This window comes from Saccopteryx bilineata, chromosome 2, assembly GCF_036850765.1.
Source record: "Saccopteryx bilineata isolate mSacBil1 chromosome 2, mSacBil1_pri_phased_curated, whole genome shotgun sequence".
Taxonomy (NCBI): Eukaryota; Metazoa; Chordata; class Mammalia; order Chiroptera; family Emballonuridae; genus Saccopteryx; species Saccopteryx bilineata.
In genome coordinates this window covers 65010228-65066700 of record NC_089491.1, presented here as the reverse complement: position 1 = coordinate 65066700, position 56473 = coordinate 65010228, and the positions used below count along the sequence as shown (strand labels likewise).

At 40.3% G+C, this 56473-nt stretch overlaps 2 protein-coding genes across 7 annotated transcripts; one reads left to right on the top strand and one right to left on the bottom strand.

Moving 5' to 3' along the window:
• Positions 1-1058: 1058 nt before the first annotated feature.
• On the top strand, positions 1059-51974 carry SPATA6L (spermatogenesis associated 6 like). 6 transcript variants are annotated; one of them, XM_066257183.1, is made up of 14 exons: positions 1059-1088; positions 1269-1313; positions 5477-5614; positions 9185-9233; positions 15232-15273; positions 24817-24941; positions 27826-27903; positions 31095-31334; positions 34042-34144; positions 36240-36274; positions 37056-37249; positions 43107-43203; positions 45605-45707; positions 51126-51974. In XM_066257183.1, the coding sequence occupies exons 2-13, from the start codon at positions 1275-1277 to the stop codon at positions 45692-45694; spliced, it is 1230 nt and encodes a 409-aa protein (XP_066113280.1). In that variant the 5' UTR covers positions 1059-1088; positions 1269-1274; the 3' UTR covers positions 45695-45707; positions 51126-51974. The 6 variants fall into 6 exon arrangements, 5 of the variants coding, with proteins under 5 accessions (XP_066113280.1, XP_066113281.1, XP_066113283.1 ...); XR_010729084.1 differs by lacking the exon at positions 1059-1088 and adding an exon at positions 46831-46909 and having other exon boundaries at positions 1179-1313; positions 51126-51148; XM_066257184.1 differs by lacking the exon at positions 1059-1088 and having other exon boundaries at positions 1179-1313; positions 43110-43203.
• PLPP6 (phospholipid phosphatase 6) lies at positions 3851-5237 on the bottom strand. Its single transcript, XM_066257189.1, has one exon. It carries the CDS (start codon positions 5145-5147, stop codon positions 4266-4268), a length of 882 nt encoding a protein of 293 aa, XP_066113286.1. The 5' UTR covers positions 5148-5237; the 3' UTR covers positions 3851-4265.
• Positions 51975-56473: the final 4499 nt, after the last annotated feature.

Sequence of the window (56473 nt, the reverse complement as noted above, 5' to 3'; positions counted from 1 at the left end):
TCCATTCCTCATACGTCACTGTACTAGTCTGGGTGCCAGCAAGCTGTTAAGAGCTGACAAGTCAGTGCTCTGGATACTTCAGGGAGACAAACACCCACTTGTGAACCTCTTATTGTGTAGATAGAACACCAAGGATTGGGTATACCCTCCTTCACCATACTGAGTTTTTCCCTTCCAGAGAAAGGAACTCCAACCATCAAATGAATACCTAATTTTTGTCTCAGGACATATTTCTGCACTTCCATTTTGCAATTGCATAAATCTCCAATGCAAAATATTGGTAATAAATGACTCATCACAATTAAATTTTTTTTTTTTTTTTAAGAGTTATTATTGACCCTACCAAATTTTTCCTACTGGCTACAAGCAGCAACTTCCTCCTTCATTCCTTCATTTTTATCCGTTAAATATAGTGAATGGGGGAAGTGCAATTTTCCCTACCTGTTAAGAACTCTTGCCCTGCCTGCCATCTCTGACGATTTTGCAATGTAACCCTGGCTTTGGGAACTGCAGTAACTGCCCATTGGGAGATAATGTAATTTAGGTTAACTAAACCCAAAAAAGAGACGGACAGTTTCTATCGTGGCTGAAGCGGGATACCTAATTTTAAAACCTCTTTAAGAATTATTCTTGTGTTTCTAAATAGCACACGCTTCATTTCTTATTGACAGTGACTATGTTTTCCGAACCAAACATGAAGACATAACATTTCCTGTCCCCCTTTAGGGACAGGCTATTATATTAATTGTAGTTGTTACAGAAATTACAGGCTTGTGGGTGCAGGTGTCGTATAGCTACTAAAAATGGGTAGCACTTCAACTACAGCGGAACTATCATTACATTCCATTTTTAGATGGACACTGTAAACATTTGGCGTAAAGGAAACCAGGGCTCCCGGGCTTTCGCCAACCCGCTACCACTTCAGTACCGGGTCATTCTCCCTCTTGCTTACAGCGTGGAAAGCCGACGTAGGGGGTACGGTTTCCTAAGCAGAACACTGGGGACGTGCACGCCTGCGCCATAGCGTCAAAGTGTCCATGGCAACGCGACGCTTCGGCCTTCTGGAAGCTTGAGCTACAATTCCGATTGTGTGAGACCGGTCCGGGTGGGAGGGACCTGGGCACAGGGGAACAGATGGGGGTAGGAGGGGGTGGGGGATGGGGAAGCTACTGGGAACATTTGCCCCAGGGATTTAGCTAAACCAAGAAAAATCGGTTCAAGGCTCAGCACAAAAGGATCTTTTCATTAAGGTCCTTTCGCCCACGCAGGGCACGATGCCTCTGGAGGTGGTGGTGGAGCTGCAGATCCGGGCGGTAAGAGAGATCGACGAACCTCCCCTCCTTGCTCCCAAATCAGACTTTCCCCAGGTTCTTAAATGGTCCCAGGTCGTTTTCATCACCCTCTCCCACCTCACCTCATAGACATTGTCTTCTGGAACAAATCATACCTCTGTCCGAGTCTCTACACAAGTCTTCTCTGACTTCCTAATCTTTAATTCTGCTCAACCTCTTCCTACTTTTTTCCCCCTTAAAGCCAACTTATTTTTTTAGCTTTATCCTGAAAAAAAATTTTAGTAACCCTGAATTAAGTCCAAGAAGGATTTATTTTCTTTTCCAAGATAAAGATTTGTGAAAGGTAAAAACAAACAAACAAACAAACAAAAAACAAACAAACCACAAAGAAAACCTCTCCTTTAAATAACCAGGTTAGAATTTAATTTCAGAACGCTTCATCACTTCCTGATAATTTTTCACCTCTATGAACTAATCAAGTATTTCTAAGCTATTTCCCCTAGAGATGGCTCTGGCTTGCTAATTGCAAAAGGAAAATCAATCAACAACTGTTTTATATTTATCCATTGAATCTTACTTAAGTGAGATGCTGTGGCAGAGTGACTCCATTGTTCTTGTTTGGGGTTAGTCATTCCTCTTCTTTCAGTTTCCATTTTTCCAGTCCTTCCATCTGTAGGGACACTCTCATGCAGCTTAGCCTCCAAACTGTAAGGGCTTCTCTTCTGGCAATGATTACCAGCACAAATGCCAAACAGGTTATGGATATGGAAAATCTGGTAAGCCTCTATACAAGTGACAAATGCTATGATTTCATCAGACATGTAGCTATGAAATAAAGAGCAGAATTTCCTGGATTTGTTCCACTTTGACAGCAAATGGAACCAGGCTATTTCAACTGTGTGCTGTATCAATCGCAAGATCTCAAAGTGCAGTGATGTGAATTCTTGAGAAGCTGAGTGATAAATCAGTTTTCCTCCTCAAGGCAAAAAAGGAATAATTTTAAAAATCTCATTTCATTCAACATTATTGGTTAATTTCATTTTGATTTTTAAAAAGCATTCCTCAGTGTACAATTAACAGTGAAATCAGTTTTCTACTCTACAGTACTTAGGATGCTCCAAAAACAGGGTGACTTGATATGTGCTTTAAAGCCAGCAAACTAGGCCCTAGCAACTAAGGGAATTTCAGAATTATAACCAGGAACCAGAAAGTAAGACTAATTTTGAGCCCCCAATATTCAGACTTGTGCACATTGCAAGAGGAACTGTCACGCTTCCCAATATCCAACCTGAATATTACTGCCATTAAAATAAAGGATCTCTCTAAGATTAAACGATAAAGCAAATCACTTACAGCTTTACAGTTTGTCTGATTCAGCAGGTAAAGAGGTAGTCTGTGTTCAAGATATTGTGGGAATGCAAATGATTTTATTTTGGAGAACAGCTGTTTCTCTTTCAGTGTGTGTCTCACACTCAAAGTTTGTTTCTACCCAATCCAAGCTTTCTTATCACAGCCATGCTCCAGATTCCTCTGTGTACCTCTCTACAAGACAGATCAAAGGCCAAAATCCATTCTATTTATAAATGTGAAAATAACTGGTCATTAGAATTATCTGAAGAGACCAGTTCCATAGGTAATTTAAAGGTTCTTATTTTCAGGTAGAGCAGCATTTAAAGCATATACCTTTTCATCTTTCCTGGTCAATGAATAATGAGCAGAGTCCACCTGCATTTGGTAGTCTTTGGTCTTGTGATTTGGGGAGGCACCATGGATAAATTGCTTTAAATATAAAGGTCAGGGTAAACAGAAATTTAGTAGTTAGTTGTACATTGTGACTGGTATTGCAGCAGACTCACCTGATGAATTTCAGATTAAATACTGTTACCTAGAGTGTATATATAATTCCATATGAAAAACTATAATACACAAGGTCATCCTGTGGTGAAAAAGCTTATGCTTTTGCATCGCAAAGAATCACATTATTTTCTCATATATTACCTCAGTAGAGGAGCATTTTTCTTTATTCAGTAGAGATGACAGGCAGCAGGGCCCCATCTCTTGCCATACTGATTCATTGACATAGTATGTGGTTAGCCTACTCCCAAACTCTCAGTTCCTCGGACCCCTCAGCAGCTTAACTATTTTTGCATGAGGCCATTGTCCCATCCTTCCTTTTTTAATTTTCATTTTTTATGGGGACTATAGATGTGCCCATTTTTAATTGTTTCTTCTTCAAATAAGTTCTTGGCTTGTTCTCTGAATGCTAAAAGACAGTATTAGAGAGTAGTGGGAAAGATATATGAATTTAAAGATCCTAAAAAAAAAAAAAAAAAGAAATTTGAAGATATTTTGAGAAGGTAGAAAGGAGAGAAAACTATGTACTATAATCTCTCCTCTCACTATCCAGTCTGCAAAGATGGAAGAGACAATAAACTAAAAAAGCTTACCAAGAGAATCAGGATTAAGAGGAAATTTCCCCAGCTGTGGCAACATCTTCAGGGAATAAATAGAAAAACCTGTGTTTTAGATTCTTAAATAACTAAGAACTAGGATTAGTATCAGTTTATATGCATGTATATTTACAGGATGAAAATGTTTCTTTTTCAGAGTTCAGTTTACAAGTGATATGTTGCCATGTAGGATCACTACAAAACACAATTTTTCTGATGCCAACTTTATAAAACAGCAACATTATCATCACCCCAGCTTGGTTTATTTGCACTTGTCCTGGAGATATAAAATTGTTAAATGTAAAACAGAGGGATTTTTTTTGCTTTCTGTAATATGGCTGTGATCAGTAATGGCCAGCATGTGCTCCAGTCGAGCAACCCATCAAGATGGTAGGACACCTGAAATCCCAAAGGAAGCCTGAAATGTCCTAAGAGGGACAAGCGGTATGGCTGCTGGTTTAAGTTGGCATGATCACATGTGGAAAATTTTACATCTCCTGGTGCCATAATGAATGAGATGTTGTCATTGTTGGTTCCACAGTACAAAGAGGACTGGAGCATTGTGCGGTGAGAGCCAGCAATAGTCGACAATGCTATATTGCATGTAGCCCAGAAAAAAGCCAAAAGCCACATCGGTGACATTGTGTCGCCCCAGCATGACCCTGGAGAGGCCCAAGATAAATGCCCATAGTATCACCAGTACCCTCAGTGGAATGGCTAGTACCAGGTGGTTCAGGATGAATCGGGACACCAGAGCGGCCCTGGTGGCATGGCCCGAGGGGAAGGAGTACTTGTCCACCGAGAGGGTGACAAACATGTCCATCTGGTTGTGGGCTGGGCGACGCCTGCGGACCAGCCCCTTGAGCAGGGCCACCAGCAGTAAGTCCAAAAATAGGGCGAAGAGCAGGTTCATCAGCACCTCACGCCCGGCCCAGCTGTCGCTCCTGGACAGGCAGTAGAGGGTGCCCAGCAGCCACGGGATGCCGTGTCCAGAGATCTCTAGCAGCTTCATAAGGGGCCGCACGCTGCCCCAGGACGAACTCTCCCCGGCGCATACCCCCAACTTCTTGGACAGCCACAGGTCGATGGCCAGCAGGGAGCGCAGGGCGATGCCCAGGAAGGACGGGTTCAGGTCCATGCGATCCTCCTCAGGCAGCGGGGGCGGTGGCGCCTGCGAGGGGACGGATCCTGTCAGCGGGAAGGAGCCCCGGCGGTGCACCGGGCTCTCAGACATGCGGAGCCGGGCGCAGGTGTGGTCCGCGGCCGATGCGCGGCTGCTGAGCAGGGACTGGAACTCTAACCTGCCGCTCCCGCCGCCGCCATGGGCCGGGCTGCCGGGGCTGCTGCCGCTTGAGGTAGAGGCACCCAGCGGGCGTCCCTCGATGTTCCTGCGGGGGCTCGGCATTGCGGCGGGTGGCCCGGATCCCAAGACCCAGCCAGCCGATACACAGGCTCCCCGGCCCTGCAGCCTCTTCCGCTTCCGCACTGCCAACTGGAGGGGCGGGGAGAGGAAGCAGCTAGGGGACGCTTGTGACACCTGGCGGAGGTGTGGAATGAAATTGGAATTCCGATTTGAAGAAGGAGAGGAGAGGGGAGGGTGTTATGGGAGGTACATATGAAGGGGTGCTGCAGTGGGGGAAATTTGATATTGTTTGTGGTTGGTTAGGGGAGATAGAGCCCCATTTAAAAAAACAAACAAACCCAGTTCTCTATTTTTCCACCCTTCTTTTTAAGATCTCTTGCCCAGGGGTGTTCCTTCCTGACAAGCAAGATGTGTACCTTGGAGTTTACCTCCTGAATCAGTACTTGGAGACGGACTGCTTTCCCTCCGTGTTCCCTATTATGATTCAGCAGAGAATGATATTTGAAAAGGTGATCTTGACTTTCTCACTGCTAAAGAGAGAAATTAAAATGTTGCTGTCTGAAGATCATTTAGTGGTTCTTATAAAGTTATTTTGTAAATTTCCTTTAAAAAATTACTTAAAGGCACCTCATTACAGCGCGAAGCCAAAGTTGTAAGACATGCTTTTGCAGCCCAGGACTGAGCCAAATTCTGTCAATCTGGTGCTAAACACTCTGTCCAGGATGTTTTCTATTCTGGGAGCTCCCATGGTATTTTCTAACTGGAGCAGAAAGAGCATTTTCTGAACATTCTGGGAGATGTTAGAGGCACTTGCATTACATTTATGATAGGGATAATCAATAAACTAGTGGAACTTAGACACAAACTTTTTTAGATTCAAAATATCATGAAAAACTGTGACCAGATTAGTTAAATCCTGAATCTAAAATCCTGTAACAAAACAAGAAGGCTCCTCAGACTTACTGAGTTTTCTTAGGTCATACTTGGTTTATTTATGATCATGATATAAATTATCAAAATATTTCCAATCTTCTTGTCACTTTAAAATATTACTTTCATTATTACATAATAACAACCCTTTGAAGTTTTTGTTTTGGAATTCAGAGATGGAATCAATCTGATTCTTTGAACCTTGGTAAGTCTGATGATTTTGCTCCTGAGAATATCACTGAGGTGGTTCTTTGTGAGGGAAGATGAGTATGGAAAGATCTCCAGGTAGAGTCTATTATCACTTTTAAACATGTGAATGGTGGTGCCCAGAAAATGACCTGTTTTGATCTAAGAATTAAGAGATGAGGGTTGACTGTCTAAGGGTTAGGGCTACCTGGCCTGTGGTGGCGCAGGGGATAAAGCATCGACCTGAAAAGCTCAGGTTGCTGGGTGAAGGCACATATGAGAAGCAACTAGAGGAGTTGATGCTTCCTGCTCCTCCCCACCCCCTTTTCTCTCTCTCTCTCTCCTCTCTCTAAAAATCAATAAATAAAATCGTTAAAAAAAAATAGATGCCTAGAGCTATACATAATGTTTTTTTATAAATTATAGTGCTAATTTATTTTCTTTTTGTGTATTTAACATGGATATATTAGTTTATTTTCAAATTCATTTTTCTAGTTTTTTTTTAAAAAAATATTTATTTTATTGATTTTAGAGAGAGAGGGACAGAGAAAGAGAGAAAGAGAGACTGGACCATCGATCTATTCTGGTATGTGCCCTGACCCGGGATGGAACCGGCAACTTCTATGCCCCAGGACAGTGCTCTAACCAACTGAGCTATATGGCCAGGCTCTAGTTTCTTTCTTTTTATTTTCAAAAAACTTTTATTTATAAAATTAAATTTAATGTGGTGACATTGATCAGTTGAAGTGTATAGGTTTCAGATAAACATCTCCATAGCATTTGAATTGTTGATTGTGCTGTGTGCCTATCACCCAAGTCAAATCATTTTTCATTTAGTTTCTTTTAAAATTTATTTTTAAAATTGAATTTATTGCAGTGACATTGGTTAATAAAATTATATAGGTTTCAGGCGTATAAATCTATAATACATCAGGTTTATTGTATTGTGTTTACCACCCCAAGTTATAGTGTTAATTTAAATAGTTTACCAAACTAGTTGGATGAGAGAAAAGAGGAACCTTAGAGAAAACCTAAGAGAAAAGGGTAGAACCTTAGAATATACAAACAGAATCCAGAGGAGCCTACTTTTGCTTTTTAGATATTGGTAGTGGTAGAGATCCAGTCTGTTTTTCCTTCAAGAATTTTCTTATTTTATCAATTTTAAGTATGCTTCTATAGAAGATTTAAAATATTTTTTTTTGTAAGAAGCCCAAAGTTAGAAAATTATAGAAGCACAGAGCAATAAATTTGTAAATGACCTTGGAGGTTATCTAGTCCAACCTCCTTGACTTGTAGAAGAGGAAAGTGAGCCTGAGAGTCACATTCTGGATGCCACCACTGCCCTGTTGCAAAACTGTGCATATGAGATTACTAGTCAAATATACCATACGCTAGTTTTCATTTTATAAAATGCAATTAAATAAATGCTTTATTTTGTATTATATTTTTAAATGCTTTGTTTTAAATTTTGAAAATTGCCCTTTTGTGTGAGCTGTTTGGGTTTGTATTCCAGCTTTCTTCCAATTTGCTCCAGCTTTGGCTGTATTTGTTTCAGTCTTTAAATGCAAATACTTGCAGCAAGTAAGCAAAAACCTTTTCTCCTTGGACCTTCTGTATAATTCAGACTTGAGCATTGTAAAGCCATAGATAAACAAGAAATTTCTCCTAAAGAATGTATGAACCATTGTGTTTGAGCAGGTCATGTTGGTCATTTATTCCCTAAGATCATACTTGAGAAAATCCTCAGACATAGGTGAAGTGAAGGGATGTAATTACTGAAATAGTTTAGAGGAAAAAAATCACCCATATTTGCTTGATAAATCCAAGTCAATACAAAAATTACAGAGGGCAGCCTCATTTTTCTAGTTAAAATAGACCTGGCTTTGGATTAAGAGCAGATTTTAACCATGCTTAGGTTTAAACACTATTTAAATTAGAACTTTAATGCTGGAAATCAAACTCCACTGAAAAGTTTGTTTTATTTTAACAGGGTTTTAGAATTCAGGAAGAGGGATGTGGTATGCCTTTTATTTCAGTCCTATACGAGGCCCTTTTTGCCTGAAGGACAAGAGATGCAGATTTGGCAGTGGCTAGACAGGTATCTTGTGCTTCATCATATACTTAAAACTTAAGAGACTCTCCTTCTCTCTATTTTTGATTCTTGTGGGAGTGTAGTTACTAGCATTTAGCTTTTCTTTTATGTTGCACATAGTGTTTTTATTTATGTTTCTTTTTAGCACAACCAATTCCTTGGCAAGAGAAATCTTTCATGCAGTTTTATGTTGTAGGAATATTTGTGGTATGCAGAATGTTTTTTTTAGGTACTCAAGACTCTTTGAGGTTGATGCCAGATGTGCTTTTAGCAACAAACTGTAGGGCTAGGTCAGGTTGATGACATTTTGAACATGTGGTAGATTCAGCTAAGTTGGATTTTCCTCACATTTGGTATTTTTTTTCCTAATTCTTATTCATTTATTCTATAGTAATTTGTTGAACTTTTTTTTTTTAGTGTGTGTAACAGAGACAGAAAGAGAGACAGATAGGGACAGACAGACAGGAAGGGAGAGAGATGAGAAGCATCATTCATTGTGGTAGCTTAGTTATTCATTGATTGCTTTCTCATATGTGCCTTGACCGAGGGGCTAGCCAGTGACCTTGAGTTCAAGCTAGTGAGCTGTATTCAAACCAGATGAGCCCGTGCTCAACCCAGAGACCTCGGAGTTTCGAACCTGGGTCCTCTGCGTCCCAGTCCTACGCTCTATCCACTGTGCCACTGCTTGGTCAGACCATTTGTTAAACTTTTAACGATATATAGTACCTGTTAAAAGTATTTCTGTTCAGTCCAAAATATTATATGGCTGGATTTGATATGTGTTAATTATTTGGAAGAATGTAATCTATAATTTCTATGAGTGTATATTAATAAAACTTTGAAAATTTATTTTTTTCATTTTTTTTCACAGTTATTCGAAAACGCAATAGATCCTGGAGCAGTAGCAGACATTTTAGAAAGTAGGTACTGTCAGAAAAAAACAGAGAGAGAGAGAGAGAGAGAGAGAGAGAGAGAGAGAGAGAGACTGTTGTATGTCTATAATTCACAGATACAAAATTTTACTATTTTCTATGTTGTGATACTTCTATGTTTGATCTATATTTACATTCAAGAGAGTCTGTAAAATTTGAATCATGTTTTTTAGGGTTTCTTTTTAAAATATTATTCTTGCATTTATTTTTCTCTTTTTTTCTCTTTCTTGTTCAATCTCTCCATCACCACCCCAGCCTTCAACACCACCACCCCTCCTGACAGCTGTCAGCCTTCTTTCAATCTATGAGTCTGTCTCTATTTTGCTTGTTAGTTCATTTTGTTTATTAGATTCCACATATGAGTGAAATCATATCGTATTTGTCTTTCTCTGATTGGCTTATTTCATTTAGCATAATTCTCTACAGGTCTATCCATGCTGTTGCAAAGGTGAATCATGTTTTTTTTTTTTTTTTTTTTTTTATAAATTTTTATTAATGTTGATGGGATGACATTAATAATTCAGGGTACATATATTTAAAGAAAACATGTCTAGGTTATCTTGTCATTAAATTATGTTGCATACCCCTCACCCAGAGTCAGATTGTCCTCCGTCACCCTCTGTCTAGTTTTCTCTGTGCCCCTCCCCCTCCCCCTAACTCTCTCCCTCTCTCCCTCCTGCGTCCTCCCTCCCCCCACCCCTGGTAACCATCACTCTCTTGTCCATGTCTCTTAGTCTCGTTTTTATGTTCCACCAATGTATGGAATCATGTAGTTCTTGTTTTTTTCTGATTTACTTATTTCACTCCGTATAATGTTATCAAGATCCCACCATTTTGCTGTAAATGATCTGATGTCATCATTTCTTATGGCTGAGTAGTTGAATCATGTTTTTGAATCCATTACAAACTCTTTTCTAGATATAGATGGGATACACTAGAAGGTACTATTCTGTTTATTATTTTTTTTCAATTAAATGGTTCTTGTATATTCACAGAGTTGTTTAACCATCATCATAAATCAATTTTAGGGCATTTTCATTACTACAGAAAGAAATCCTATACCCATTCTTCCTCTCCCAGCCCTAGGCAACTACTAATTAATCTTTCTGTCTCTGATTTGCTTATTCTGGATAGTTCATATAAATGGACTTATACAATATGTGATCTTTTGTGACTGGTTTCTTTCCTTCTTTTTTTCTTTTTTCTTTATTACAGAGACAGAGTCAGAGAGAGGGATAGACAGGGACAGACAGACAGGAACGGAGAGATGAGAAAGCATCAATCATTAGTTTTTCATTGCGCGTTGCAACACCTTAGCTGTTCATTGATTGCTTTCTCATATATGCCTTGACTGCGGGCCTTCAGCAGGCCGAGTAAACCCTTGCTCGAGCCAGCGACCTTGGGCTCAAGCCGGTAAGCTTTTGCTCCAACCAGATGAACCTGCACTCAAGTTAGAGAGCTCGGGGTCTCGAACCTGGGTCTTCCGCATTCCAGTCTGATGCTCTATCCACTGCGCCACCGGCTGCTCAGGCCTTTTTTTCTTTTTTTGAAAGAGAGAGAGAGATGCAGGAAGGGAGAATGATGAGAAGCATCAACTAATTGCTTCACCTAGTGATGTACCCATTGATTGTTTCTCATATGTGCCCTGAAGGGGGCTCCAACTGGTGCCCTTGGGAATGAATCAGTGCCCTTGGGAATGAACCAACAACCCCAGGATCTAGTGGGTGACCCTGGTGTTCCGGATGACTTTCTAACCACCGTGTCACTGGCCAGAGCTGTGCCTGGTTTCTTTTTTTTTAAATTTATTTATTTTTATTATTATTCATTTTAGAGAGGAGGGGGGAGAGAGAAAAAGAGAGAGAGAGAGAGAGAAGGGGGAGGAGCAGGAAGCATCAACCCAGGCAAGCCAGGGTTTTGAACCAGCAACCTCAGTGTTTCCAGGTTGACACTTTATTCACTGTGCCACCGTAGGTCAGGCTGTGCCTGGTTTCTTTTAATTAGCATGCTATTTTCCAAATAGCATGTGTCAGTACTTCATTTCTTTTTCTTTTTTTCCAAAGTTGGAAATGGGGAGGCAGTCAGACAGACTCCCGCATGTGCCCGACCAGTATCCACCTGGCACGCCCACCAGGGGGCGATGCTCTTCCCATCTGGGGCATTGCTCTGTTGCAATCAGAGCCATTCTAGGCCTGAGGCAGAGGCCATGGAGCCATCCTCAGCACCCTGGTCAACCTTGCTCCAATGGAGCCTTGGCTGGCGGGGCGGGGGGGGGGGGAGAGACAGAGAGGAAGGAGAGGGGGAGGGGTGGAGAAGCAGATGGGCAGGCGCTTCTCCTGTGTGCCCTGGCTGGGCATCGAACCCAGGACTCCTGCACGCCAGGCTGATGCTCTACCACTGAGCCAACCGGCCAGGGCCAGTACTTCATTTCTTTTTATGGCCAATAATGCTCCATTGTATGGATATGTCACATATTGTTTATCCATTCATCAGTTGATAGACTTTGAGGCTATAATGAATAATGCTGCTATGAATTAAATATTTGTATACAAGTTGTTTCATGGACATGTATTTTCTTTTTCTTTCTTCCTTTCTTCTTCTACTTCTTTTTTTTTTTTTTTTTTTTTTTAGTGACAGAGACAAATAGAGAGGAAGGGAGAATGACGTTCAGTTGGACATTCACCTGGATATTCAGTTGTCTCAGCACCATTGTGGATCAGAGTATTTTTCACCCATTGAATAGTGCTTTGTTGAATTTAAACCTTTGTTAAAAATTAATTAGTATAAATGTGAGTTTATTTTAGGGCTGTCAATTCTATGTCATTGAACCATATACCTATCATTTTGCCAATACAACACATTCTTTTTAAATTTTTTTCATTTATTGATTTTAGAGAGGAAGGTAGGAGAGAGAAAGAAAGGGAAACATTAATTTGTTGTTCCACTTATTTATGCATTCATGGGTTAATTCTCTTTTTTTATAAATAAATTTTTATTTTAATGGGGTGACATCAATAAATCAGGGTACATATATTCAAAGAAAACATGTCCAGGTTATCTTGTCATTCAATTCTGTTGCATACCCATCACCCAAAGTCAGATTGTCCTCCATCACCTTCTATCTAGTTTTCTTTGTGCCCCTCCCCCACTCCCTCCCCCTCTCCCTCCTTCCCTCCCCCCGCCCCCCGTAACCACCACACTCTTGTCCATGTCTCTTAGTCTCGTTTTTATGTCCCATCAATGTATGGTATCCTGCAGTTCTTGTTATTTTCTGATTTACTTATTTCACTCTGTATAATGTTATCAAGATCCCACCATTTTGTTGTAAGTGATCCGATGTCATCATTTCTTATGGCTGAATAGTATACCCTGGTGTATATGTGCCACATCTTCCTTATCCAGTCTTCTATTTTTTTTTTTTTTGCTGTGATTAAAGATGGGTTAATTCTTGTTTGTGCCCTGACCAGGGATCAAAACTATAAGCTAGGCATGTTAGAAAGATGCTTTAACCAACTGAGCTACCAGGCCAGGGCCCCATATTGTAGCATTGTAGTAAGTTTTTGAATCAGGAAGTATGAGTTCTCCAACTTAGTTTTTTTTTCCAAGACCTTTTTGCTTTTTGGGTTTTCATGGTTTTTCATCTTAGGATCAGTTTATTAATTTCTGCAAAGAAGCCAGCTGGGATGTTGACAGGGATAGCATTAAACCTGTGCATCAGTTTGGGGAATATTGCCATCTTAACAATATTAAGTTTTCTAATCCCTGTAATGGAAAGTGGTGAGAATTAATTGAATGTAAGGAATTTAGAGCCCGAGACAAATTAAGTGTTTAACATTACTGTTGGGGTGCGGGTTGGCAAGGATTACTCCCTCCTCCTACTTGGAAAACCTAAATTATGGACTGTCTTGGCTTTTAAGTTTCTTGGCATTTAAAGTTCTGTTTTCATGCATTCATATGTTTTTCACTCGTCTACAAAGGGAAAATTTTACTTTCATTGTGTCCTTTTCCAGTTTTTTTTTTTTAGATATAACTGACATATGACATTGTGTAAGCCTAATGTGTACAACATGTTTATTTGATACAATTATATATAATACCCACAGGTTGAGAACCGTTGATATAATATATACAGTATTACAAAATGATTACCACCATAGTGTTAGCTAACACCTTCATTCCATCACACGATTATCATTGCTTTTCTGGTGGTGGTAACATTTAAGATCTATTCTCTTGGCAATTTTATAGTACAACTGATCCTTGAAAAATATCATGGTTAGGGGTGCCAACCCCCAATGGAGTAGAAAATCTGAATATAACTTTAGACTCTAAAGTCAGCCCTTTGCACCTGAGGATTCAACTAAATGCAGATGAAAGACAGTATTTTCAATCTGTGGTTGGGGTTGGGAAACCACAGTTGGGAATGCTAAAATACTATTTTTTATCTATGGTTGGTTGAATACATGGATATGAAACCCCTAGGTGAAAAGCGCTGACTGTATTTATTGAAAAATATCCAGGAGTTACTGGACTCATGCATTTGAACCCATGCTCATGGGTCAACTGTATATAATACAGTATTATTAACCATATTTACTATTATTGTCTATTTTAAATGTTTTCAATTTTAATATTTTGTAGGAATTTTTTGTTTTTTCTAATTGCTATACTATTTATATTTTAAATTATTTTTAAGATTTGAATTTTATTCTAGTCCTTGTAGACATTGTACACAGGCTCACTATTTCAAAATATATTTTGGACTCAAGAAATATAAAAAATGTTAATTTTATGTCTCATTTATATAGTCATAAAGCATACTGTTTTAAGCAACATGAACTTTTTTTTTTCTTAGCGAGAGAGAGAGAGACCCTCAGAAAGACAAGAAGGGAGATAGATGAGAAGCATCAACTCATAGTTGCAGCACCTTAGTTGTTCATTGATTGCTTTTTTATATGTGCCTTGACCCGGGGACTCCAGCTGAGCTAGTGACCCCTTGTTCAAGCCAGCAACCTTGGGCTTCAAGCCAGCAACCTTTGGGCTCAAGACAGTGACCATGGGTTATGTCTATGATCCCACACGCAAGCTGGTGAACCCTCACTCAAGCTTGGTACTTCAGGGTTTTGAACCTGAGTCCTCAGTGTTTCAGGCTGATACTCTATCCACTGTGCCACTGCCTGGTCAGGCTAAGCAATGTGAACATTTTTAGGTTAATGGATAACATTTGATTTTGAATTTTTAAAATGAAAAGTTTAAGTGACTTATAAATATATTTTTAATGAGGCCGCCGGTTCGAAACCCTGGGCTTGCCTGGTCAAGGCACATATGGGAGTTGATGCTTTCAGCTCCTCCCCCCTTCTCTCTCTCTGTCTCTCTCTCCTCTCTCTCTCTCTCTCTCTAAAATGAATAAATAAAATAAAAAATATATATAAATATATTTTTAAGAGAGAAAATATTGCATTTGTTCTGTCAGTACTTTTCAGGGACTGAAATGCTGCTTTTATAACTCAGTTATTGTCACTCTATGCCTTCAATTGGGTCAAGAAATACCTGAATCATTGTTATGGCACTTATTATTAATAAAGTAATAATTGTTACATTATTACATTTAATCTCACTATTAAGAATGCAGAAAAGGGTAGATTCCCCTAACTATGTGTTGTTCAAATTAAAAGGGAATTAAATGGGATATGGTGGCAGTTTTAAATGTTGCAATTAATGAAAAACTCAATTTTCTTTATTTTTCTTTTGCTATTACTAGTTTATTTTTATTATGAACACCTAGCAATGTTTAGGCATTTTAAAAGAACAGTAAATGGGAAAGAAAACATTTATTACCCTGTGATGGATTAGTTAATTTTTTATATTTGAGAAAGCATTTCCACTGCTTTGGCATATTATCATAACAAGATAGTATGGAGCAATAGAACAATGTTGGTAAGTCTAGCAATTTTCTAAAGTATTAAAATCTCCTATTTTTCTTTTTTAGGCTTCCTAACCAGGTTTGAATTAATACAGCTAGTGCCTCCAGGTAATGTGCCAATAAATGTATTTCTAAATTAGTTTAATTTGCCTGACCTGTGGTGGCGCAGTGGATAAAGCATTGACCTGGAAATGCTGAGGTTGCCGGTTCAAAACCCTGGGCTTGCCTGGTCAAGGCACATATGGGAGTTGATGCTTCCAGCTCCTCCCCCCTTCTCTCTTTCTGTCTCTCCTCTCTGTCTCTCCCTCTGTCTCTCCCTCTCCTCTCTAAAAAAATGAATAAATTAAAAAAAATTAAAAATAAATAAATAAATAAATTAGTTTAATTTAAATTTGAAAGCATTTTGGCCTGACAAAATGAGGATGGTATTTAAAACTTATGTTTTATATACCGTATTTTTCAGTCCGTAAGATGCACTTTTCCCCCAAAAAAGTAGAGGGGAAAATGCCCGTGTGTCATATGGAGTGATGAAAAATACAGTATTTTACTAAATATTTTAACACACCATTTGGTTCAGAATATTTTTTTCTCTTATTTTCCTCCTTAAAACCCTAGGTGTGTCTTATGGTCAGGTGCGTCATAAGGAGCGAAAAATACGGTAACACTATTTTCCTCCCACTAGTCTGTTTCATTTTTATATTGATATATAGGCTCTCAGTGTAGTTACTTTTAGAAGAGTAACTTTATGGGTTTGGTGGTTCTTTGGCTTTCCATTTTTTTATAATTATACTTATTATCAAAATAATAATTTCAGTCCTGGCTCAGCTTTTTCAAATTTTTGCCTTTGACTATGTTTTAATTTGTGAAGAGTGTGTGTGTAAAGCCCAAAGTCATCTTCTCTGTTAGATGCTAGAATCAGGTTGGCAAACTATAACCCTCAGGCCAAATCCAGCTGCAGTGTTTTTGTATGGCTTATGAACTTAATCACTATACTTTTAAAAATTGATATTTAATTCATATATTATAAAATTTACCTTTTTAAAGTATACAATTAATTGTTTTAGTAAGTTTACAAGGTAACTCAACCATGACAACTATCTAATTCCAGAACATTTTTATTACTCAGGGAGAGACCTCCATACTCATTAGCAGTCACTCATCATTCCTTCCTCTCCACAACCCCTGTTCACCATTAATTTACTTTCTGTGTCTATTGATTTGCCTATTCTGGATATTTTATATAAATGGAATCAGACAATGCATGGCCTCTTTTTTCTTTAACTTTTCTTAAGTGAGAAGTAGGGAGGCAAAAAGATAGACTCCCACATGTGCCCCAACCAGGATCCACCCAGAAAGCCCCCTATGGGATGATGCTCTGCCCATCTGGGGCTGTTGCTCTGTTGCTCAGCAACTGAGCTATTTTAGTGCCTGAGGTGAGGCCAGGGAGCCATTCTTAGCACCTGGGACCAACTTCCTTTCTGAGCCATGGCTGCGGGAGGGGAAGAGAGAGAGAGAGAGAGAGAGAGATGGAGATGCAGATGGTTGCTTCTCCTGTGTGCCTGGCCAGGAATAGAACCTGGAAATCTACATGTTGGGCTGGTTCTCTACTGCTGAGCCAACCAGCCAGGGCCAGTGCATGGCCTTTATGTCTGACATTTTTCAGTTAGCATGTTTCAAGGTTCATCTGTGTTATAGTATATATCAGTACTTCATTTCCTTTTATGGCTGAATAATATTCTTTTATATGGATATACCATATATACCAGTACTATTCTTTTATACAATAAGTCTGCTTATCCATTCATCAGTAGATGGACATTGGGTAGTTCTCACTTTTTGAATATTATGAATAATACTGCTATCAACATTCATGTGCAAGTTGTTGGATGAGTACGTTGTCAGTTCTTTTGGGTATATACCTAGGAGTGGAATTGTTGCATAATTCTGTGTTCAGTTTTTAAGGAATTGCTAAACAGTCTTCAGTTCTTAGATTTTAAATAATTGGAAAGAAATTTAAAAATACAAATATTTAGTGATGTGAAAATTATATGAAATCTAAATTTTATTGTTCATAAAGTTTTACTGGGACACAGTCACATTCATTTGTTTATTGCTTTCACGCCGCAATGACAGAGTTGAATAGTTGTGACTGTACTCAGAGTCTATGATATTTATTGTCTGACCCTTTACAGAAAACGTTTATGACTTCTATACTAGAATCATGGGATTTTAGGAGAAAAGGTCTGTGGTATCTTTGCTTTGTGGTGTTTCCTGAATGGTTGGAGACCTGAGCTAGTAAGAGAGTAAGAACTGCCACCTGGTGGCACAATTTTTATACATAGGCTCTCAGTGTAGTTGATTGGTGATTTTAGAATTGTGTGTGTGTGTGTGTGTGTGTGTGTGTGTGTGTGTGTGTGTGTGTGTGAGAGAGAGAGAGAGAGAGAGAGAGAGAGAGAATATACCTAAAATCAGAAACGTTTCCAATTCTTTTCTGATCTTTGCAATTATACATTTTTGTCTTTTCCCTTCCCCCAAATGAAAGACTCTTCATAGTTTTACCTTGTCCTACAAAGCATCCCCAAATGATGAGAAAACATTTATTTATATTTTGATGAACATATCCATTGCACATTGTTACCTGTAGTTTACTTTGTAATTTTCAATATCTATGTATTTTTTTGTAGTGTTATAATTATCCTTAAATTGGAATTGGTGAGCATTTAGAGTTTTTTTGCCTTTCACTTCTATTTTTTCCTTTCTTTTCCAAATGAGAGGAGGGGAGATAGACAGACTCTTGCATGTGCCCCACGGGGATCCACCTGCAACCCTTGTCTTGGGCTGAGGCTCTGACCATCTGGGGCCATGCTCACAATGAAGCTATATTTAGCACCTGAGGTGGAAGCTTCACAGAGCCATCCTCAGTGCCTGGAGCCAATGCACTTGAACCAATTGCGCCATGGCTGCAGGAGAGGAAGAGAGAGAGAAAGAGAGAAAGGGAAGGGGGTCGGGTGGAGAAGCAGGTGGTTGCTTCTCCTGTGTGCCCTGACTGGGAATTGAACCCGGGACATCGACACACTGGGCTGATGACCTACCACTGAGCCCACCGGCCAGGGCTGCCTTTCACATCTTTATAAAAATATTTTTCCCTCTTGGTTTGTTTACAAAGAATAGAATTACTAGATTGAGCCATGTCTTATAACCTGACAGTAAACTGATTCCCAGCAAGGTTTCAGTATTTCACTGGCAGATGCCTCAGCTAAAGTAGAGGTAGCTTCAGAGGCCTTTATGAGGATTCTATCCCTGCCCGTGGCTGTCCTTGGAGCAGGTCAAGGCCCCAGTGGAGTGGACAGGAATCTATAGATCTTTTCTTTGCCTCTTGTTTCATTGGTAGAAGCAGGCTCTGAAAACAGGTAAGAACTCCATTCTCTATGGATAGACAGATACTCTTGTATATATCGTTACTTTCTTAGGTAGGCATAACAGAGGGAATATCAGTGATGTCTCCTACTTGCTTTTCAGAAATTCTCACAATGTTTTTCAGCCTAAAAGTGAAAATCAGGGAATTGAGGGTTTTATTTTTCCATAAGTTTTTTTCTCTTATTTGACCCAATTTTATTTTCAAACACAAATCACTGCTGACAAGTTATATTTTAGTATGCTAGTAAAATAGAAGCAGGCCCATTTTAGTCTTATTTAATTTTATATGAATTAAAAAATATTACCCAATACCTAAATATTCTCACTATAAATATTTTAATTAACATAAACTTTATAAAATAAAAAGCCAAAAGCCACATTCAACAACCCCTGATAATAATTGCTATTAACAATTTGTTGTGTATCTTTTTAGACCTTTTAAGATATATTTAGTATATATATAATACATTTAGTATATTCAGCCAACTCTAAAATAATACATATATGCATATATATGCATATACAGGTTGGGACAAAAGTAGGTTTATAGTTGGTCATATGGAAAATAATAACAATAATTAATAAATAATACAAGAATAAACTGTATTTCATGTACTCACAACTGTAAACCTACTTTTTGTCCAACCCTGTATATACTAAATACATCTAGTGTTTAGTATATGTATATTCAGTATTATATTTTAGGTTATATATATATATATTCTGCAACTTGCTTTTTAAAATTTTATATTTCTTAGTCTGCCTTGTATTTTTCACATGACCAGAAATCTATCTCTGAAAAGGTTGCAAGAATCATTTGAAACTATGATGATTGAAGAGTATTGAAGCTAGGGGTATGCACACTAGTTATAACTCAAAAGTTAATCTGATAAAAAATGGAGGCTTGGCCCTGGCCAGTTGGCTTAGCGGTAGAGTGTCAGCTCAGTGTGTGGAAGTCCTGGGTTTGATTCCTGGCCAGAGCACACAGGAGACGCACCCATCTGCTTCTCCACCCTTCCCTCTCTCCTTCCTCTCTATCTTTCTCTTCCCCTCCTGCAGCCAAGGCTCCATTGGAGCAAAGTTGGCTCGGGTGCTGAGGATGGCTCCATGGCCTCCGCCTCAGGTGCTAGAATGGCTCTGGCTGCAACGGAGCAAGGCCCCAGATGGGCAGAGCATCATCACCCCCTGGTGGGGATGCCGGGTGGATCCTGGTAGGGTACATGTGGGAGTCTGTTTGACTGCCTCCCTGCTTCTAACTTTGGAAAAATACAAAGAACAAAACAAAACAAAACAAAAATGGAGGCCTTATTATATACTAATTTTCATTTTGTCTACATTCCTTCAACTTCAGAGTGTAATTATACTTGAATCACTCAGAATAACAATTTATTCTCTCAGTTTCAGATGCATTACAGGCTGATCCATTAATTTGTCCAACATGGTTATTGAGGGTATACATTCCCTCCACTGTGCCACTTCCTAGTGTCACGCAGGTAGCACTAGTCAAAAGTGGCAGTGGTAAACCCTCTTGATCTGCTAGTCCTTCATACTAGATGATAAAGTAAAAAGGATTTGCTTGAAGTCTCATATGGACTGCACTATGTGGTCACAGGGCCCACATCTGGGTTTATAGGGACTGATTCTTCATTGACTGAATTGTTGCCTTTTCATTTTGCTATATGTGTTACTTTACTGATTTATACTTTTTTTGTGTGTTTTATACTTTTTCACATTCCTTTCAAACACAGCTATTATAGTTAAAAGACCTATTATGATCATTGAGTTAATGATACAAGTACCTCAGATTTGTACCTTTAGCTTTGTTGCTAAAGAAAAAAAGACGTCCAGTGATTTGGCTTAAAAGCAATAGACTCCTCCCTGATTCTTCAGTTTACAAAGATGGGAAAAAGCATATGGACACAGGGGGGCAGCATAGTCCTAGTTGACAGAGAGCTTGATGCTTTCTTTTATGGACTTAAATAATACCTCTACTTTGGTGTATTATTCAGTCCAACTGTAAAATGCTATTTTAGGGGCACTCGTTCCTTATTCAGAGCTTGACAGTAAAGAACTTTTGACTTGGATAATGTGGTTTTGACTTTCTGTTTTGCCATTTGGCATCATGACAAGTGTCTTCAAATCTCAGAGACTCAGTTTCCTTATACGCAAAGAGTGAATCAAATTAGACCCTATATTGGGAAGCTAGCTGTCAATTCTGATATGCTCTACAAATACTAGATATTTTTAAAACCAATATTATTATTAAATTTATTTCTCTTAAAGTGTCATTTCTTTCCTTTTGGTGGTGTAAGTTATTCACTGATCGTATTGATTATATTCCTGTCTGTGCCATTAGCCTATTAAGAACATGGAATTTTTTTCAAACATTTCACTTGGCCTATGAGAATTTCTCAGCATGTATATGTGTTTATTTATTATTTAAAACCTAGTCTCTTGTTGTAACATTCCCCCTCAGTGTGCTGATATTTTCACACTGGGTGCACTTTAGATCTCTAGAAAATGACCAAACCAGAGAGACAGAATTGAGAAGCTTCATAGCCTTCTATTTCTTTAATGCTGTTTGTCTCTTCTATCTCTGTGATTCCAAAGACAGTGGATGAGTTCATCTCCAGTTAATTCTCTGGCCACTTATTTGCATCTTAATTCTTGCTAAACACAGGAATAGTAATTTAGCAGCTGTCATTTTGGATGCAGTAACAAGAACTAGGCAAAATATGTAAAAGGAAAAAGGAAAATCTCAATGTACAGAGCAACATACCATGCATCAAGGTGTTTGTTTCCCCCAGGAACATATTACTGAAAACACATCATATTCAAAGAGACCAGGGTAGTGCTGGGACCACTGCTGGACTGGCACATGGAGCAATTGTGATAATGGCAGGTAATGTCAGGCTCTGTGCTCTGGTCTTCATGTGTGTTTGTCCTTTGTCCTCCCAATAGCCCTAAGAAGCAGGTACATGAGTTTTACATTTTCCTGAAGAGGAAACTGAAGTTAAGGAATTTACATAATTTGCTCAAAATCACATAGCTGGTAATTAATGAAGCAAGGATTTTAGCACAGCTCTGTCTGAACCTAGAACCCGAGTTCTTAACTGGGGTACTGTAGGCTTCAGTAGAAAGTTGTATTTTGTTGCTAGTGATGCGTGAGGAAATTGTCACATCACTTTCCATTTTCAGGTTTCACTTGTGAGATCACTGAATGGAGGAAGTCTCTCTGGCCAACAAAAGTGGGGAACTCATGCCTATCCTAGGGAACAGGCAAAAGGCTCTACCTGTTGTATTTATAGCATCGCAGTGTGTGGAAAGTGGATTTGAGTGCAGGAAGAATGGAAGCAGGGTGACCAGCTAGAAGGTCAAAGTAGTAGTTCAGGAGAGAGGTGCTGGGGGCTTGGACCAGGGTGATAGTTGTAAAGGTTGAGAGAAGGGGGTCAGTTTTTAGATTTATTTTGGAGATAGAGTCAACAGAACTTGATAATGGATTGATGTAAGGAGTGAAAGAGAAGAATCAAGAATAAAGCCTAGATTTTTGGCTTGAGCAACTGGTACTGGTTCCTCTTATGGGAAGATAGGGGAGAGGTTATCTGTGGGGAACAAAATCAAGAGTTCTATTTTGGATCTGTTATGTTGGATATAATGTAAGACATTTAAGGCGAAACTTGAATGATGAATAGGATCTCAACAGGTGGGAAGGAAGAAAAGACATTTTAGATGGAATAGCCTAAGCTGTGCAAGTACATAACAGAGGAGAGAAGGACAGTTGATGTACCAAAAATATCTCCTCATTAGAATTCTGTCACTAATAAAATGGCAGTCACCAAACAGTAATATAATACTACTACATTGACTACATTACTATTTTGGCACTGTTCTGTATTAGGCCACTTTCAGTCTAAACCACTTGTGTAGCAACTGCTGTGTAGATACGGAGAACTCAGTTGGCAGCTTCTCTAACCTTTATTTACTTATTTACTTATAATTTTTAGTGAGAGGAGGGGAGGCAGAGAAACAGACTCTTGCATGTGCCCCTACTGCTATCCAGCCATTAGCCCACCAGGGGGCAATGCTCTACCCATCTGGGGCTGCTGCTCCACTGCTCAGCAACCCAGCCATTTTTTAGCAGCTGAGGCCATGGAGTCGTCCTCAGCGCCGGAGGCCAACTTTCTCCAACCAATCGAGCCATGGCTATGGGAGGGGGAGAGAAGAAGGAGGGAAAGGGGTGGAGAAGCAGATGGTTGCTTCTCCTGTGTTCCTTGACCAGGAATCGAACCCAGGACATCCATATGCTGGGCCAACTCTCTACCATTGAGCCATCCGGCCAGGGCCGCTTCTTCATCCTTTAGCTTAGTGATTCTCAATCTGATTAGACCCAAAATCTTCTTTTTGTAATGAGTATTTTGTAGCATTCATTTTATCATACTGAAATAATATTCAGCCCTGGCCAGCTAGCTTGGTTAGTTAGAGCATTGTCCTGAAGCACTGAGGTTGCTGGTTCAATCCCCAGTCAAGGCACATACAAGAACAAATTAATTTTCCTGTCTCTCTCTCACTCTCTCCCCTCCTCTCTCTAAAATCAATAAAATAAACATTAAAAAATAAATATGTTTATAGAACCAACTTACACAAATCACAGTATTTGAACTATAATATATAGGAAAAATAAAAAAGTGATTTAAAATAAAATTATATGTATATCAACATGTAAATGTTGAATATAATAAAGTATTTAGATGTGACATGATTTTTAAAATGCCAAAAGACTCTCAGGACAAATCCAAACAGCAAACTACAATTTTTTCTTAATTTATACTGTACCTGCATTCCTGAACATTCAATGTATTTTAAAATTGTGCAAAAAATTGGTTTGCACCTGCCTGACCTGTGGTGGCGCAGTGGATAAAGTGTCAACCTGGAAACACTGAGGTTGCCGGTTCAAAACCCTGGGCTTGCCTGGTCAAGGCACATATGGGAGTTGATATTTTCTGCTCCTCCCCCCTTCTCATTCTCGCTCTCTCCCCTCTCTATAATGAACAAATAAAATCTTTATAAAAAAATTAAAAAAATAAAATAAAATAAACTTTCCTTTAAAAAAAAGTGGTTTGCACCTGACCAGGCATTTGTGCAATGGATAGGGCATTGGCTTGAGATGCTGAGGACTCAGATTCAAAACCCCAACTTCTCTGGCTTGAGAGTGGGGTCCCTAGCTTGAGCCTGGGATCACAGACATGACCCATGGTCGCTGGCTTGAGCCCAAAGGTCACTGGCTTGAGCAAGGGGTCACTGGCTGAGCTGGAGCCCCCCAGTCAAGGCACATATGAGAAAGCAATCAATGAATAGCTATGGTGCCGCAGTGAAGAGCTGATGCTTCTCATCTCTCTTTCTGTCTGTCCCTCTCTCTTTCTCTCTGGCAAGAAATAAATAAGTAAATAAACAAACATATACTTGTATGTGTGTGTGTATATATATGTATATACATATATATATGTATATACATATATACATATATATATATATATGAGAGAGAGAGAGAGAGATTCTGTTTTTATGTAACAGGTTCTAGACGCAGATAGTTATAAAATGGTTTTTCTCTTGAAAGAATGTCTGTTAGGATGTTATAAAGTTGTGCAGGATTGTTTTGAGCATTGCAGGATTTTTGGCTCCTGCACATGAAATGTCTGCACACATTTAGGAAATGCTGCTGGTTAGCTGCTGAGAACCACAGTTCTAGCTGGTCTTTGGGCCTTTGGGACTTTGCATCCCCACATTACAGAACACATTGAACCCCAGTCTGCACTGTAACTTTTGTGTGAACAGGCATTGCTGCCTTGTTCCTGTTCTATCCCTAGGAGCTGGCCCTTGGTGAGTCCATAGAAAACATTTGTTGAAGGAAAGAATAGATGGATGAGTGAATGGATGGGTGGATGGATGGATGGATGGAAAGATATTTTCCTCTTCTGTTTTGTAGAACAACCCTTTAGAGTTTTGTCTGTTGTGACTTGGGAGGCTTTTAAAATTTATCCATGAGATAAAAAGTAGTCAAATTCATCTGCCTCTTGAACAATAGGTACTGCAGTCAAAATGTCTATTTATATCTGTGTGCCATCTCTGCCGTCACCACCATCACCTCTCTAAGCTTTTATTTTGTTAAACTTGGGGCTGCAGATACATCATTTTCAGAACATAAATCTGCTTATACCTTTTCTTCTTTCTTCCTAGAGTGGGAAGAGTTGGCCTACTATGAAGAAAACACACGGGAATTTCTTTTTCCTGAGCCCAAGCTGACACCTTCGAACCTTGGGATGTGTAGGGAGGTGCTCATGAAAACAGCTGTGGGGTTTCCAGTAAGTGAGCTGTGCCCTGCTGGCCTTCTGTTGGAAGAGAAATTCTTGGGACCTGAACATTTTATTCCTGATAGGGCTTGCTCTTGGATTGATCACTTCATCTTGGTCAGTACCCCTGTTATGCTATTTAGCAGTCCTTAGATGCCTCATTCAGACTGCCAAATTATACCGATTCTGAGAGCTGGGTGTCTTACCTAACTGGCTACGTCATTGCCATGTTTTACACTGTCATGTCAGTATTAAAAGGATAACTTTATAACCTCCTCTTAATGTAGATTAACTGAAAGATTTGGCATCCATTTATTTAATATTGTTTTAATAATAATAAAATAGGGCAGTAATAGTAATAATGCTACCTCTCATTTATTTTGCACTCCCAGCTTTTCATATATCTTATTTTCTTCATAACATTTCTCAAGTCAGCCAAGGCAGATGTTATGGTCTCCACTTAGTAGAGGGGAAACTGACAGAAGTTCACAGACTGATGCTAATGGAGAATCTTAAAAGCTAAGCCAGTTATTCAATTGATAATCTGAGAACATGATCTGAACCCATATTCAAAATATTCATTTTGATGCTTCTGTGATAATTTCTAACTCTGCAGCAACTGGGACAATTTTCTTGACTTTTATTATACTAGGATGACCTCTTTGTAAATTATAAGAAGCATATTTAATGCTGAACTTTTCTATTACTGAATCACTATTATTATAATTTAATAAATTTATCTCAATTTTGTTGAGAGTACTGTGAGGAACAGATAACATGCAGGACCTCTATTCCTATGATGTTTATAATGACAGAACTTCTGGTTCTAATATTTCAAACAGTAAACATTCATCAAAAGTTGTTCTAATCAGCATTCTTAATTATCGTAACTTGAAGTCCTCCATCATCTTTGAGGGTTTAGTGAATATCACTGACACTATTTTTTATCAGAAAAATTTTTTTGTATCATTTATATCCATGGTACTGTGAGATACTTGCCTTTATTATTTTGAGTTATTGGAATTTTGCTCCACAGAAGCTAAAGGGATAAAAATTGGTGAGAGTCAGGTGGGGAATCTGCTTTATATTAACTTTGATTTGCTTAAGTTTTCTATTAAATAAAAGTGATCTATAAACATTGGGCTGGTATCTAGCTAAGTACCAAGAAAAGGAGAAACACAGCCTCTTATAGTTCTTCAAGTGTTATCTCTGTTTAACTTGATGAACATAAGTAGGAAGAAGAACCTATAGGAACTTGTACTTATAGTTATTCATAACTGCAGGTAATCATAAGAGAAAGGGCTTTAAAACTGCAGGGAAAGATCCTCATGCATTAAGAGTAAAGGATCAATTCTTGTTTTGTAGACAAGATGAATGCCCAGGAATGAATGTGCATAGGAATGAATGAATGTACAGGAAACAAGCTAAATAGTTGATCCACTTGCCCCTCCTCCCGTTCCCCTGCTGAGGAGGTAGCATTGGATAATGGAAAGAACATAGACTTTGCTGCTGACAGTTACAAATACTGACTCTACCAATCCCCAGCTGTGTGACATTGGACAGATCTGATCTGAAATATATATATTTTCCAATATTTTAGACAATATGATACTGAGCAAAATGGAATGATCAATCAATGCAACAAAATGAAGAGTTTGGAAATAGAACAAGTGAACATAAATACTTAGTATAAGATATAAAGTGAGTTTTTCAAAGCAAGTAGATAGGGAAAGAGAACTCCTATCCATCATTTTCTCTAGGTAATCTCATTCAATTGCATGGTCCAATGTTTTAAATAGATGGGGTAGCGAAATGTATGGACACAGGGGCTAGAATGCCTGGGTTTAATTACCAGCTCTGCCACCACTAGCTGGACAAGTTATTCTAACTCTCTATGTCTTAGTTTCCTCCTCTACAAAATAGAAATACTATTATGACCCACCTGGTGGGGTTGTTTTGAGAATTAGATGAGTTACTATATGCAAAACATTTAGGTAAGGGCTTAGCACATGATACAATTTCTGTGAGTAGCTATTTTATTATGTATATATTATATTTTATTTTTCATCTCTATTAGTATATAATTGACACATAAAATTGTATACATTTAAGGTGTACAAGTTGATGTCTTTATATATATCTACACTGAAATAATTGTCACAATCAAACTAATTAACATATTCATCACTTACTGTTGCTACTTACCATTTTCTTTTGTGTTGAGAACACTTAAGGTCTACCCTCTTAGAAATTTTAAATATTCAATATAGTATTGTAAACTGTAGTCACTTTGCTGTACATTAGATCTCCAGAATTTATTCAGCTTGCATAACTGAAACTTTGTACCCTTTGACCAACATCTACCCATTTCCTCCATCCTCCAGCATCTGGCAACTGGCATTCTACTTTCTGCCTCCATGAGTTTGACTATTTTAGATTCCACACATAAGTGAGATCATGTAGTATTTATCTTTTGGTGCCTGGCTTATTTCACTTAGAATAATGTCCGCCAGGTTCTTCTGTGTTGTTGATAATGGTAAGATGTCCTTCTTTCTTTAAGGCTGAATAGTATTTCATTGTGTATATATGTTTATGTGTATATTTTAGATCAGTGTTTTTCAACCATTGGTCCACCGACCAGTGCCAGTATTAGGGTCTGTAATTTTCATATAGCATCAGGGTGGTTAACTTTCATAGACCGGCATGAAATTTCTGGAAGACTGGCACTGGTCTACAGACTGGCAGTTGAAAACCATTGCTTTAGATACTGCTTGTGGATTATGCCAACCACACAAAAGAGCAATTGGAATCTTGCATAATTTTAGGTTAGGATGCAATGGGCCAAGAACCTGTTTTCAATCATTTTATTCGAGTCTTTTATGCTGTTTGTTTCTAGGGCATTGCTCCCAAAATAGAGTTTTCTACGAGGACAGCCATCAGAGAAATTGTGCTTTTGCATAGAAACAGATTTCTTGTAAGTATAATCAGGAAGCTAGTAATAGAAATGTCAGAAATTGTCCCCACAAATTTAAAGAACTCTGTTTACCAAGTTTAGATGCAACTAGATAACTAGAAACGCGGAGGTCTGCACCTAGATTTGACTGTATTCAAACCACAGTATCTGCTCAGCCTGTCCCATCACAGTGAGCGTTTTGGCACGTGCACCTACTCGTCATGGTATAGTTGGTGGAGCAGAATGATCTGGAGCTAAGATCACAAGTTTGATATGTCAGCATGTAAACTAGTTAGCTTTTTTGGTTATTGTTCTATGACTTTTAATCTTATGAACAATAGTGTTTCCTTCTTTGTTGTGCTGAGGCTGAAGCTCAGGGCCTTGGGGCGTCCATGAGCCTCCATTTCAGCCCTAACTTCCCCCTCACCCTGGTTTCTTTCTGTATTTCTTTTACCTTATTGTACACAATTTTGTAATCATTTACAGTTTTTTTTTAGAACAGTATGGATAATGAATGAGTGTAACTTGGAAAGCTTCTTTAAATACTTTGCTTGTCACCCTAAATTTTGCCTGATCCTTGAAAAGACCTTGAAAATGTGGGCTGTGGGGTACGGAAGGACAAGGGTCTGTGTTAATCCATCAATCCTTGGGGTATTATAACACATATAATAATAATAATGATTAATTCTATTACTGATTATTATTACTATTATTACATAATAATTATTAATTATTACGATTAATTTTAAAGAAGAAATTAGCTGCATTTTACTTTTCCTTTATTTACCCACTATTTTCTCCAATCTGCTTGTTATGTGTACAGTGATTTTTTTCAGTCTATTTTCTTTAAAGCATCCTAATACATATCTTTCTTTTAAGTCTTAACTTTTAAAGGTAATATCTTTTATTTTTTTCTCATAGCAAGAGTATCCCTTTTATTTTAGAAGATTAGAAAATACAATAAGCAAAAAAAGATATTAAAATAAAAAATTATGTCATTCTTCCTATTGAGATATGAGCATGACTAATTTTTTTGAGTCTATTCTTCTATGCAACATACCCACTTTTTTTTTATTACAGAGATGGAGAGAGTCAAAGAGAGGGATAGATAGGGACAAACAGACAGGAACGGAGAGAGATGAGAAGCATCAATCATTAGTTTTTTGTTGCGACACCTTAGTTGTTCATTGATTGCTTTCTCATATGTGCCTTGACTGTGGGTCTACAGCAGACCGAGTAACCCCTTGCTCAAGCCAGCGACCTTGGGTCCAAGCTGGTGAGCTTTGCTCAAACCAGATGAGCCCGCGCTCAAGCTGTCAACCTCAGGGTCTCGAACCTGGGTCCTTCGCATTCCAGTCCCATGCTCTATCCACTGTGCCACCGCCTGGTCAGGTGCAACACACACACTTTTATTTTAAAAGTTTGGGATCATACTACACTGCACATTATTTTGGACCCTTTTGTTTTCACTTGCTATGCCATGACCGTGTTCTCATGTCCTTAAGTACTTTAATACCAGGCAGATTTTCATGGCTTCATTGTATGTCATTGCATGGTAGTACCATAATTTGGCCAATCATTTTCTTGTTGTTAGGCACTTAACTGATATATTACAGTCCAGTCAGGAAACAAACCACACATGTTATTTTAACAGAAAGATTTCATGTAAAAAATAAAAGGCTAATTTGGGGTTGGGGCGCTGAGAGGCAGAAGGGGAGCACTGAAATGATGGAGACAGTGACTGCAGCAGCAGCAGCAGCAGCAGCAGCAGCTCCCACCCCTGGGGCTGAGGAAACAAAGGAAAGAGGTCTGGTCATCAACAGCATGGAAGCTTGAGGAAAAGACCTGACAGAAAGGGGATCCTAGAGCAGAGGGACCCTTGGGAAGGCTGCCTGCCTCCTGGGTGCTTTCCTCAGGAGTTCAGAGGTAGGACTTGGATGAGCTGGAACCCAGACCTCTAAGGAGGGACACTGCCATTACTGGTGCCTTAGATCCTGTGGGGCTAGACTTCAATCTCTGAGTCTTGGTATATCCAAGGGGGGCATGAGGAGGCTAGTTCTGGGATCATTGGAGTGCGGGGGACTATCAACTGGAACCATTTGCTTTTGCCAAGGTGAAGAATGGGTGCTGAGGTGATGCTGAAAGTAATAGAATGCAAATCTGGAAGGGTCCAGTTCTGTCTTCCTGGTTCAGTCTTGCAGTCCTCCTCTAGCAGTAGAGAGAGCCTACTAGGCTAGCTGGAAAAGCAGAGGGATTTGCCGAGTGCCAACCCTCTATCATAAAACTGAATATAGGAAGGTGGGTTTGGAGCTGAGAAGTGATTGCTTACTCCACACTCATCAATATAATTGCTTCTCATTTTTGAACCGTTATAAGATTATTTTTTAGCTGAACACATAGCTGTAATTATTTCCTTATAATAAATTGATTGAAGCGAAGTTGTTTATATGCCAAATTCTCTCTCTCAATCTTGATCTCTTTTTTTTTTCCTTTCTTTTGTATTTTTCTGAAGTTGGAAACGGGGGAGGCAGTCAGACTCCCGCATATGCCCAACCAGGATCCACCTGGCATGCCCACCAGGGGGCGATGCTCTGCCCATCTGGGGCGTTGCTCTGTTGCAATCAGAGCCATTCTAGCGCCTGAGGCAGAGGCCACAGAGCCATCCTCAGCGCCTGGGCCATCTTTGCTCCAATGGAGCCTTGGCTGCGGGAGGGGAAGAGAGAGACAGAGAGGAAGGAGAGGGGGAAGGGTGGAGAAGCAGATGGGCGCTTCTTCTGTGTGCCCTGGCTGGGGATCGAACCCGGGACTCCCGCACGCCAGGCCGATGCTCTACCACTGAGCCAACCAGCCAGGGCCAATCTCAGTCTCTTAATATCTTTATATCAATCAATCATCCATCTGTAACTGAGAGAAGTGTTTGTCTCCTAATACAAATAAACCTCCCTGTTATTATTTTTCATCTGTCTCTTAGTACAAATAAACCTCACTTATTAATTGAAACATACTAGCAAGTTATAAATACTAGTGATGTTGAGCTGAACTGAAGAAAAATTAAGTAGAGAAATGCCTTTCCTTGAATTTGTGTTTTATAAATCCGAGATGTTCAAATCTACCTTAGTTGAATTAAGTTCAACTAAATACAGTTATATTCTGGTTGAATTTTCTACCCCCCCCATTTTTGTTTTTAAAAGTTTGTTTGTTTTTGGTTTCAGGAAGAAAGACACAAGTCACGAAGGCCTTTATCTACATCATATGGAACAAAATGCCCCTTAAATAATACACATGCGAAGCCAAGGGAAAGGAATCTCAACAGATTGCCCCGAAGCATGCCATCCCGGGTGCCCTCTCCATATTCTGCCAGGCGCTTCTTCCAGAACCAGCCAGCTCAATTGAACCTTGGACATAATTTCAGAATCTCCAGGGAGAGCAAACCTCCATTTGTAGTTAGACATGTGAGGCTAAATTTATTTTTCAGAATTCTGCGGAGCAGTGAAGGTGTGAATAAGGTTGGAATACAGGAAGTTTGGGTCATAAGAATAGTTGAGAATATTGAGAGGGAATTCAAACTGAAAAATAACTATGATTAAATTATGTTATCCTCCTGGAGTCATGTTCAGGAAGCTCCTAGAAAGATATCTCATACAGAGGACTTGCTCAGTAAATGTCAGCCATTCCTATTACTAATTTTGGAAAATTATTAAGAATGTGATGTCTACATATGGCAACCCACCATTGTCTAGAAAACTCAGCAAACTGACAGAAGCAGCATAATAAAAGCTGGCATATCTTCCGTATCAATCCAAAACTAAAGCTTCATCAGTTTTAAAGAAAACAGTAATTTTTTTTAAGTTAAGTGAGAGGCGGGGAGGCAGAGACACACTCCCACATACACCCTGATCAGGATACACCTGGCAGGCCCCTACTAGGCGATACTCTGTCCCTCTGGGCTGCTGCTCCATTGTTCAGCAACTAAGCTATTTTAGTGCCTGAGGTGAGGCCAAGGAGCCATCCTCAGTGCCTGGGGCCAACTTTGTTAGAATCATTTGAGCCATGGCTGTAGGAAGGAAGAGGGAGGGGAGCGGTAGAGAAACAGATGGCTGCTTCTCCTGTGTGCCCTGTCCGGGAATCAAACCCAGGACTTCCACACACCAGGCCGATGCTTTATCACTGAGCCAACCGGCCAGGGCAATTTATCTTAAGATTTCTAACCCGTAGGGAGTAGTGGCCAAATTTAATTACATTAGTTCTTTTAGTTTCTTTATATTTTTTATTACTGTAGAAGTAAGGAAATTATAGAAATGTTCAAAAAAATTACCCATAGGTTCACTAGCATAATAAAAATAAAAATATAATATAATTTAATGCATTTTATTTTACCTTTTTTACATTCATAGGCTTTATTTTTTCCACAACTTGTAGTTATCTAGAGATTAGTTTCTCAATATATAGTTATTACATTAAAAACATTTCTGATATTAATTCATATTTTTTATTGACACCATGCCATGTGCTAGTTCATGACTTACTCTCCAGTAGTTCTTATAACTCCAGTAGTTAGCTATTGATATTATTGTCAAATTGATAATTTGACTTGAAGTTGCTTTTGATGATGTCTGTGTATTTGACATCAGGTATGAAGCATGGTAAACTCCAAAGTCATGGTGTTACTGAGATGACCTTATACATAGCGGTTTTTAGGTAGTATGGAAATGTTCTTTGGCTAGAGTCTACAGAACAGCTGTTTTCTTCATGGTGACTTGGGTAAAAATGGCAAAAATCTAGCAAACAATTTTTAAACATGACATCATAAAAATATTGTTGAATTGAGTTTATTGGACCGTTGGATTTATTTCATTTGAAATAAATTTTTGTAAGATACAACTTTAGTCTATGCTGTTACGGCATAAATAACCTTAAGATTTAGGTAGGTTTCTTTGTTAAATAAAATAAATATGAGGCAAGTTTTATTACCTAATTCTTGCCTTTTTGTGCAAAGTTCTTTTCTAAGTGCTGTATGTGTTCTCTTTAACTTAGCCAGATTTCCTGATATCTGGTATTTCTTTTTTTTTTTTTTTCTTTACAGAGACAGAGAGAGAGAGTCAGAGAGAGGGATAGACAGGGACAGACAGACAGGAACAGAGAGATGAGAAGCATCAATTATTAGTTTTTCGTTGCATGTTGCAACACCTTAGTTGTTCACTGATTGCTTTCTCATAGGTGCCTTGAACGCGGGCCTCCAGCAGACCAAGTAACCCCTTGCTTGAGCCAGCGACCTTGTGTCCAAGCTGGTGAGCTTTTGCTCAAACCAGATGAGCCCGCGCTCAAGCTGGCGACCTCGGGATCTCGAACCTGGGTCTTCTGCATCCCAGTCCGACACTCTATCCACTGCGCCACTGCCTGGTCAGGCTGGTATTTCTTTAAGTAGAAGCATTAAAATTTAGAGGACCTAATGTTGTGAAGACTGTAAATTCTAATCAATATATTTCTTCAAGTAGGAAGAAGAGTAACATTATAACCTTATCTTCTTAAAATTAAAAAAAAAATAAACAAGATAAAATAAACCCAGCAACTCTATATCATAGATATTCTGGCAAAGTCCCTATTTTAAGTATTTAAACCTGTTTGCAGATCATGTTATCCAATTTATGAAAATATGATCACCTTAAGTAACATAATACAATCATCACTATTCTTTTTTTCAAGGGTATGACAGACTGGCAGGGGATGCGGAAGGCTGAACTGTCACTTCATATAATCCCTTGACTTCAGGGAGGACCGCACCTAGTCTAGCACTGTTCAGACTGTTAGGAACATGGAACCCTGTCCTATTTTAAAAGAATGCAAAATAAACTTTACTTGGTCTTTCCTGAGCTTGATCCTTACCAGTGGTTAGATTATAACATGTGTCCAACTTTAGTTCTTCGTGCTAACATTTAGCCCATCTCTTTGTGTTCTAGCTTCAGTGAAGATAGGGACAAACAGCTTCCCCTATTAGGATGACATTTAACATATATGGAGACTGTGATTTAATTTGGTCCCAACCTCCTTTTCTCACTTGCATGACCCATGACGGAGGGGGAGAAAGACACTACAGGTAATATGGAGAGGGTAACACAAGCTATGGTGGATTCAAATCTTACTTCTTTCCTTTTCTTTCAGGTGGACGGTGCCAAACCCTTTGGTGAGAATATTTCAGAGCATCATTCCCTGAAGTCTAGAAGAAAATCTAAGTTTTCAGACTTTCCCTTTCCAATGCAAAGAGGTACTCAAGTTCCTTGTTACTCCTATACATTTCCCTCTGGGAACAAATGCATACTATGTCCAAACCTCGTTTCATTCTGTGGAATCACAAGTGTCTTTGGAAACTTGGAGTTTAATTTTCAAGTAGTCTCCAGCTGTGCAGTTTCCAGGGAAGGCATTCCCATGGAGCAGGGTCAGCTGTGAAGCTGTTCCGGTGCTCCCCCAGCTATGGAAGGAGACTGCTCTGAGTAGTGTGGTCACTGGGTCACCATGTGTGCTCTGGTTGCGTTTACTTCCTGGCTTGGCTAGAAAAGCAGGGAGCAGCTTGTTCTGGTGTGAACTCCTTCCAAAGGCACCAGTGGTAGCCAATAAAATATGACTCGCCATTTCTCTGAATGGGAAAGAGCAGGACTGGACCTGCACCCTCCCTGACAGAGGGTTCCCTGCCTTAGGTTTAAAGGTATATACTTTAAAAGGGCTGCATAGTCTCTTATGGTAACTCAAGCCAGTGTTCTTGGATCATGGTGTCTGTTCAACTGCAGCTAAGCAAAGACAGAGTACAATTTGACACAAAAAGTGCTTTATCACCTCTGACATTTAATTTAAGTCCTTTGGATTGAAAATCAGCAGGGTAGCCTATAAAAGCAGGACTGTCTTCCCTATTACTGTGAAATCAAGCAACAGCAAATATCCTTTCCTGGAGAGAACAAGTTGGACTTAATGCTGCCCAATTACGATAGGATTCATATATCACATTGATTTCAGCCTTTATCTTTTCTTAATCCTGGCAGGTGGAGAACTAAGGTTCCAGACAGGTTACAGAATGTGTACAGGTCACAAACCAAGTTTTTGGCAAACCTAGATTTAGAGAAGACATTCAGACCTCTGGGCTCAGATCCTGTAGCTTCCAAGCCAGACCTTTGCTTAGGTTACCTATGAGCTCATTTATCCAGGCCTAAGGTAGAATAAAGCAGTGCTGCCCAAATTTGAGTGTGCATTTGAATCACCTTGGGGTCTTGTTAAACTGCAGAGTCTGATTCAGTAGGGCTGGGGTGGGGCCTGTGATCTTTCTTCTCTAACAAGCTTCCAGGTGATGCCAATGCTATTGGTCCATAGATTGCACTTTGAGAAGCGGAGGAACAAAGGCAAGCACCCTGTGGAAGGGAGCGCTCAAAATCAGGAGCAAGGGGACTATAGGGCACGTTTGTGGCTGTTGCCGATTCCCTGCTCAGCTGGGAGAGAGAGCTTTTGGGACAAAAAGGATACATACGTGCATGCTAAGAGGACGTGACAATCTCCAGGCTTTAAAATTCGCTTTTATGCCAGTGGCACAAGGGGAATCAGCAGTCCAGGAAAAGCCCCTTGACACTCACTGCGTACGCACCAGTCACACTGGGAGAAGCCTTGGTAGCCTTAGCATAGCCTTGCAAATGTGCATTTCAGAAGCTTTTTTTTCCTCAACCTGAAAAAAAATCTAATTTAGTCTTGGTTTTGTCTACGGGTATTAATTTATTCACTTCCTAGTCATTCTTACCATTCTCTGGCATTAGGTCTTACTTATAATGAGTATTTAGGGTAATGATATGATTTACATTTTCGCTACTTCATATTTCTGCAAGTTCTTACTCATTGCCTCAAATTATCATTTATGTCTACCTTGGACAAGTATCCTCAAGAGTTTCTGCATAAATAGGAGTCCATGAAAATAAAATATAAAGGGAATGGCAGAAGAGGCTGAGTATCTGAATTTTATATTTGAACCACATGGCTTTCTGTTAGGCTCTGGGCACTTGGGCAAATTTGAGTTTTCCAGGCTGCTTAAGGGTTACTGAACTTTTTGCTTCACTTTAGATTCTCTCTTACCCTTCCCATATCTATATGAGCTGTCATTAATAATATAACCTCATTGCTGACCTCAAGAGGACAGAAAGATTCATAGAATTGCTGTGACTCAAATCACTTAAAAGTGATTGTGTAATTTACAAGGGAGCATTTAAGTTCTTTAATAATTCATTCATGGTGTAATATTTTTGACTGCTGTGGAATAAACGTAACAGCAGTTTTAGGGGTAACTGGTAATAATGAGTCATTGAATCACCTGTTCCTCTTTCTTCTAGCTTCTTCTCTTGACAGCCTTGCAGCCAACGTAAAGGTAATTTTAGAAATAGCATTTGTAAGAGGATTTATTTCCAGCTATCTAATGCCAAATTACTGTGCTCTCCCAACAAGTGGTGAAAAGTATAGTTCTGGCTAGTGCTGCTTATGGAATTGCTGTAGTTTACCTGGAGTTAAGAGGTGCCCAGGCTCAGTGTCTGCTTTGCTTTGCTTTAGTTTAGGCTCCCCTCATAAACACTTCTGTCATTTGTAGAATGAATCACTAGTGAGGCCCAGTGTATGCAGTCCCAATACCTACTTTATCAGTAGGATTTTTATTGCTTTTTCTCTAACCAAATAATTTTATACATAGAGGTGGCAAATCACTTGTTCTTGAAGTTGATTTGTCAAGGTGAAGAGGCAAAGTTCTTCATTACAACATGAGAATAGATATATGCAAAGAAAATGGTGTATACTCTGCTTTTTATGCTAGAGCATTTAAATATTTTGTTTAAAAATTATATCTTAAAAAAAATTACATCTTTCCCAAACCCAGTAATCCCCAGTCCTCAAAAATCAAAGTTTAAAGCATGAATTTATTTTGGCTTGTTAATGTATGATAACATAATAGAATTTGTTATCTTTCCTCAACCTCCACTCCTGAGCATTTTGTCTCTAGTCCTCTCTACTCCCTCCCTTCTTTTATTGCAGGAGATCCCTGGGGTAGGTATTCTATCATCTTGCCCCCAGTTCTCTTCCTTGTCCTGTTCCACTCCAGCTTTGACTTAAGCAGACAAAAGCAAAACTACAACTAAGGGATAATGCACATTGTTACTCAGGTTATCAAAGAGCCAGATGAACTGATTGTTTTAAGGAGTGAGTCACCATCACCGTTGGATTCAAGTAAGTTCAGAAAGCCCTCACCCAGCTACGGTAAACAAGGGGATGCTGATCTCCACCTGGAAACTTCACTCGCCACCTCCCGGCACTCCAGATCTCCGGGCCCTCTTCTGGACCAGCCTCTCCGACAAAGGTCAGCAGTAAGCGCCCGTCTCTTTGCTTGAAGAGAGCCTTGTGTTCTGGCAGAAGTAAAGCCGGATCACTTCACCCATTGGCTTCCTCAGGAATTTTACCTTGATATAAAAAGTTACTATTCCTTTCAAGGTCTTCCTAAAAGAAAAAGTTCAGCCTTTTCTCTTGCCCCTGGAAAACATATTTCAGGAAGTTTGTTGAGAATGGGACAGACAGCTAACTTGGCCTAGATACTATTTATCCATTTTTAGATATTATACATTTTAAAACTCAAGCTTTTGATTTCACCAGTATAAAAGTGTTCACTATAGAAATGTTTGAAATTACAGAAAAACAAAAAGGAGTGAAAAACAATCAGCCATAGTCCTGTCACCCAAAGATAAACATTAACAACATGTGGATATATTTTCTTTCTTTTTTCCAGATATGGTTTCTTGGTTTGTTTATATTATTGTTACAAATTTTAAAAACTGATTATGTATGTCCAGAGAGTAGGCCAGAGATGGAGAACTGGAACCTTTATTTTCCAAATTGCATGCCCTAGTAACATAATTAAGTATCTGATTTGCCCAGGACTGTTTCAATTTGAACCCTAAAAGTTTCATATTCTGGGGAAACCCCTTAGTCCCTGCCAAACCAGGACAGTTGATCCCTTAACTCCAGGGAAGTATCACCGAAGATAATATTAGTAAGTTGTTTTGAATAAAGGATATGTGACCCTGGCCAGTTGGCTCACAGTAGAGCGTTGGCCTGGCAGGTGAATGTCCCAGGTTTGATTCCCGGTCAGGGCACACAGGAGAAGTGGCCATCTGCTTCTCTACACCTCACCCTGTCCCTTCTATTCTCTCCCTCTCCCTCTCTCTCTCTCTCTCTCTCTCTCTCTCTCTCTCTTCTCCTCCCATAGCCATGGCTTGGGAAGCAAGTTGGTCCCGGGTGCTGAGGATGGCTCCATGGCCTCACTTCAGGCACTAAAATAGCTTGGCTGCTGAACAATGGAGCTAGAGCCCCAGATGGGCAGAGCCTTGCCCCATAGGGAGCTTGCTGGGTGGATCCTGGTCAGGGTGCATGTGGAAGTCTGTCTCTCTGCCTCCCTGCTTCTCACTTAAGAAAAATTAAAGAATGAAAGATATGCAGTCTGCTTTACTCTGCAATCAATGTTAGTGATGAGAATAAAATAAATCCCTGTATCAAAATAACAGTTGCTCACAAAGGGACTCATAGTAAATATCTCAAAACAAAACTGGCCCTAAAATTTTAATAAGAATTATATTAAGTTTGAAGTCGATTAAGAAAGTGGCATTCTTAATGTTTTTCAGAAATGGCAGAATACCTTTATATTAAAATGTTTAATCATGGACTTGAGGAAACCAAATTGATTATTTTAATAAAATCTATTAAAAAATAGTGAGTTTTTTGTGTTTGTGACAGAGACAAAGAGAGAGAGAGACGGAGGGACAGATAGGGAGAGACAGGAAGGGAGAGAGATGAGAAGCATCAATTCTTTGTTACTGCACCTTAGCTGTTTATTGATTGCTTTCTCATATGTGCCTTGACCAGGGGCTCCAGTTGAGTCAGTAACCCCTTGCTCAAGCTAGAGACCTTGGGCTCAAGCCAGCAACTTTGGGCTTCAAGCCAGTAACCTTTGGGCTCAAGCCATTGACCATGGGGTCATGTCTATGGTTCCATGCTCAAGCCAGTGACCCCATGCTCAAGCTGGATGAGCCCACACTCAAGCTGGTGATGTTGGAGTCTTGAACCTAGTTCCTCTGTGACCCAGTTCGATGCTCTATCCACTGCACCACTGCCTAGTCAGGCTCCCTCTTTTTAAACAAATTTGTTAGATGGTTTATGCATTCATTCAACCAGGCTTTCATGAGTATCTTCATGAAGGAGGTCAGTGGTTCTCAACTATGGCTCAGTAAAGAATTGCCTCATATCTATCAAGTCAGAATCTCTGGGATTGGAACTGGGTGTGAGTAGGGGAGTATAGAATCTCTGAGTTAAGAATGCCTTATCAGTTATACCTCAGTTTAATAAAAAGGAAACATGAAGAATCAGTTACCAATTCATGGCACTTAGTAGACATTCACTAAATATTTGCTGAATACACAAGAGAAGAAAGAGTGCCTCAGAGGGAAAACAGGATAGTCAATCAGCTAGGCCTCTAATGAAAACGCTAACATTTAAGACCTTTCTCCTTGTCTCTGAGAGCTTGCAACCCAGCAGAGAGTGTAAAAAACCCAAAAAACGCACACTGAGAACTTTCTATAGGGAAGAACTTTGAGAATAGTACAGGCCAAATATTATCAGAGTATAAAGGAGGAAGAGGAAGGTACTTCTGGAATGTTTCATGGAGGAGAGGGATTTTCATATGGGCCTCAAGGGTTGGGGCACTTTCAGCTTCTAGAAGTTCGACCAGGTTGGGGGAACAGTGGGTGCCAAGACTGAGGGTCTGAGAGAAACCGTGCAAGGCCAAGCTAAAAATGTTTGGGCTTTATTGGAAGGCAATGGGGAGCTTTTGCAAGTTTATCACAGGAAGTTAGCACAGGTGTGTGTAGGAGGATGGCTCTAGCTGCAGACCAGAGTTTTATCTTCCATCTCTGATGAGTCGGCCAATTCTGTGTGCCCTAACTCACTCTAACCTGATAACTTTGGAATTAATTGGACTATGATTTTATAAACTGGGCCATGATCAAAAGTGACAAAGAATAACATCACATAAAGGCCATCTGGTTTGCCCAGGACTACCCTGTTTCTAACTCTGAAAGTACTGCATTCTGGGAAATCTCTTAGTTCTGGGCAAACCAGGAGAGTTGGTCACCTTACCTCGAGGGAAGTAGCACTGAAGGTAATACATATTTTTAAGACAGCTGTTTTAAATGAAGGATATCCCCTTGCATCCTTGGGGATGAGTCCATTCCCTAGTGTCTTCAGCATGATCACAGAGGCAGCCTCTGAAATACTAGGCTTTACTAGTACTTTGCCCCAACCTCACTCACTGTTCTTCCTACATCAACACAATTGGGACCAGTTTCCTGTGCCTAGATCACAGTAGCACATGAGAAATACCTTTTGAGTTTCTGCTACCTTAATACTGAAATCGATAAGGTTAAGGTTGCCAGGATGAGTTGGAAGACAAATTTTGGAGAATCGGCCCCAGGTTTTAATGGAGGAAATAGAAATCCTTTTAACTAGTAGGGCGAAAAACCATAGTCTCAAAGGATGGGGAAACACTCTTGAGCCTTTTCCCTATCTCTGTCATCTGGATAGTGTCATATTCCTTCAGCACACATCCTTACTCTTCCACTGCACAGGGAGAAGGCTGTAATAACGGCACAGCACTGCTCCTGGCTGTTGACTCATCATTCTCAGAGATCTTCAAATGTAGTATTTATGGTATATAATAATAATGGTAACAAGTTGTAGGAATTGTTTTGGTACCAGTTACTTAACAGCTATTTTTATTTTTTGACAGAGAGAGATAGAGCGAGTGAGCGAGCGAGAAACAGGGAGAGACAGACAGGAAGAGAGAGAGATGAGAAGTATCAATTCTTTGTTGCAGCACTTTAGTTGTTCATTGATTGCTTTCTTATTTGTGCCTTGACCTGGGGGCTACAGCTGAGCCAGTGGCCCCTTGCTCAAGCCAGCAACCTTGGGCTTCAAGCCAGTGACCTTTGAACTCAAGCCAGCGACCATGGGGTCATGTCTATGATCCCACACTGAAGCCAGCGACGTCACATTCAAGCTGGTGAGCCCATGCGCAAGCCAGATGAGCCTGTGCTCAAGCCAGCAACCTTAGGGTTTCAGACCTGGGTCCTTTGTTTCCTTGGTCAGTGCTCTATCCACTGTGCCACCACCTGGTCAGACTAATAAATATTTCTTGAGTGACTGAATTCATCCACTCATTTGATGAATTCATTCATTCATTTTCAGGAGGGGCTGGGTACCAACTTCTAAATTCTGAGGCAGAATTAGCAATTTGATTATGAAAATCTTGTTTTCTTAAAATGCCTAAAGAATTTTAGCAATTTGGATAAAATTGTTCTTTTTAATTAACATACAATAAACAGTAGAAATGACAGGAACATTTGGAATCAATCAGTGGTTATTATGGCCTCTATACTAATGGGCCCCTGTGCACTGCCTCTCTACTTAGCTTGAGATCCACATCTGGGCAACCCGTCCTGGCTTTCTCTGTAACAAACACATTCAACTGGTTCTAAGAGAGACAAGACCAAGAATATTACTTGATCTACACAAATCTATAACCAACTCAGAAAAACAACTCAGCAAATGAAAGCACCACCTTTAGTACTACCCATGTTTTTAAAAAGGCCAGCCAAATAATTTCTATATTCCTCTAACAATTTTTAAGAGGAAGAAATAAAAATTTTTGTAAGCTATAAGTAAAGCTCACATCTGAAAAGAGCAATCAACTGGACAATATAAATAATTTTAATAGTTGTTAAGCCTGACCAGGTGGTGGTGCAGTGGATAGAGTATCAGACTGGGAAGCAGAGGGACCCAGGTTTGAAACCCCAAGGTTGCAGGCTTGAGTGTGGGCTCATCCGGCTTGAGCACAGGTTCACTAGCTTGAGCGTGTGGTTGCTGGCTTGAGCGTGGGATCATAGACATGACCGCATGGTTGCTGGCTTGAGCCCAAAGGTTGCTAGCTTGAAGCCCAAGGTCGCTAACTTGAGCCCAAGGTCTGTGGCTTGAGCAAAGGGCCACTGGTTCACCTGTAGCCCCCGGGTCAAGGCACATATAAGAAAGCAATCAATGAACGAAGGTGCCGCAACGAAGAATTGATACTTTTCATCTTTCTCTCTTCCCGTCTGTCCCTATCTGTTCCTCTCTCTATCTCTTACTATAAAAAAAAAAAAAAGGAAAAGAAACAAAATAGTTATTCGACCCTAGCTGGGGAGCTCAGTTGGTTAGACTGTTGTCCCAACATGCCAAGATTGTGGATTTGATCCCCAGTCAGGGCACATACAAGAGACAAACTATGACAGCATGAATAAGTGGAACAAGTCCAACAAGTTGATGTTTCTGTCTCTGTCTCTTTTCCTCTCTCTAAAAATAAGTAAAAATATTTATTAAATAACTACTGTGGTATTCAATACCTATGAAGCCCTAGGATGAACTATTAACTTAAGAGTTTCAGTCCCAATTTCAGTCTGGGAATAGAAACAAACAATCAAATAATAACAAAACATCCAGTAGGGGAAGTACTATGAATAAGGGGTAAGTAGACTCCAAATGCATAAAATAGGGAAGCTGACTTCCTCTGCATGAAGGGGGTCAGGAAGGACCTTCCTGAGAAGTGATTACTTGAACTGAGCTCTGGAGGGTAGGTAGGAGTTGACAGGCGTGGGGATGGGTTTGGGGGTGGCAGCATTCTAGGCAGAGGGAGACATGTTGGCAAATACCTCTGGAGGGAGAAAATGCTTCATGTTTGAGGAGCTGAAAGATGCAGTCGGACCTGTGGTTATGGTTAGGTCTGAGATATGAAACAAAATCCTTATGGTGGAAAACAGGATTAAATGTTGTATCAAAAATTATTGGGTTAAATTCTTAAATGTAAAAGTAGGATTTGTTCTTTAGAGAAATATCTAAAATACTTAGTAAAGAAGAAGGTTACTTAACAGCTATCCACCCAAACACAAACCATTCTTAACATCCCGGTGGTTTTTATTCCTATGCACAGGTTTAATAAAGACTTTGAAACCATACTGTCTGTACCATTTTGCATGTTGCTTCTTTTTCCTCACTATTAAGATATCAACCCATATTGTTATATATTCTAACTGTCCTTTTTATTTGCTGCATAATGCTTTCACCCTGTTTAATCTGTTAAGCAGGTTCCACCCTGGTTCTCAGCCCCCACGGAAGGAGACCCACAAAAGGCATTGCAGCCCTCTGACATCCCACAGGGCTCGGCAACACCCAAACAAGGTCAGGGCTTCTAGTAACACTAGATCTTTGCTGACAGTAATATGGAAACTAGGACTTACAGTTTAGCAGGGGAGACAGACTTTAATCAAGACATAACTACAGAAAGAAATGTAAAATTGCAACCTTACCAAGGAGGGTCCATGGTGTCCTTGAGAGTGTATGAAAAAGAATATTTGTCTTGGTTGAAAATCAGAGCAGCGCTCCCTGAGGAAGAGATAATGGAGCTTCAAACTGAACAATGAATAGCAGCTAATTTAGAGCACAGCACGTGCCAAGAGGAAGTCCTGGAGCAAGGGGGAGCGTGGTCCTTGCAGAGGACTTGGAGAAGCCAGTTCACTGGCCCAGAGCACATTCTCTCACACCGTGCACAGGAATTCTGGTCCAGGGAAAAATCCAGAGAAGTGTGTGTGGTCTGTGTAAGGCCACAGCATGGAAGAAAGTTTTCCTAAAAGCTATTGAACAAACTCAGAAGGGGTCTGAAATTTTGCTAGAAATAAACGATGAATTTATTCAAGTTTCCTAGAGTTTGCAAACTGGAAAAGCCAGGCAAAACCCTGGTGTACCAAAGAAGAGAAAACAGTTAAAATTCTTACAGTAAAAAGGTGCATTCTTGAGAATTACCAGTCCTGTATTTTTTTGTGTATGTGTGTGACAAAGAGACAGAAAGAGAGAGAGGGAGAGAGAGAGAGAAAAAGAGAGAGAAAGGGACAGACAGGAAGGGAGAGAGAGGAGAAGCATTCTTCGTTGTAGCAACTTAGTTGTTCATTGATTGCTTTCTCATATGTGCCTTGACCAGGGGGCTACAGCCAAGTCACTGGCCCCTTGCTCAAGCCAGTGACCTTGGGCTCAAGCCAGCAACCTTGGGTTTCAAGCCAGCAACCTTGGGTTTCAAGCCAGCAACCTTTGGGCTCAAGCCAGCGACCATGGGGTCATGTCTATGATCCCGTGCTCAAGCCAGTGACCCCTTTTCTCAAGCTGGTGAGCCCGTGTACTCAGGCCGGCGACCTTGGGGTTGAACCTGGGTCCTCTGCATCCCAGTCTGACACTCTATCCATTGTGTCACTGCCTGGTCAGGCAATCCTGCATTTTTAGCCTAAAATTGGTCCAGAATGATTATCAGTCAGATGACAGCCAGTCAGGATGGTGGATGCCAAGTGATACAAAACATGGGCACCAGGAGGTCTGGTCACTTCCAGTGATCTAGAAATCAGATGGATGTATACAGAAGTCTTTGAGGGTAATTAGGTCATCTGGATGTCCAGATACATAGCCAGGCATTGCTGCAGGACTAGAAAGTTAAAAAAAAAAAGTAAAGTTGCCTGACCAGGTGGTGGCGCAGTGGATAGAGCGTTGGACTGTAATGTGGAGGACCCAGGTTCAAGACCCTGAGGGCACCAGCTTGAGCGCAGGCTCATCTGGTTTGAGCAAGGCTCACTGGTTTGAGCCCAAGGTCACTGGCTCAAGCAAGGGGTCACTCAGTCTTCTGTAGCCCCCGGGTCAAGGCATATATGAGAAATCAATCAATAAACAACTAAGGAATCGCAACGAAGAATTGATATTTCTCATCTCTCTCCCTTCCTGTCTGTCCCTCTCTCTGACTCTCTCTGCCTCTGCCAAAAAAAAAAAAAAAAAAAAAAAAGTAAAGTTAAAAAAATAAAAAAAGGCTTGTTAGAACAAAAATTGGCTTTATCCTTATGCCTAAACCTTTATAATGTTAACAATTTTAGCAGCTTGGTTAAAGTGACCTTATTTTACATATTCCCTATCTTCAATCTTTTCTCAGAGATAATAAGGTGTTTTGACTGATTTTTATAGGGCGTGGGAGGGGGATTGTTGGAAGTATTTCAGATACATAGACAGATATTCCCAGTATTGTACTTTGTGTACTGCAGTTGGACTTGTCACCATTTCAAAAGAATTCAAATAAAAGGTTAATAGTGCCACTAGTGGTTGGATTTAGCCATACCATGTTGTTGAATTGGTCATATTGGTCCATTTAAAAATGCTAGCATACCCTAGATTTATAAGATACACTTATAGTGAATAATGATTACTCTAACCACAGGGGTAGTGGATTACTTTACTTCTTTGAAAATTCAGTCTTTTCAAGTAAGGAAATCCTTTAAAATGTAAAAAGGAAGGAAGGGAAGGGGGGAAGAGGAGAGGGGGAAGAAGAGGGAGGGAGGGAGGGAGGAAGGAAGGAAGGAAGGAAGGAGCATACACACACACACACACACACACACACACACATATATATATATATATATATATATATGTAAACCCTACCTATATAGCACATACAGGATTCATAGACCTCTTAAATGCGAAAGTACACATGCTGCTACCATTGATCTATATTACATTATGAGTAATACAATTTCTGCATTTGTTTTTGTTATAGGAAGATTTTATCTCTAAAGTAAGTTATATCCTTGAAAGACCAAGCAACCCTCTGAAGAACTACCCAGTGTATGCACAGAGATATTTTTAAACCGATGTCTTATGTAAGTAAGCAGAATAGTGCTTATCATGATTTGCTAAAATAATTTTAGTTTCCTGCTGTCAGTATGAGGTAACTAGAAAATGTGGTGGACAGGAGATGAAGAGATCTAAGAACCACCTTCTTCCTTCACACAGTATAATAATGACAGGACTCACTGGATCTGCCAGCTCTCTTTCCTCCTCTCGTCTCTCTGTCCTCCTCCTCCTGATCAGCTCTATAGCTCCTCTTTCAGCTCCTTGAACACAAGTGTTTTTCTGCTGTGAGGGCTTTGCACATGTTGCTGTTTGGAATACTTCTTCCTAATCCTGCTTGGGTTACTTTTATTTATCCTTCCAGTCTCATGACTTTTCTTTGACACTGCCTCCCCCTCTGAGGCATCCTTTTCCCCCCCTCTTTTTTAACAGAGACAGAGAGAGAGTCAGAGAGAGGGATAGATAGGGACAGACAGGAATGGAGAGAGATAAGCATCAATTATCAGTTTTTCATTGTGACACCTTAGTTGTTTATTGATTGCTTTCTCATATGTGCCTTGACCGGGGGCCTTCAGCAGACTGAGTAACCCCTTGCTCAAGCCAGCGACCTTAGGTCCAAGCTGGTGAGCTTTTGATCAAACCAGATGAGCCCATGCTCAAGCTGGCGACTTCGGGGTCTTAAACCTGGGTCCTCTGCATCCCAGTTCGACGCTCTCCACTGCGCCACCACCTGGTCAGGCTGAGGCATCCCTTTTTTAGCATCCTGCACTTTGATGAAGTATGACACAATTTGTTTAAACATTTACATGGGTTGACTGCTTTAAGAGTCTGCCCCTTCTACTTGAGTGAAACTGGTCTCTCCTGCTATTATGTAGCTGGCATTTAGAGTGCTACAATGGTATCTCATTTAACTCGGGTGAGTTCACCCACACTTGCTAGGTATGTGCCTGCCTGCCACAAGAATCTAAGCCCCACTCCCTATCTGCTTCTGTCTTTGTAGCACCGTGGTTGGTGCTCAGTAAATATTTTTTTATGAGTGAATGTTGAACGAGGTAATGAGGCAACTCTAGAATTACGATATGTGGCAAGTGGTTGGTTATTTAGTGGACTGTCATTTCACAGGTATTCTCTTCTCTTCCATTCCTAACCCAGGCACAAAATAATAACAGCCCTTCATTATCAAGTGCTTCTTGAGTGTCAGGAACTGGTCCAGATACTTCACATGTATTAAGTGAGTTAATATTTAATTCTCACAATCCTATGAAGTAGTTACTATCATTACTTCCATTTTACAGCTAAGGAAACTGAGGCACGGAACACTCATGTGCCTTGCTCAAGGTGACATGGCTAGTGAATGGCACTGCTGGAATATGAACCTGGGTAGTCTGGCCTTTATTACATTCTGTTGCTTCTCCAGACATAGTGTGACAGGAGAGCTCTGGGGAAAAAGATGAGGCAAAGCCCTTGGAACCTCAGGAGAGTTTGTGGATGTTCCCCATGAATGTCTCCCACGAGGATCCCTCATTCTAGCAACTTCAAAATAATTATGAGTCTTTTTAAACTACAAAGGAGTGTAGGATGACATACTAGGTTTTTACTTAGGGTCACTCTCCTGAAAATCTGGTTTGAGGGCTCCAGGGCTGGCCAGGGCTCAGCGCCTTCAGCACAGACAAATGTGGAGGACAGCTCAGTAATTGCCCATTCTGCTGGCTTTTACCTTAGAACGTTCTGCTTGGTAGATTAAAGGTTGGATTCTGGGCCACTTAATCTCTGGTTGCCAAAACAGTCATCTAGGCATTTATTAGGTGGTTATATGGAACATAACCCACATAATTACCACTTAGGGAACATAGTCCACATAATTACCAAATGTGTTGAATTTCAACATAGGTGACATTGAATTACATAAAGACCTGAACCATCTGGTAAGTGGACACTGATGTGAGGGGATAGAGAGAAGATGAGAAAATAAATAGTAAATTCTGTCTTAGAAAATGTGTTTCTAAGACATCTTAGAAAATGTGTTTCTAAGACAACATAACACAAGATCCTATCATCCAATGATCTCTACCACCACTTCTTGGGTCATGGATTCCTGGTGAGTCAGGGGTTCTGGGGGGCTGTGTTAGTGAAAGTTTTCATGGTTGTAAAAAAGCCAGGTGACTTTGGCTGTCTTAAGCAAATAGGGCATTTATTAGAAAGGCTGAGTATCACAGTGAATCCAGGGAAGACCCAAACAAGCAAGGCCAAGCAGCTAAAGCAGGACAGCCACAGTCATGCCGTGAGCTCAGAAGACAGTGCCAGAGAGGAGCATTTGACAGAAGACCCAGTGGGTTTTCACTACATGCCTCCTTCCCTGCATTTCTCAAGGAAGCCCTCCTGCTCACAGCACTAGTTTTTAAAAAACAGTGCTGCACTGAATACATGTCCTAACATTCTGATCCCCTCCTACCCCAGAATAAGCCTCTGTGTTCTCATCTCTAGAATGGAACATTTTGTCAGGAATCACAGAGATGATATAGTTAATACAGGAGGTGCTGTCACTATTCAGCTAACAAACTGACTCAAGATACTACTGTATTTCCCCATGTGTAAGATGATCCCATGTATAAGACATATCTTAATTTGGGGGCCCAAAATTAAAAAAAAAAGTATTGCATAAAGTTATTGAACTCGTTTTATTCATCATAAAATTCATACAATTCATCACTGTCAAAACTCCCATCCATTAGCTTGTCTTCATCTGTGTCTGATGATGAATCACTGTCTTCATATATTGCCTTGTCCTCAGTTCCATCTATGGCATTTGAAATGTCACAATCACTGTATAAGACACACCCAGTTTTTAGACCCCAAATTTTTCAAAAAGGGTCCATCTTCTACATGGGGAAATATGGTAATATGTTTAATCACTGCGCACCCCAGATTCTACTTTTGATGCCAAGAACCCTTTTTGTTCTTTGCTTAGGGAACTCACGTCCCACTCCCTGGCACAAGTCACCGAGGAGTTGGAGGGCAGCACCAGTTCTTGTCCCTTCCCTCCTCTTCTCCACTCATTCTGTCTCACTGTAATCAGATTCCCCTCTCCTAGTTTTCTAGTGATCTCAAGATTCAGGGGAACTGAAAAAGTAGATTCTTACCACAAAAAGGCCAGGGATTCTTGAGCTAAAAATAGTGAGTTCAACTGTCTAAGGAATGGTAGAAGAAATGAGTAGAACGGGTTGGAATATAGTTCTCTTTATTTTGGATGGTTTGGAACTGGTATTTTTGGTATAAAGCAGATTATCCCTTATATATACTGCTCACAAAAATTAGGGGATATTTCAAAATGAATATGAAGTGATAAAAAAAAAGCATTTGATTTTTTTTATTAAACAAGAACATCAGAAAAGCAAAAGACAAGCCAAAGAAAGTTTGATTATTCAAATGAGATGCAAAACCAACTTTTATTTCATTGGTGAAAATGCACTATAGAAAAGGCTGAACGTAGTGGAGTATCTGCATATTCCCTGATCCCTTCATTTTTGGGAGCAGTGTATTTTAAAAAGGTTAAAATGGTGAACTTTCTGTTACGTGAATTTTATCTCAAAAAATTTCCATAAACACACACACACAGATTATTCCTAGTCCTCTTAGAAGGCACGATTACCTCTGTGCCATGGCTCTTACCAAGTGTGTAAGCTGGCTGCCCATGTCCAGTATGCGTTCACTGAGATTCCACTCTCAGGATGGGCTTGGAAGGCCCTCCTCTGTGGAACCTGGTCCCACAGGCAGAACCAGGGCCTCTGCCTTTTGCCCCTCCACGTACTTACACTTACTACTTGTTTCCTTCAGCCTGTGCTGTAATTGGTTTTCCTTATGAAAACTCTTCCAAGAAAGGGTCAGAAGACCGGAAGGGTTCTACCCCCGTGGCTGGCCTTCGGGGGGAACCAGTCCACTTGTAGTGCTCTCAACCAGAGGGTGAGTAAGGAACTCAGGTACAGATAAGAATTACAGCACAAAACTTTTCTAGCCTGACCAGGCGGTGGCACAGTGGATAGAGTGTTGGACTGGGATGCGACTGGGATGCAGAGGACCCAGGTTCGAGACCCCAAGCTCACCAGCTTGAGGGCGGGCTCATATATATGCCTTTAGCAAAGCTCACCAGCTTAGACTCAAGGTCGCTGGCTCGAGCAAGGGGTTACTCGGTCTGCTGAAGGCCCAGGGTCAAGGCACATATGAGAAAGCAATCAATGAACAACTAAGGTGTTGCAATGAAAAACTGATGATTGATGCTTTTCATCTCTCTCTGTTCCTATCCCTCTCTCTGACTCTGTCTCTGTAAAAAAAAAAAAAAAGAAAAAGAAAAAGAAAAAAAACACAAAAAACTTTTGTAAAGTTACGGGATAGCCAAAACGAAATAACGCAAGAAAAGGAAAAAATATGTATAAAATAAAGGCTGAAAATTAACTGAAGCACTGGTTTCTGATTCTGTCACAGCTCATTAGGCTGTCAGCTCCTAAGACAGTGGCCAGTATGGCTTCCCACCTTACCTGTATTCTCTGACAGGTGGGAGCTATAGTATAATACTTCCTTCATAGGGCCCCTTCATCTCCATTACAACCAAAGCAAAAAGCAAACCAGACTACAGATTCTAAACTCCAACCATGGACTCCAAACATGGGTACTGCCCTTCTCTGATTTGGATACCAGTTTCTGAGGGATTTGTCATTTGGTGGCTTGTGGGGATTGACTCAATAGATAATGATGTGCCTGCCTTCATATCAGGAGCTCCTGGTCCTGTCAGAATCCAACAGACCCCACAGACAGTGGCTGTGTACCCAAGTCACAAGGCAGATTCCTTGGTCAGCAATCTTCCAAGAGTATTAGAATCGGGGGGGGGGACTTTGAAAAACTAATGCCCAGGCTCCATATCAGACCAGTTTAATTGGCATCTCTGCAGTAGTGCCCAGTATTTTTAAATATAAATTTTCTTTAAGGGATTTTGATGCACATTTAGAATTGAGAATCTGTGGTAAGCTGCCAGTGCTTGAGGATGGGGGGACTTGAACCCCCCCAAATCCTGTATTCCATGCTCAAAAATATTATAATTGTTCCATATGGTAGAATTGCATGGGGGGACATATTTAACAGTTTAGCTCAGTGACTCCTAGCAGTTTCTGCTCATTTACAATGTGCCAAGTACTATACTGACTTCTCACAATAACTCTGCAGAGGTGGATAGTCTGCTGATTATTATTCTCATATTATACAAAGAGGTCAGGTCACTTGCCCAAGACCACACAGCTGCTTTGCCATGCTAACTAATATTGCCTCATTCTGCACTGGGAATGTAGGAGAAGGGGCTCAGATACCAAGTGATCCTAAGGCAGAGAGACATGTCAAGATTAGGATAGAGGGAGATTATCTTCTCCTTGGCTGTGTTGATTGTTTGCTCTTTTTCTCAGCCCCACATGTAGGGGAAACTGAAAGAGAGCTGGAGAAGCACCGTGAAGAACTCCCTCATCCAGACAACTGACATATCCTTAGAGAATTGAACAGCAATTTTTGTTAAGTGTATGGAGTTGCCAGTGTCCAATCCCCTTTAAATCAAACCCTGTACTCAATCTTTTGTACCCAGGTAAGAGTTGTTGATTAAAATGGTCATTGCTGGGGGCTTATGTTTACTTGTCAAGCGGGAAAATTTGTTTCAGTTTCTGTGTTTGTTTTGCACTTAAAATAGAAAATAACAACAGTTGAGTGGTAGGTGCTTGGAAAGTATTTCTTAGAAGTCTACCGAAAATGTCAAGATGTCCTGTCAGGTGTCCCTCATTTTTGGCAGTGGAGTGTCCTTGAAAAGTTCTTTTTCTTTCCTTCTTTCCTCTTTTCCTCCTTAATTTCCTCCCTCTTTCTTTTCTTTCCAAATCAACTTAAGCTGCTATTTAGAGAAATAACCTAACAAATCCTCTGGGAGCCTGACCAAGTGGTGGTGCAGTGGATAGAGTGTCTGCTTGGGACTCTAAAAACCCAGGTTCAAAACCCCGAGGTCACCGGCTTGAGCACAGGCCCATATGGCTCGAGCATGTGGTTGCCAGCTTGAGCATGGGATCATAGATATGACCCCATGGTTGCTGGCTTGAGCCCAAGATTGCTCACTTGAGCAAGGGGTCATTCATTTGTTTTAGCTGGAGTTCCCTGGTCAAGGCACTTATGAGAAGCAATCAGTGAACAACTATTGTGCTGCAACTATGAGTTGATGCTTCTCATCTCTCTCCCTTCTGGTCTCTCTCGTAAAAAAAAAAAATCCTCTAGGAAAAGACTGCCAACCTGATTTTCTCTTTTTGATAAATAGGTTTTGTGTGGTGTTTATTTGTTTTTTTAGTGTTAGGTTTGGTTTACATAAAATCCATTGAAAACCTAGGAAGAGGGAGGATAGCATCTGAAAAATTCAGATCTTGCTTTTAAAGGTTCATTTTCTATGATACATTTGTAGGAGGAGGCTCATCTATTTGGACTGTAGTTTAAACTGCTTTTGTCATTACTCTTTATTTTGTTCAGCAGTTCTTAATAAATTGACACGAGGAACAACAGCTTCCTCAAATATTTCTTTGAAAGATCTACTTTAAGTAAATAGGCTCTGCCAAAACCAAATCCAAAATTAGTTAGAAGGGTGCCTTTATGAAACGCTCACTCAGTGTGAGGGAGCAGGAAGAGGGTGTCATGGGTGAGGTGGGGTAGAGGCACATTGGACTGTGTGGGCGCAGACCCAGGGAAGAGGGCCCTGAAAATAGACGCCTGTGTCTTTCCTTCATACTATATATAACCTGAGCACCTTCCTCTGCCACACCCTAAAACCATTTAGTTTTTGGAAGATTCAGTGAAGAGTCAAGCTTTCTTTTCTCATTATGATCACAGGAATTGGTTCATTAGATAAATTAGAAAAATGAAATTAAAAATTAAAGGAGAAAAAAATAAACCTCCGAAACAAAAACGATGAAACAAAACTCACTTATCCTCCTCTCAGAATTTCAGCCCAATAAAGGTATATATTCTATATTGCATGGTTGGAAAACAGACAACATGCTTAAATTATACCTGCTTATACATACTCAGAGTGTCTGCTACTGTAGTTGTCAGCTTGTTATTCTGGTGTCTAAGGAGTCATCAGAAATGAAAAATACTGGCCCGACCTGTGGTGGTACAGTGGATAAAGCGTCAACCTGGAATGCTGAAGTCGGCACCTTGATCAGGGCTTACCTGATCAAAGCACTTATAGGAGTTGATGCTTCCTGCACCTCCCCTTCTTCTCTCTCTTTCTCTTTCTTTTCCTCTCCCTCTCTCCTTTCTAAAAATAAATAAATTAAACCTAAAAAAACAAATACTGTATTACATTAAGACTGAGGTACAATTTCCAGAAAAGTGCCACTTACAGAGAAGGATATAAGCAGCCAAAGGAAGTCAATTCTAATGCGTTGGTACCCCATGCCAGTTGTTGCTCAAATATATTCTCTGACATTCATGTTCAGTTTTTTTGAGCATAACTTCTTTTTCTTGTGACAGAGACAGAGAGAGTCAGGGAGAGGGACAGATAGGGACAGACAGACAGGAAGGGAGAGAGATGAGAAGCATCAATTTTTTATTGTGGCACCTTAGTTGTTCATTGACTACTTTCTCATATGTGCCTTGACCGGGGGGCTACAGCAGAGCGAGTAACCCCTTGCTCAAGCCAGCAACCTTGGACTCAAGCCAGCAACCTTGGACTCAAGCCAGTGACCATGGGGTCATGTCTATTGATCCCACAGTCAAGCCAGCAGCTTGAGGGGGCTACAGCAGACCAAGTGACCCCTTGCTCAAGCCAGCAACATTGGTCTCAAGCTGGTGAGCTTTGCTCAAACCAGATGAGCCCACACTCAAGCTGGCAACCTTGGGTTTCAAACCTGGGTCCTTCACGTCCCAGTCTGATGCTCTATCCACTGCGCCACCGCCTGGTCAGGCGAGCATAACTTAATTTGATTAATGGATAAGATGTCAAATGCCCATTCTTATTTAAAATGTTTTGTTTTTCACGTTCAGTCTGCCTTTTTTATTTTCTGATCTGCTAACTCCATTGTTTAAATTATTTCTCTTTTACCTTTTTATTTCTCCTGGAATTATTTTAGTTTTTAGGAATCATCTTGGGCTAGTGTTGCAGCTGAGATATTTTGCCTTTCGAGTATATAATAATGTAAATAATTCTGTGACATAATGGGGTTTGGAGACCTTCTGGGAAGATCTGTATCATTAAACATAATAACAATTTTCACTGTCTTCAATTTATTATTCCTTTCTTGACTTTCACAGTTGCTGATCTATTAAAGCCTGGATCATATTTTACAAGTATATTTCACAGGGTTTGGGTTTGCAGAGACTCTTGGGAAAATCTCCCTGGTGGAGCCTGGGCCCTCTAAGCAAGAGCTACCATATAGTGAGGGCACTTCCTTATGGTCACCTGACTGACTCAAAGTTAGTTGAACCAGGGGTCCCCAAACTTTTTACACAGGGGGCCAGTTCACTGTCCCTCAGACCATTGGAGGGCTGCCACATACAATGCTCCTCTCACTGACCACCATTGAAAGAGGTGCCCCTTCTGGAAGTGCGGCGGGGGGCTGGATAAATGGCTTCAGGGGGCCGCATGTGGCCCATGGGCCGTAGTTTGGGGACACCTGCAGTGTAGACCATGAATTATAAATAGGATTCAAAAAATGAGAATGTATATAAGTTTAACATAAAAGAAAGTAGTTGGTTTTAAATGTATAATTAGAGAGGATGGATTGGTTATGTGTGCAAGGTTCAGCCTAGTCTGTGGATACCTGGCCATTCTTAATAATAATAGCCTTGGCTCTACTTGATGAATTCTATTTAAGGAGCCCTCTGGCCTCTCTCAGGGCAACCTGAGGAAAGACCATGGCCTCTAAAATCTGTGTGGCCAACAAATCTGCTAGCACCACCCAGTGGAACCTCTGTACTTCTCTGAATATGGGACCCATGCCAGTACTGCTTGGGGACATGCAAGTCTTGGGGAGAAGCCCTCCTCTCTTTCCCTGTACGGGGAATTCTGCTAACCATGAGAAGAACTACAACCCATGGGCTCCTGGGGTCTGGTCCCTCCCATTCCTCCTCCTTGGGTCTCAGGGTATCAGTCATTACTTTGTTCATCAGAGGAAACAGCCTGTGCTTAGTTTCACCTTCAGAACTAGGAAATTTGGCAAAAATAGGGTCATGTCTGGGATGTCAGCTTCTCCCTGGTACACATGGGAATGGCGGGGTTGTTGGAGCTTCTTTAGCAGAGTGAGGGGCTCTGAAACTTTCCCCTTGAGATTCTGTATCTTTTAGAGTGATCCTCCTGCACCCCAGTCAGTATATATTTTTCTTTCTTTTTTTCTTATCTTTATTTTAAAAGTTGCTCATAGCCCATAGTATCCTCATTTACTCAAGAATCACATGCTGGGGATTACTTGTTCTCTGGGGTGACCACAGCTTGCCTCTCCTCCTCCCCAAGACCATGAGGACCAATAGGACAGACAAAATACAACATGTTGTATGGCTGGGCTTGCTTTGTGTGTGTGGGAGGTCATGTGGGGATGGTACTAATCTTCATCTTGACAGCAGGAACTCTGAGATGGCAGCACTGAGTAACTCAGTATTTCATGGACTGCCCCACACATTAAGGGAATTTGAGGGCTGTTAGGCCGCTGAGTCACCAGGATTAGGACTTTCAAATGAAGAGGTAGAAAAAAGAACTCTGGCAAGGTGGAAAGTTGGGTCTAAGGTAAGATGTTTGAAATACATGTGGTGGGTCTTGGGTCTTTGTTTTGTGATTGGTTGTGGATGCTTTTGAACCAGCCAAGGTTACCGAATGTCCTGCTTAGCCTGGGTGGGTTTAGAGGGTGATTTATTCTACATTCTTCCACAAAGGAGGCCAGGGCAAGAGCAACATTGAGGGGTTTAAAAGAGCTACAATCTTTTAAAGATCTCCATTCAACCTTAGGAAACTGGAATCCCAGTGAGGAAATGGAAAAAGGACTTTTTTCATCCTTCCCTACCCCTCTATCTCATCTTCCCATCCCCTTCCTCAGTGCCTTAGTTGCCAGGAGCTATATTAAATGCTCCAGGAGGGTCTTATCATGTGCATGTGGAGACTGAATGCTCAGGAGTGAGAGCACCTGGATTTGAATTCTGATTCTGTCATTTACTGGCTGAGTGATCTGGGCAAATAACAGCCTCCTTGTGTCTCAGTGTCCTGTGTGAAGTGAGGGAATAATAGCATCTACTTCGTAACATGATCATAAATAGATGAGTCAACACATTTAAAGTCTTTAAATTAGTGCCTGGCATAAAATAAGCATTTATTAAGCTCCTACTAATTGCCTAATATTATACTGGATACTGTGGGGTAGGGGATGAGTTATGCTAAGGAATATAAGGTACAACCTGTGCCTTTCTGGAGGCTCTGGACTTATTAGGGCAATGAGATGTTTCCAGTGTGACTGTCAAAAGGTGCTGCAAACTCCGATTCCTTTAGGCCCCGGCAGGATTTGTGACTGTCAGGAGCACTGGGGTTTTAGATAATTGTGAGTGATGGGGGCTGGGGTGAAGCAGAGAGTGTACTCCACTGCCTTCACCTCCTGCAACATGTTCAAATCCTTCATTAAACTCAAATCTAAAACAACAAAAGGCCCTATGGCCACATAAAAGTGGTCTGAAGCTAGATCTTGCTCACAGCCATCATTTTTGACTCTTATTTAATAATTTGAAATAATAGCTGAAGTTTGTAGAA

Excerpts from the sequence above, each read along its gene's own strand:
- PLPP6 (XM_066257189.1), bottom strand. The coding sequence starts at position 5,147 with ATGCCGAGCCCCCGCAGGAACATCGAGGGACGCCCGCTGGGTGCCTCT.
- SPATA6L (XM_066257183.1), top strand. The coding sequence starts at position 1,275 with ATGCCTCTGGAGGTGGTGGTGGAGCTGCAGATCCGGGCG. Across the intron at positions 15,274-24,816 it reads AATACAGCTAGTGCCTCCAG|AGTGGGAAGAGTTGGCCTAC; the intron begins GTAATGTGCCAA and ends CTTTCTTCCTAG. Across the intron at positions 24,942-27,825 it reads AAACAGCTGTGGGGTTTCCA|GGCATTGCTCCCAAAATAGA; the intron begins GTAAGTGAGCTG and ends GTTTGTTTCTAG.